General features: G+C 45.4%; 1 protein-coding gene across 1 annotated transcript; it reads right to left on the bottom strand.

Annotated features, from left to right (window-relative positions):
* Nucleotides 1-18,707: 18,707 nt before the first annotated feature.
* On the bottom strand, nt 18,708-62,269 carry LOC123727899 (pleckstrin homology domain-containing family O member 1). Its single transcript, XM_045698193.2, has 6 exons — nt 61,968-62,269; nt 61,130-61,276; nt 27,526-27,666; nt 26,034-26,138; nt 20,021-20,122; nt 18,708-19,757 (listed from the first exon to the last, which is right to left on the bottom strand). Exons 1-6 carry the CDS (start codon nt 61,992-61,994, stop codon nt 18,969-18,971), a joined length of 1,311 nt encoding a protein of 436 aa, XP_045554149.2. The 5' UTR covers nt 61,995-62,269; the 3' UTR covers nt 18,708-18,968.
* Nucleotides 62,270-67,500: the final 5,231 nt, after the last annotated feature.

The raw sequence follows: 67,500 nt of genomic DNA, 5'->3' as shown, positions 1-67,500 counted from the left end.
GAGATGTTTCCCCACTCTTCCACCAAGGCACCTGCAAGATCCCAGACATTTCTGGGGGGAAATGGCCCTAGCCCTCACTCTCCGATCCAACAGGTCCCAGACGTGCTCAATGGGATTGAGATCCGGACTCTTCGCTGGCCATGGCAGAACACTGACATTCCTGTCTTGCAGGAAATCACACACAGAACAAGCAGTATGGCTGGTGGCATTGTCATGCTGGAGGGTCATGTCAGGATGAGCCTGCAGGAAGGGTACCACATGAGGGAGGAGGATGTCTTCCCTGTAACGCACAGCATTGCGATTGCCTGCAATGACAACAAGCTCAGTCCGATGATATTGTGACACACCGCCCCAGACCGTGACAGATCCTCCACCTCCAAATCGATCCCGCTCCAGAGTACAGGCCTCGGTGTAACGCTCATTCCTTCGACGATAAAACCAGAATCCGACCATCGCCCCTGGTGAGACAAAACCGCGACTCGTCAGTGAAGAGCACTTTTTGCCAGTCCTGTCTGGTCCAATGACTGTGGGTTTGTGCCCATAGGAGACGTTGTTGCCGGTGATGTCTGGTGAGGACCTGCCTTACAACAGGCCTACAAGCTCTCAGTCCAGCCTCTCCCAACCTATTGAAGACAGTCTGAGCACTGATGGAGGGATTGTGCGATTCTGGTGTAACTCGGGCAGTTCTTGTTGCCATCCTTGTTGGCATCTTTCTTTTGATGTTTTTCAGAGTCAGTAGAAAGGCCTCTTTAGTGTCCTAAGTTTTCATAACTGTGACCTTAATTGCCTACCGTCTCTAAGCTGTTAGTGTCTTAACGACCGTTCCACAGGTGCATGTTCATTAATTGTTTATGATTCATTGAACAAGCATGGGAAACAGTGTTTAAACCCTTTACAATGAAGATCTGTGAAGTTATTTGGATTTATTTGGAAAACAAGGTCCTGAAAAGGTATGTTTATTTTTTTGCTGGGGTTACAAATACAATCAGTGGGAACATGGGCAAGGTGTGCGCAATGAAAGTTCCCGAGGGATCCGTGACATGTAGGCTCTCCCATGAAGCATCTCTTCACTCATAAGGCAGAACACCTTGTTGTGGTCCTTCCAATTCTGGAAGGCAAATATATGCAAATCAAAGGCAGACCCAGAGAGCAGCAGCTTTGCATGGTTTCCACAACATGTGCTCTGTACCCAGAATGCCTGTTGGCAGGACATCTGTCTCACTCCCATCATGCAGTGTGGTAAAATGAAACAGCTTGAGTTGGACTGGAACACCAATGTGGAAACAGCATTAGAGTAGAATTTAAAAGGAGAAATGTGCAACATATGCTGCAGTATTCTTTGAGGTGGTTTAAGTCAATATGGCTACATGGCAAGGAGAGGTCTCTCTGGCAGAACATAGATGGAGTCGTATATTGGGTTTAGACACATGATGTTAGCACCAGATAAAGATTTGTTGCTAAGTATTACTTTATTACATTATATAGCATGGATTGCTTAAATGTTTTGACAATTCTGACTATTCATGTTTGAGAAAAGACATGAAAGACAGAGTTCTTGGAACATCAGTCACAAGGAGATCACAGGCCAGTTGGATAAACCTCCAAGTTTTTCAGATTTTTTTTCACCCCAAGAAAATGTAATGTTTGAGTGGAAATGATGGAACTGAGCCAAGAACGCTCAATTTAAGTACTTAGGCTGCTCTGAACAGAGCCATGACACCGTCTGAGACAGACAGACCAGACCGTGTGTGTGTTGCTGAGAGGAGCGTGATCGGCTCTGCCTGTTATTTCTAGACACAGTCCGTGACTAACCGCACACAGCCGAGTGGAATCAGGAAGAGGCACTTGTGTTGTAGACATTCTTCATCTTCCTTTTTCTTGCTCATAGTTTATATTCACTGAACCCTAATGTTATTTAGGGGTAACACCAGCCTGGTCTCATAGACTAGACGTAAAATAGTAAATTTAAATTTTGCTTACTTAAATTAGTATGATGTATTATGTTTGGTATCGTAACATAAGACAGAAGGTTACTTAAAACCCGTTGGGGCTAGGGGGCAGTATTTGCACGGCCGGAAAAAAAACGTACCCGATTTAAACTGGTTACTACTCTTGCCCAGAAACGAGAATATGCATATTATTAGTAGATTTGGATAGAAAACACTCTAAAGTTTCTAAAACTGTTTGAATGATGTCTGTGAGTATAACAGAACTCATATGGCAGGTCAAAACCTGAGAAGATTCCATACAGGAAGTGCCCTGTCTGACAATTTGTTGTCCTTCTGTTGCATCTCTATCGAAAATACAGCATCTCTGCTGTAACGTGACATTTTCTAAGGCTTCCATTGGCTCTCAGAAGGCGCCAGAAAGTGGAATGGGGTGTCTGCTGTCTCTGGGCGAAGAACAGCAGGAAAATTTGTGAGTGGTCAGCCTGGGGACAGTGAGCCTGAGAGGCGCGGTCACGAGAATTCTAAAATCTTTTCTTTCAGCCTTTGAATGAATACAACGTCACCCGGTTGGAATATTATCGCTATATTACGAGAAAAATAGCATAAAAATTGATTTTAAAAAGCGTTTGACATGCTTCGAAGTACAGTAATGGAATATTTTGAAATATTTTGTCATTCTGATGAAGAACAGCAAAGGTAATCCAATTTTTCTAATAGTAATTCTGAGTTTGGTGAGCCCCGAACTTGGTGGGTGTCAAAATAGCTAGCCATGATGGCCGGGCTATGTACTCAGAATATTGCAAAATGTGCTTTCGCCGAAAGCTATTTTAAAATCTGACACCGCGATTGCATAAAAGAGTTCTGTATCTATAATTCTTAAAATAATTGTTATGTATTTTGTGAACGTTTATCATGAGTAATTTAGTAAATTCACCGGTGGGTATGCTAGTTCTGAACATCACATGCTAATGTAAAAAGCTGTTTTTTGATATAAATATGAACTTGATTGAACAAAACATGCATGTATTGTATAACATAATGTCCTAGGAGTGTCATCTGATGAAGATCATCAAAGGTTAGTGCTGCATTTAGCTGTGGTTTTGGTTTTTGTGACATATATGCTTGCTTTGAAAATGGCTATGTGATTATTTTTGGCAGGGTACTCTCCTGACATAATCTAATGTTTTGCTTTCGCTGTAAAGCCTTTTTGAAATCGGACAATGTGGTTAGATTAACAAGAGTCTTGTCTTTAAAATGGTGTATAATAGTCATATGTTTGAGAAATTGAAGTTCTAGCATTTATGAGGTATTTGTATTTCGCGCCACGCGATTCCACTGGCTGTTGACTAGGTGGGACGCTTGGCCCAGACAGGTTAAGGCAAAAACAAAAGTAGATTGGTTGGTCATGGTTGGGCATATAACGCGAATATCTAGCAACCCAAAGGTTACATATTCAAATCTCATCACAGACAACTTTAGCTAGTTAACAACTTTGCAACTACTTACAAATTTTTAGCTACTTTGCAACTACTTAGCTAACCCTTCCCCTAATGATAACCTTAACCCTTTAACGTAACTCCTACCCTAATCTTAATTCTAACCTTAAAGGGTAGTATGAATGACATCAATGTAACAACACAGTGTGGTCAAAGACTTAGTAACTTAGTTGTAGCCATGATCTGGTTACCTATACAAACATAGTTATGTTTTTGGGTTATTACATATTTATGAACTTGTTTCTGGATATCTTCTTAACTACCCACAATGAACTATTTCTCAAAGTCATATGGAGGATCTATTCAGTGCTACCGAGTTTGTATGCTAGCGCGGTAGCTAGCTCAAGCTCGCTAATGTTACCCACATCTCATGCTGTTCACAGACTTTGTGGCTGTTTTATCTAGTGGGAACCCGTTAGCACGGCAGGCTCTGGTGTCATCTTGCCGTGGGCTCAAAACGAAAGAGAAAATCATACATGCTGGCTCTAATTGTGTAGTACCTTGTCTGTTCTCCTTTTTGTTTTGTCAACTTTTCGGCATGTTCTCTGCGAAGTAGGCTACGGGAGTTTTGTAACTTTTTCCACCTTAGCCAAATCTATTTGCTTCTGGTTTTTCTCTCTATATAGCTATTGGATGTCCCTGACTCTCCCTCGGCCTGGTGAAGCGCCAACCTCCCCCTCGCTTTGGTAGCTAACTCAGCCTGCACTCTTTTAAAAGTTTTACCATCGAATGGGCCCGAGCCATCAATCTGTAAATCTCTGCTCTCTCTTCGCTTTTAATCTGCGATTATGTTTTAGTTGTGTTGTGTTAGTTGTGTTCAAGCTGGTCTACTGTCGTTGGGCTCTAGCATGGTGGTTGGCTAGGCTGGCTAGGCTAATAGCAAATTGGCTAAAAAGCTAACATTAGCTGACTGGCTAGCTTTCTGGCTAAGATAACTGCATGTAGCTAATATTCTTTGATAACTGGTTAGTATTCTTTGATAACTGGTTAGATAACTGATAACTGGTTAGTATCAGCTATCAAGGTAAGACCCAAGTGCAGACTTTGTGAAGTAACAATGTTTATTGTAACCACAGGGGCAGGCAAACGACAGGTCAAGGCAGGCAGGAGTCGATTATCCAGAGTAGAGGCCAAGGTACAGGACGGCAGGCAGGCTCAGGTTCAGGTCAGGCAGAGGTCGATAATCCAGAGTAGAGGCCAAGGTACAGGACGGCAGGCAGGCTCAGGGTCAGGTCAGGCAGAGGTCGGTAATCCAGAGTAGAGGCCAAGGTACAGGACGGCAGGCAGGCTCAGGGTCAGGTCAGGCAGAGGTCTGTAATCCAGAGTAGAGGCCAAGGTACAGGACGGCAGGCAGGCTCAGGGGCAGGTCAGGCAGCGGTCGGTAATCCAGAGGTGGAGCAAAGATACAGGATGGCAGGTAGGCTCAGGGTCAGAGATAGGCAGAGTGATCAGGCGGGCGGGTACAGGGTCAGGACAGACAATGGGGAAAAATCATTAGGATGAGAAAAAGAGAGACTGGGAAAAACAGGAGTTGACAGGAAAAACGCTGATAAGCTTGACAAACAAGATGAACTGGCAACAAATAGACAGAGAACACAGGTATAAATACACAGGGGATAATTGGGAAGATGGACGACACGTGGAGGGGGGTGGAGACAAGCACAAGGACAGGTGAAACAGATCAGGGCATGACAGTTAGATGGCATTATATATTTCCAAAACGTTGGTTTACTTTAATGTAGCTGCAAGCTAGGTGTTGAAAGCAACTGGGTGACTCATTCAGTGCTAATGTAACATTTGCAGGCTGGTAGGGCTAATGTTAGCAGGCTAGTAGGGCTAACGTTAGTAGGCTAGATGGCTCGTAACCTTGCAAGTTGATTTGTCAAAATAAATTAATAAACTATTTGCTTGTAAATTGGCTGAAGATTTTATTGACACCAGTAGTCATGAGTGCAAACTATTTGGTTTAATTTGAAGTTATATATGTGAAGTTATTTCTGTTTACATTATAGGGAATAGGCCTGCTTGCCAGATCCTCCATATTACATCACACCCCAGAAAAACATTTTCCGACATGACTACGGCATTTTTCGGAATTCTGATCGGTTTTATTTAATAACTTTTTTTTTTTTTTTTTACAGTGAGGCGTAACTTGGCATTGGAACTTTTGATGTGTATACTAATGCAAATCCACATGTTACATGTGGTTATGTTTATGCTACCTACCCTTTAAAACCTCTTGCATCTAGACGTTCCACTAGCGGAACGCCTCACCAAATATCCCAATGGAAGAACGTGGCGCGAAATACAAAAACCTCAAAAATGCAATAATTTCAATTTTTCAAACATACGACTATTTTACACCATTTTAAAGACAAGACTCTCGTTAATCTAACCACATTGTCCGATTTCAAAAAGGCTTTACAGCGAAAGCAAAACATTAGATTATGTTAGGAGAGTACACAGCCAAAAATAATCACAGCCATTTTCAAAGCAAGCATATATGTCACATAAACCCAAAACACAGCTAAATGAAGTGTCACGATTTCTCTTAGGAGCAGGAAAGGAGTAGAATCAAAATGCAGGAGACTGAGGTCCGGTAGGTCAAAAGTTTATTTCCACCGTAGACAATAAGGCGTCCGAAAAAAGGCACAGGGTGCGCATAACACCCAAAACAGGAGAATCGTTCGGAAACGTTTAACGCACGGGGCGCATCCCGGCAAACACAGTACAGAACAGTAACACGCTTAATATAAAGACAGCGCTAACTAACACCTGTCCTCTAGCGACAGATAAACAATCCCGCACAAGAATCCCAACTGAAAATACACACTAAATAACCCCCCACTAATTACAGACACAAAACATGTGCGGGATAGACAGACAAAACCAAAAGACACAGAAACAACGACCGGTGGCAGCTAATAGGCCGGCGACGACGACCGCCGGGCGCCGCCCGACCGAGGAGGGGCGCCACCTTCGTTAGATACTGTGACAGTACCCCTCCCCTGACGGGGATGGCCCGGAGGGCGAGGCGGCGGTGGAATTCTTATAGCATTGGTGGGACCCAGCACCCCCGGACCATACCCCTCCCAGTCCACGAGGTACTGCAGGCCCCCTACCCGACGTCGGGAGTCCAGGATGGCTCGGACTGTGTACGCCGGGCCCCCCCCGATGTCCAGGGGGGGCGGGGGGACCTCCAGCACCTCATTGTCCTGCAGCGGACCAGCTACCACCGGCCTGAGGAGAGACACATGAAACGAGGGGTTAATGCGGTAATATGAAGGGAGTTGTAACCTGTAACACCACCTCGTTTATCCTCCTCAGGACTTTGAACGGCCCCACAAACCGCGGACCCAGCTTCCGGCAGGGCAGGCGGAGAGGCAAGTTCCGGGTCGAGAGCCAGACTCTGTCCCCCGGGTTAAACACGGGGGCGTCACTGCGGTGGCGGTCAGCGCTCTCCTTGTGTCGTTCACCAGCCCTCCTTAGGCACTCCTGGACACCATTCCAGGTCTCCTGAGAGCGCTTCACCCATGCCTCCACCGCAGGAGCCTCCGTCTGGCTCTGTTGCCATGGCACCAGGACCGGCTGATACCCCAATACCACCTGGAAGGGTGACAGATTGGTAGAGGAGTGGCGCTGAGAGTTCTGGGCCATCTCGGCCCATGGCACGAACTGCGCCCACTCCCCTGGCCGGTCCCGGCAATACGACCGCAGGAACCTGCCCACATCCTGGTTAATGCGCTCTACCTGCCCATTACTCTCGGGGTGGAACCCCGAGGTCAAGCTGACCGAGACCACCAGCTTCTCAATAAACAATCTCCACACCCTGGACGTGAACTGGGGACCCCGATCAGATACGATGTCCTCGGGCACCCCATAGTACCGGAAGACATGGGTGAACAGGGCCTCCGCGGTCTGCAGGGCCGTAGGAAGACCGGGCAAAGGGAGCAGACGGCAGGACTTAGAGAACCTGTCCACAACGACCAGGATCGCCGTATTCCCCTGGGACGGCGGGAGATCCGTGAGGAAATCCACCGAGAGGTGAGACCAAGGCCGCTGTGGAACGGGGAGGGGCTGTAATTTCCCTCGAGGCAGGTGCCTAGGAGCCTTGCACTGAGCGCATACCGAACAGGAAGAGACATAACGCCGAACATCCTCAGCCAAGGTGGGCCACCAGTACCTTCCCTTCAGGCCCCGCACTGTCCGTTCCACCCCAGGATGACCCGAGGAGGGTAGAGTATGGGACCATCGAATCAGGCGATCGCGAACACCAAGCGGACACTGCGGGACACTGCGGTGGAGGCCCACGGGACACTGCGGTGGAGTGGATGGTCTGACCGACCCGCCCGCTCGATGTCCGCATCCACCTCCTATACCACCGGTGCCACCAGACAGGAGGCGGGAAGTATGGGAGTAGGATCGATGGTCCACTCCTCGGTGTCGTAGAGACGCGACAGTGTGTCAGGCTTCCGGTTCCGGGAACCTGGAATGTACGAGAGGGTAAAGTGAAACCTCGTAAAAAACATGGCCCACCTTGCCTGACGGGTATTAAGCCTCCTCGCTGCCCGAATATATTCCAGGTTACGGTGGTCGGTCCAGATGAGAAAAGGGTGACATGCCCCCTCAAGCCAATGTCTCCACACCGTCAAAGCCCTGACCACGGCTAACAGCTCCCGGTCCCCCACATCATAGTTGCGCTCCGCCGGGCTCAGCGTCTTAGAAAAGAATGCACATGGGCGGAGCTTCAGAAGAACGCCCGAGCGCTGCGATAGCTCAGCTCCTACCCCAGCCTCGGACGCGTCCACCTCCACTATGAATGGCAAAGAGGGGTCTGGATGCGCCGCCAGGACAGGTGCGTTGGTGAACAGAACCTTCAGACGATGGAAGGCTCTGTTCGCCTCTGCTGACCATCGTAGCCGCACCGGCCCCCCCTTCATCAGTGAGGTAATTGGAGCCGCCACCTGGCCAAAACCCCGGATAAACCTCCGATAATAATTAGCAAACCCCAAGAACCGCTGCACCTCCTTCACAGTGGTTGGGGTTGGCCAATTACGCACAGCCGTCACGCGGTCACACTCCACCTCCACCCCCGAGGTGGAAATGCGATATCCTACAAATGAGATGGCTTGTTTTGGAGAACTCACATTTCTCAGCCTTGACGTATAGGTTATGCTCCAGCAGCCGCCCAAGCACTCTACGCACCAGGGACACATGCTCGGCGCGTGTGGCGGAGCAGATAAGGATGTCATCGATGTACACCACCACACCCTGCCCGAGCATGTCCCAAAGGACCTCATCCACAAAGGATTGGAAGACAGCGGGAGCATTCTTTAACCCATACGGCATGACGAGGTGACTCATAATGGCCCGATGTGGTACTAAATGCGGTTTTCCACTCATCTCCATCTCGAATACGCACCAGGTTATACGCGCTCCTGAGATCTAATTTCGTGAAGAAGCGCGCCCAGTGAAATGACTCCACTGCCGTAGCAATGAGAGGTAGCGGGTAACTGAAACCCACTGTGATAGCATTTAGACCTCTATAGTCAATGCACGGGCGCAGACCTCCCTCCTCCTTCTTCACGAAAAAAATGCTCGAGGAGACGGGGGACTTAGATGGCCGAATGTATCCCTGTCTCAAGGATTCAGTGACGTATGTATCCATAGCCACTGTCTCCTCCTGAGACAGAGGATAGACGTGACTCCTAGGAAGAACCTCGTCGGCCTGGAGGTTTATCGCACAATCCCCTCGTCGATGGGGGGGTATTAGAGTCGCCTTCGTCTTACTGAAGGCGATAGCCAAATCGGCATACTCTGAGGGAATGTGCACGGTGGAGACTTGGTCTGGACTCTCCACCGTAGTCGCCGCACCGATGGAAACTCCTATGCACCTACCTGAGCACTCCCTCGACCACCCCGTAAGAGCCCTCTGCCTCCACGAAATCTGAGGGTTGTGCGTGGCTAGCCAGGGGATTCCCACTACCACCGGAAACGCTGGGGAGTCAATGAGAAACAGGTTGATACGCTCCTCATGACCCCCCCACGTCTGCATAACCAGTGGCACTGTGACCTCCCCTACTTGGCCTGACCCTAGCGGTCGACTATCTAGGGCGTGCACGGGGAAGGGGTGGTCCAGCTGAACCAGGGGAATCCCTAACCTCTTCGCTAACCCACGATCCATAAAACTCCCAGCTGCACCTGAATCGACTAGTGCCTTATACTGGAAGTGAGGGGAAAAATCAGGAAAACAAACGGAGGTGTACATGTGGTCGACAGGGGGCTCTGGGTGTGGCTGGTGCGGACTCACCTGGGTTGGTCGAAGTAGTGCTCTGCCTGCCCTCCGAACTCCCAGGGGGACCTCTCCAGCACCAGTCCACAGTGGTGTGTCCTCTGCGCCCACAGCAGGTGCAGGAGAGACCCCCCCCTCCGGTCCTCCTCGACGCAGCCCCCCCTATCTCCATGGGCTGTGGAGCGGGAGGACTGGGAGGCGGAACGAACAGGCCCCGACTGGAACGTCCCCGGGCAGCCAGCAGGTTGTCCAGTCTAATGGACAAATCCACCAGTTGGTCTAGGGTGGAGGCGTTGTCCCTACAAGCCAGCTCCCGGCGGACGTCCTCGCGAAGGCTACACCTATAGTGGTCTATCAGGGCCCGCTCGTTCCACCCCGATCCAGCGGCGAGAGTCCGGAATTCCAAGGCGAAATCCTGAGCGCTCCTCGTCTCCTGTCTCAAATGGAATAGACGCTCATCCGCCACCCTGCCCTCCGGGGGATGATGGAAAACCGCCCGGAAGCGGCGGGTGAACTCAGGGTAGTCGCCCCGAGCCGAGTCTGGGCCATCCTAGACCGCATTGGCCCATTCCAGGGCTCGACCCGTGAGACAGGAGACGAGGACGACGCTCACCCTCTATTCGTCGGGGGGGGGGGGGGGCGGACGGTCGTCAGGTATAGTTCCAATTGGAGCAAGAACCCCTTACACCCAGCGGCCGTCCCATCGAACTCCCGGGGAGGAGTAATCCGGATACCGCCGGCGCCCGTTTCAGTGGGTGTGGGTAGGGGCGCAGCGTGAGGGACCGGAGCTGGCCCAGCTGGGGAAGCACCTCTCTCCCAGTTCTCCAACCGGGCCAACACCTGGTCCATGGCCGAGCCTAGGCGGTGGAGGAGGCTGGCGTGGTGAGAGACCTGCTCAACCATGGTCGGCGCTTCTGCTCCTGCTGACTCCATAGTGGTGCGGGATTCTGTCACGATTTCTCTTAGGAGCAGGAAAGGAGTAGAGTCAAAATGCAGGAGACTGAGGTCCGGTAGGTCAAAAGTTTATTTCCACCGTAGACAATAAGGCGTCCGGAAAAAGGCACAGGGTGCGCATAACACCCAAAACAGGAGAATCGTTCGGAAACGTTTAACGCACGGGGCGCAGCCCGGCAAACACAGTACAGAACAGTAACACGCTTAATATAAAGACAGCGCTAACTAACACCTGTCCTCTAGCGACAGATAAACAATGCCGCACAAGAATCCCAACTGAAAATACACACTAAATAACCCCCCACTAATTACAGACACAAAACAGGTGCGGGATAGACAGACAAAACCAAAAGACACAGAAACAATGATCGGTGGCAGCTAATAGGCCGGCGACATGACCGCCGGGCGCCGCCCGACCGAGGAGGGGCGCCACCTTCGTTAGATACTGTGACATGAAGCACTAACCTTTGATGATCTTCATCAGATGACACTCCTAGGACATTATGTTATACAATACATGCATGTTTTGTTCAATCAAGTTCATATTTATATCCAAAAACAGCTTTTTACATTAGCATGTGATGTTCAGAACATTCATTCCCACCCAAAACATCCGGTGCAATCGCTATGTCAGATTTTAAAATAGCTTTTCGGTGAAAGCACATTTTGCAATATTCTGAGTACGTAGCTCAGCCATCACGGCTAGCTATTTTGACACCCGCCAAGTTCGGGGCTCACTAAACTCAGAATTACTATTAGAAAAATGGTATTAGCTTTGCTGATCTTCGTCAGAATGCACTCCCAGGACTGCTACTTCCACAACAAATGTTGTTTTTGTTCCAAATAATCCATAGTTATGTCCAAATACCTCCGTTTTGTTCGTGCGTTCAGGTCACTATCCAAAGGGTAACGCGCGAGCGCATTTCGAGAAAAAAGAATTCAAAATGTTCCTTTACTGTACATAGAAGCATGTCAAACGCTGTTTAAAATCAATTTTTATGGTATTTTTCTCGTAAAATAGTGTATTCATTCAAAAAGGAAAAGAAAAAACAGCATGGTCGCGGGACTGCGCATCTCCAATCTCTTTGTCACCAGGCAGACCACTGACACTGCCCAGAGACAGGAGACGCCTCAATCCGCTTTCTGAAGGCTTTAGAGAGCCATTGGAAGCCTTAGAAAGTGCTTCGTAACAGCTCAGATACTGTAGTTTTGATAGAGAACCAAAAGAAGAACTACAATTTCACAGACAGGCCACTTCCTGCTTGGAATCTTCTCAGGTTTTTGCCAGCCATATGAGTTCTGTTATACTCACAGACACCATTCAAACAGTTTTAGAAACTTCAGAGTGTTTTCTATCCAAATCTACTAATAATATGCATATTCTCGTTTCTGGGCAAAACCAGTTTAAATCGGGTACGTTTTATTCATCTGGCCGTGAAAATACTGTCCCCTATCCCAAACAGGTTAACCGTAACCGCAGGACTAGCTAACATCAGCCACCTAGGTTAGCCACAATACATTTGAATTTGTAACATATTGATTATTGACATCCACAAATGAATACATACCATACGAAATGTAACATATCATACTTAATGGAGGGAGACAGATTTACCTTTACTATGGTACTTTACAGGACCCTGTCTTTCAAAGATAATTCATAAAAATCCAAATAACTTCACTGATCTTCATTGTAAAGGGTTTAAACCCTGTTTCCCATGCTTGTTCAATGAACCTGGGGTGGCAGGATAGCCTAGTGGTCAGAGCTTTTGACTATTAACCGAAAGGTTGCAAGTTCAAATCCCTGAGCTGACAAGGTACACATCTGTCGTTCTGCTCCTGAACAGGCAGTTAACCCACTGTTCCTAGGCCGTCATTGAAAATAAGAATTTGTTCTTAACTAACTTGCCTAGTTAAATAAAGGTAAAAAAAACTATTAATGAACATGCATCTGTGGAATGGTTGTTAAGACACTAACAGCTTAGAGATTGTAGGCAATTAAGGTCACAGTTATGAAAACGTAGGACACCAAAGAGGCCTTTCTACTGACTTTGAAAAACACCAAAAGAAAGATGCCCAGGTCCCTGCTCATCTGCATGAATGTGCTGTAGGCATGCTGCAAGGAGGCATGAGGACTATAAATTGCAATGTCCATACTGTGAGATGCCTAAGACAGGATGGACAGCTGATCATCCTTGCAGTTGCAGACCAGGCATAACAACACCTGCACAGGATTGGTACATCCAAACATCACACCTGCGGGACAGGTACAGGATGGCAACAAGAACTGCCTGAGTTACACCAGGATCGCACAATCCCTCCATCAGTGCTCAGACTGTCTTCAATAGGTTGAGAGAAGCTGAACTGAGGGCTTGTAGACCTGTTGTAAGGCAGGTCCTCACCAGACATCACTGGCAACAACGTCACCTAAGGGCACAAACCCACTGTCGCTGGACCAGACAGGACTGGCAAAAAGTGCTCTTCACTGACGAGTCGTGGTTTTGTCTCACCAGGGGTGATGGTCGGATTCGCGTTTATCATCGAAGGAATGAGCGTTACACTGAGGCCTGTACTCTGGAGCTGGATCGATTTGAAGGTGGAGGGTCCGTTATGGTCTGTGGCGGTGTGTCACAGCATCATCGGACTGAGCTTGTTGTCATTGTAGGCAATCTCAATGCTGTGCGTTACAGGGAAGACATCCTCCTCTCTCATGTGGTACCCTTCCTGCAGGCTCATCCTGACACGACCCTCCAGCATGACAATGCCACCAGCTATGCTGCTCGTTCTGTGCGTGATTTCCTGCAAGACAAGAACGTCAGTGTTCTGCCATGGCCAGCGAAGAGCCCGGATCTCAATCCCATTGAGCACGTCTGGGACCTGTTGGATCGGAGTGTGAGGGATAAGGCCATTCCCCCCAGAAATGTCCGGGAACTTGCTGGTGCCTTGGTGAAAGAGTGTGGAAACATCTCACAGCAAGAACTGGCAAATCTGGTGCAGTCCATGAGGAGGAGATGCACTGCAGTACTTAATGCAGCTGGTGGCCACACCAGATACTGACTGTTACTTTTGATTTTGACCCCCCCTTTGTTCAGGGACACATTATTCAATTTCTGTTAGTCACATGTCTGTGAAACTTGTTCAGTTTATGTCTCAGTTGTTGAATCTTGTTATGTTCATACAAATATTTACACATGTTAAGATTGCTGAAAATTAACACAGTTGACAGTGAGAGGACGTTTCTTTTTTTGCTGAGTTTATATATATTCTTTCAATTGTTTTTTACATTTTTTAACTGAACCTTTATTTAACTAGGCAAGTCAGTTAAGAACAAATTCTTATTTCCAATGACGGCCTACAATGACCCGTAACACGTGTGCTAAACAAATACCTCAAGGATGCTTGAGGTGACCATGAGATGCTGTTCTTCTGTCGCTCATAAAATCATATACACCCATTAGACTCGTGGTGACAGCAAGCTTCTTCCTGTCTGCTGTGCTGTTGGATGAAGTGTTGACATCTGGAGTGTGACTGAAGTTAGTCACCGAGCAGAGCAGCGTCAGTCCTAATTTGAGGAGGCAGAGGGACATCTCTCGTGTTTAATGAGCATGGAGGCCACAGGGGCCTGCTGCCCTCTGGGAAGGGATTCTGCCCTATGGAGTGTCAGGATCTCCACAGGCCGAGAAAGAGACAGAGAGAGAGCGAGAGAATGAGAGACAGAGAGAGAACAAAAGACAGAACGAGAGAGAGACAGAGCAAGAGAAAGACAGGGTAATATGCATGCATATTTAAGTGTGCATTGGGCAGAGGATGTATTGGATGTATTCTATTCACACAGTAGACTTCTCTCAGCTGTGTTTTGGCTTCTTTATTTCTGTGGTGTATTTTTGTGTCTCATTGAAAATCACTGTCAGTATCTGTTCCTCTTCCTGCCTCGATGGGGCTGTGAACATCGGTGCCACATCTCACCCAGTTTTAAGGAGGTTCCACCATCTCTGTACTGTCTTTGGCAGTGACAACACAGGAGGATGATAACACACAGTCCGTCATGCCGTAGGCCCAGCACTCTGTCTGTCTGTGTCGGACTAGCAGGCAGCTCCTGCCACATGGTGTGAGGTGCACACATGCATGGAATCATTCCTGTGTGTGTGTATGTGTGTTTGTCTGTGTGTGTGTGTGTGTGTGTGTGTGTGTGTGTGTGTGTACATACAGTTTCTACAGACTGGCAGAGAGAGTGTGAGTGTAGTTTCAAATGCTCTTGAACAGATTTGGTCAAAAATGAAGAGAAAGTAAATCCTCCATTTCTTTTGTTTAGCACAATTTATTAAAATGGAACCCTGAGGGAGCAGGATTTAAACCTCTGAGTCTGAACAATACCTTCTCCATCCCCATCTAGTAATCCACCTAGCTCGTACTCTGCTATTGTATTCCTATGCTACAATCTTCATCTCACCCATAATGCACAAGAATTAGGATTTTGTAAATAGCTGGGGGACAATCATTGTAGTTGCTGAGTAACTTTCCTATATTCCTCTTGGTATTTAAGGCTGCGGTAGCTACTGTTTTGGTGCCGGACCCACATTTGGTGAACAAAATTGGAAAGGAAACTGAAAATATGACAACATGTCATACATAAAAAGAAGGAAGACATTTCACCTTACAGAAATAAGAAAACAGTCATGATTGAATGTTATGCGTTTGTGTGTGACCATGTGTGGCCAATATTGGCTGGATTTCACAGCTTGTGGCCACAGATCCTGTATCCTGGTCCTGTATGGCTCAGGTGGTAGAGCATGGCGCTTGTACTGCCATACCTGAGGGTTTGATTCCAGGGGCCACTATACCTAAAATGGATGCATGCATGACTGTAAATCGCTTTCGATAAAAGTGTCTGCCAAATGGCATATATTATATTATTATTATATCCCAGAATGCATTGCCAGCTGTAGAAGAGGTTAAGTTGACTTGGTGTTTGATGGATTATTAAGGTTGGAGTTGGTGTGACACAACATGTGGTATGGTTGTCAGAGCAAGTAGGCTGACGTTTACATTGTCAACTAGAAAGTATGAAACATCCTTATTTACATTACCAAAGTATTTCAATGGGAATAGTTTTATTTCCTTGTACAGCCATATTATCTTTGGCATAGCTTGAAGATGGTATTATTGCTGCCATAAAAACAATGTTTGGATCAATCACTTCCTACCTCAGCATTTCCTATGAAAACCAGCCCTGTATTCCAGTAGGGTATTCTTCTGAATGGACATACAAAAATCATTTTATTACAATTCTCGGCTAGGTTTTGACTTAAAAAAGCAAACATTCAATGTAGAACACTGGTTGTCTGAATTAGGCTGATTGTTATAATTGCACAAGTGGTTATGTCTCAAGTACTTTGACGGTCCAGAAGTGAGGAACTTCAGTGCAAAGCAAAGCCACTTCCGTCTCCATCATAACGCAACACAATAAGAAAATACAGCAACATCCTTTGAGATGATTCAAACTGCTCTGAGTATGTACAGTGCATCGGCGGTCATATCAATCTTTTCAGGATTGCACAAACGTTAGGTTTTGTGTTCAGCCTCACACAAGATAGTACTTCCTCCCAGATAAAACTAAATAACAACAACAATAATAGACATACTAGTAAAAATATTGTTTATGGCCTACTCCGTTAAATGTTTCCTGTTGTCGTCTTTCTAACATACCTTTCTCACTTCATCCTCTTTCATGTCCATATCCAACTTCAACGTCAATGATTTCTGACTTCTGTTATTGGGTTGTGGTTGTGGTTGAACAAACAGAGTAACACTACAATATGCTGAGTTTCCAGTTGAGCATTTTAAGAGCGTGAACGTTCTAGAATGCCCCGGCCATTTTCTTCTCTAAAGAGTGCCTTAAATCATCCTACAAAAGCATTTTAAACAAATAAAAAATACAAACAATGATAACAACATAATCATAACACTGTTTTTTTTTTGTCTGTCTGACAGTCCAGAGTGAACCATTTCCACAGCACTGTGCAAACACATAACATACGTAGCTACTGACTATAAAACAAGGCGGGGTGCTCTGGAGAGGCGCACTGGATGTTTTGATCAGGCGACGCAGTCCATTGGCCGCTGCTCGCTCTCTCTCTCTCTCTCTCGTTGTGGTTGTGTGTGTTCGTGCTATGTTGCATAGCTCTCTTCTCTGCCATAAACCCAATAAGACGTTAAGTAGGACAGGGAGGTCAGAGGTCAAGCATTAGCATCACTGTTAGCTAGCCGGAGGGATGCGTTCATCAACAGCATTGTTTACACACATTGTACCTTTGAGAAGCTCAGATTTTCAAACAGTAGCGAGCCGAGCGACTGTCTTAGGTATCAAGGCGTTGGAACTATGCAGCCTGTATGTTTCTAGAAACACTAGATTGTCGTAACAAATATGTAGAACAGAATGAAAAGCCATATTAGACACATCTGTTCTCTCCAGTTTCCAACCACCAGTTTCATCCTCTTGTTTTACAGCCTTCCTTCATAGTGCAATTCTGTTATTATTACTATTTTAGCAAATCACTTACAAGTGGTTCCTCTCCTCAGTACTGCATCTGACCTCTATGTCATGCCTCCCACTCACACCAGACACACACAGACGCCATCCCGGCTCCATGGCTCTACAGTAGCATGATATTCACCACTCACACCAAACACACACAGACGCCATCCCGGCTCCATGGCTCTACAGTAGCATGAGAATCACCACTCACACCAGACACACACAGACGCCATCCCGGCTCCATGGCTCTACAGTAGCATGATATTCACTACTCACACCAGACACACACAGACGCCATCCCGGCTCCATGGCTCTACAGTAGCATGAGAATCACCACTCACACCAGACACACACAGACGCCATCCCGGCTCCATGGCTCTACAGTAGCATGATATTCACTACTCACACCAGACACACACAGACGCCATCCCGGCTCCATGGCTCTACAGTAGCATGAGAATCACCACTCATACTAGACACACAGACGCCATCCCGGCTCCATGGCTCTACAGTAGCATGATATTCACTACTCACACCAGACACACACAGACGCCATCCCGGCTCCATGGCTCTACAGTAGCATGAGAATCACCACTCATACTAGACACACAGACGCCATCCCGGCTCCATGGCTCTACAGTAGCTTGAAAATCACCACTCACACCAGACACACACAGACGCCATCCCGGCTCCATGGCTCTACAGTAGCATGAGAATCACCACTCACACCAGACACACACAGTCGCCATCCCGGCTCCATGGCTCTACAGTAGCATGAGAATCAATGGCTGCAGTGGCAACTGGCTGAAGACAACTGGCTGTAGGCCTACAGGAAAGGAACGCCCTGTCCTAGTATGTACCATCTAGTAACAACACAACCCAGACAGACGTCCTCCATTTTGACTGTATCATATGGCTCATGGAACAGACAGAAACACCCTATGGAACGCCAGTGCGTTCTGACTATGTGAACTGGTTCCCCTTGCCCCTGTGAATCATAATGGACCAGCAGAGATGAGGAGTCCACCGAGCTCCATTCCCAGAGCAGCAGCGGGAGGGAGGGAGGGAGGGAGGGAGGGAGGGAGGGAGGGAGGGAGGGAGGGAGGGAGGGAGGGAGGGAGAATGCTGTACTGTACGGTGTACGGTGGGTGGGCTGCTGTTGCTTTTAGAGTGGTGGTCGTTGGGAATCTGGCTCAGACCAACCTAACAGAAAAAGGAAAACATTCCCATTCCCAACATGCGGGCTGGTCTGGACGCCATGTTTCCCTTCCTGTAATGTGAGTTATCCTCAACCACTGTGTGTCTATCCCTGGAGAGCAGAGCCCTTCTGATTCCCCGCCCAAACCTTGCAACATCCCCTGTTTGACAACCAACGCAGAGGAAAACATTGAGATTGTGAGTAAAACCCGACACTGCAGTATCACAAGGTCTTTCAGCAGCCGGTCAGTACAGAGAGACAGGATCTCTACTGGACTCCCTGGCCAACATGTACCTCAGACCCTAGATTGGCCCCTTCCCTTTGCCCCCCACACCCTTCATCAAGCAGACATGTAAGGGCACAGTGGTCAAGCACAGGGGACGTCGTTGGGCAACTGAATGTCCTCACTTTGTCACAGCATCAATAAAGTGAAAGGACACAGAAGGAGAGAAACAGACATATTTAACAATATTGTGGCTTTGCATGTTGAGATGGTTTTTTGCTTAGGGATTCATAGTCCAGTCTGTGTTGAGTTCTCTGACGGTCACATCATGCTCTTCCTGTAGTCAGTCTGCTTGCCGCTGTTGGAGGGTGTGAGGGGTGAGAGGGAGGCAGGGGTGATGGGCGAGGAGTCCAGATGACGGTAGAGAGCCCTCAGCTCCTTCACCTCCTCTAGAACATCCTTGGCCTGACCCCATGTGGACGCTGCCTCCTTCAGCAGCCTCTCTGCCTCTGCCCGGGCCCCGTCCGAGGAACCCCTGGAGCCCTTGGAACCTGGCGAGTCCTTCCCTTTCCCCTTCCCCCGCTCCACCTCCTCCCCCTTCGTCCCCTGCACCTGCATCAGCAGCTCCTGAGTTCTCTCCAGCTTCTGAGCGATTAGGTCCTGCAGCTGGCTGATGGGCGGCAGGTTGCCCGGGGGGGCGGAGGTGGCAGAGCGGGGGATGGATGTCCTGGGTTTGGTGGCCTGCGTCCCGGAGTGTGAGAGGATCTCGTCCATGGAGGCGCAGCGGCTTTTCTCGGCCGTTGTGAGCCTCTTGCCCGGCTGAGGAGTGCAGGACTTCCCCATCGGGCTCTGAAGTTGCTGTTTGTCGTCCCAGGTGACCCCGGTTTCGCGCGGCAGGCTCTGGGACTTCCCAGTGACCTCTGCGGGAGTCGCTAGACAGATGCTACTGATGGCACCCTCTGTTTTGGACCTGAGGCAGTCGAGCTGAGTGGATTTGTCCAGGTTGGCCCGGAAGCTCTTGTCACAGGTGTCCTGGCCGTCTGTGCTGGGGCTGTCCTCCTCCTGGATCAGGTCAAGGGTCAACATGCCGTCAGAGGTAGAAGTGGAGGCCTGGATACGGAACAAGGAGAAACAGTCTGTTAGTGATATTAGACACAGTGAGAAACACTGAGATCAGGGTAAGGCCCATTGTGACTTAGTTAAGTTAGGAAATGAATTGGATTAAACTAATGAAAAATTCCATTTGAAAGTAGCATGTTCAACTGACTCATTTTATTAAAGCTCAATTGACCGAGTTGGAATTGTCTCCAACCAGCCGTTGTGGTAATAAGGAGGGCTAAGACAAGACAGGCCAGGGGAAGCAGGATACCTACCACAGCCATGATGTGTCCTCGTGTAGGCAGGCGCCGTGTGTGAGGGATCTTAGCCCTGTCCCGTGTCAGATGGGACAGAAGGTTTTCATCCTCAACCATCACCTGAAAGAAAGCAAGAAAAAAAGAAAGATGAAAGAGAGAGAGAGAGAGAGAGAGAGAGAGAGAGAGAGAGAGAGAGAGAGAGAGAGAGAGGAGATAATGGAACAGTCACATGTGGAGTGAGGGGATTGACATGCTTTCACATTAGCCTGAGGGCTGTCTTTGTGTCGGAGTGGGTTGGGTAGTTTATTGATCAGTATTATGGACCTAATCATTGATTGATCATGTACAGGCATGTGATTCACTGTGCCAAATGGGCCACAACAATTTGCATAAGGCCTTGGGAAACAGGCCGCTAACCTATAGCTAACCTATAGCTAACCAATAGCTAACCTATAGCTACACTGATGACCAACACGTCTGCACTGTCATCTAGTGATAACACAGTCTCCACTGATGAAGTGAGTTCAGCCCTATTGCTAACCTATATCTAACCTATAGCTAACCAATAGCTAACCTATAGCTACACTGATGACCAACACGTCTGCACTGTCATCTAGTGATAACACAGTCTCCACTGATGAAGTGAGTTCAGCCCTATAGCTAACCTATATCTAACCTATAGCTAACCAATAGCTAACCTATAGCTACACTGATGACCAACACGTCTGCACTGTCATCTAGTGATAACACAGTCTCCTCTGATGAAGTGAGTTCAGCCCTATAGCTAACCTATAGCTAACCTATAGCTAACCTATATCTAACCTATAGCTAACCTATAGCTACACTGATGACCAACACGTCTGCACTGTCATCTAGTGATAACACAGTCTCCTCTGATGAAGTGAGTTCAGCCCTATTGCTAACCTATAGCTAACCTATATCTAACCTATATCTAACCTATAGCTACACTGATGACCAACACGTCTGCACTGTCATCTAGTGATAACACAGTCTCCACTGATGAAGTGAGTTCAGCCCTATAGCTAACCTATAGCTAACCTATAGCTAACCTATAGCTACACTGATGACCAACACGTCTGCACTGTCATCTAGTGATAACACAGTCTCCACTGATGAAGTGAGTTCAGCCCTATAGCTAACCTATAGCTAACCTATATCTAACCTATATCTAACCTATAGCTACACTGATGACCAACACGTCTGCACTGTCATCTAGTGATAACACAGTCTCCTCTGATGAAGTGAGTTCAGCCCTATAGCTAACCTATATCTAACCTATAGCTAACCAATAGCTAACCTATAGCTACACTGATGACCAACACGTCTGCACTGTCATCTAGTGATAACACAGTCTCCACTGATGAAGTGAGTTCAGCCCTATAGCTAACCTATAGCTAACCTATAGCTAACCTATAGCTACACTGATGACCAACACGTCTGCACTGTCATCTAGTGATAACACAGTCTCCACTGATGAAGTGAGTTCAGCCCTATAGCTAACCTATATCTAACCTATAGCTAACCAATAGCTAACCTATAGCTACACTGATGACCAACACGTCTGCACTGTCATCTAGTGATAACACAGTCTCCACTGATGAAGTGAGTTCAGCTGGAGTGTAGTTTATTCACTGGCTAGTGGGACTAAGCAACATGTCATATTTTATCCGCTGGGATTTTATGTCTAATATCTACGTCATAATTGTCAATTGGATCTGAAAGCTTCTAACCATTACATTATCAGGTGGAATGAGAAAAGATCATCACTAAAGCTGGAGATTCATATCTCGCTCACTAACTTTAAGCATCAGCTGTCAGAGCAGCTCACAGATTATTGCACCTGTACATAGCCCATCTGTAAATAGCCCATCCAACTACCTCATCCCCATATTGTTATTTATTTTTTGCTCCTTTGCACACCACTATCTCTACTTGCGCATTCATCTTCTGCACATCTATCACTCCAGTGTTTAATTGCTAAATTGTAATTACTTCGCCACTACGGCCTATTTATTGCCTTACCTCCTTTAATCTTACCTCATTTGCACACACTGTATATAGATTTTTTCTATTGTGTTATTGACTGTGCGTTTGTTTATTCAATGTGTAACTCTGTGTTGTTGTATGTGTCCCACTGCTATGCTTTATCTTGGCCCCAGGTCGCAGTTGTAAATGAGAACTTGTTCTCAACTAGCCTACCTGGTTAAATAAAGTAGAATTTTTCTTTCTTTTTTAAATAGGAATTTGTTCTTAACTGACTTGCCTAGTTAAATACAGGTGAAATAAATAAAAAATAATTTAATAAGAATTTGTTCTTAACTGACTTGCCTAGTTAAATAAAGGTTAAATAAAAAATAAATAAAAAAAATGTGCCCTGACTTCCTGTGACTACACCCAGAGCCTTGTTTCCTCAATACAGAGTCATGGCGGTGAGTATTGGATTTAGGTCTTTACGTGACCATGTGGCTTATCTGTATTTTAGGAGCTGGAGGTTAGGGGTTTTAGAGGGGAGGTTAGAGGTTTTAGAGGGGAGGTTAGGGGTTTTATAGGGGAGGTTAGGAGTTTTAGAGGGGAGGTTAGGAGTTTTAGAGGGGAGGTTAGGGGTTTTAGAGAGGAGGTTAGGGGTTTTAGAGAGGAGGTTAGGGGTTTTATAGGGGAGGTTAGGAGTTTTAGAGGGGAGGTTAGAGGTTTTAGAGGGGAGGTTAGGGGTTTTATAGGGGAGGTGAGAGGGGAGGTTAGGAGTTTTAGAGGGGAGGTTAGGGGTTTTAGAGAGGAGGTTAGGGGTTTTAGAGAGGAGGTTAGGGGTTTTAGATGAGGAGGTTAGGGGTTTTAGAGGGGAGGTTAGGGGTTTTAGAGGGGAGGTTAGGGGTTTTAGATGGGAGGTTAGGGGTTTTAGAGGGGAGGTTAGGGGTTTTAGATGGGAGGTTAGGGGTTTTAGAGGGGAGGTTAGGGGTTTTAGAGGGGAGGTTAGGGGTTTTAGAGGGGAGGTTAGGGGTTTTAGAGGGGAGGTTAGGGGTTTTAGAGGGGAGGTTAGGGGTTTTAGAGGGGAGGTTAGGGGTTTTAGATGGGAGGTTAGGGGTTTTAGAGGGGAGGTTAGGGGTTTTAGATGGGAGGTTAGGGGTTTTAGAGGGGAGGTTAGGGGTTTTAGATGGGAGGTTAGGGGTTTTAGATGGGAGGTTAGGGGTTTTAGAGAGGAGGTTAGGGGTTTTAGAGGGGAGGTTAGGGGTTTTAGATGGGAGGTTAGGGGTTTTAGAGGGGAGGTTAGGGGTTTTAGATGGGAGGTTAGGGGTTTGGGTTTGGGGTGCAGGCGTGGTGGAGTCATTCCATTACAGCAAAGTGCCACTCATTCCTCAAACTTTAAGGGATTTAATTTGTTTGCCAATATTATCCATTATCCATCTCCGGTGTTTGCCAACATTATCCATCTCCGGTGTTGGACATAACAGAGTGGGTTTAAATGGTGATTATATGATGGGTGCAACTTTTATGTTCTGCTAAACATACTGTTGTGTTATTTTGTACATTTTACATTTTAGTCATTTAGCAGACGCTCTTATCCAGAGCGACTTACAGTAGTGAATGCATACATTATTTTTTTTCTTCTCCGTACTGGTCCCCCGTGAGAATCGAACCCACAACCCTGGTGTTGCAAACACCATGCTCTACCAACTGAGCCACACGGGACCTATGTAAGCTTGTTGTTCCACAATCATGTAATGTATGCAGTTACAGCTATGACCTGTCTTCTTTCTGACATGACAACCAATGACTAAACCCAAACTCAACCAGATGTTTTTATCCATCATCCTTTGACAAAAACCTTGGATCAGCAATTGTCCCACATCCAATTGTCAAGATGTATATCTAGTTCATCTATTATAAGACAATATTCTGAAGTCAATCTAGTATTTCTATGTGATACAGCTGACCAGGAGGAATCCACAGATTGAATAGAACTTTTGAGGATGTTTTAAAACGCCATCCAATCATGTGACTGTCTTGTCAGGGTACTGTGTTCAGTATAAGTACCCCTGAACAAGGCAGTTAACCCACTGTTCCTAGACCGTCATTGTAAATAACAATTTGTTCTTAACTGACTTGCCTAGTTAAATAAAGGTTAAATAAAAATGTAAATAAGGGTGTATTTAAGGGCACTAGGTTCGCTATTATACACATACATTATGTGTATACAACACTTTCAACCAATGTTGCATTGCAATTCAATGCAGGTTTATCAACATAGATCTACAGTATGTGTGTACCATCATGTAGGACTCCACCTGCGATAACCCTACAGTTGAGAGCAATGAAACCCCATCCTGGTGGAAGAGTGAATCCCGTCTCTGATGTCATCAGGCTATTGAGCAGCAGAGACACTGGAGCCCTGGAGGTAATTGATATCTCTCACAGTGCTGGTGCTGTTGTTCCGAGTCCATCCACACGCCTGACCATTTGTCCTCTAAATGTATTTTATTTTATGTGAAAGTAGCTCAATGTTGTATTCGTTCTGTTTCTTTAACAGTGATGTCATGGATTTGGATAGTCATTGTGAGAGTGCTTCTGCTTCTCCCATCTATAGCTGTGTGATAGGGACCTGTACAGTTTGGGCCATCTATAGCTGTGTGATAGTGACCTGTACAGTTTGGGCCATCTATAGCTGTGTGATAGGGACCTGTACAGTTTGGACCATCTATAGCTGTGTGATAGGGACCTGTACAGTTTGGGCCATCTATAGCTGTGTGATAGTGACCTGTACAGTTTGGGCCATCTATAGCTGTGTGATAGTGACCTGTACAGTTTGGGCCATCTATAGCTGTGTGATAGTGACCTGTACAGTTTGGGCCATCTATAGCTGTGTGATAGTGACCTGTACAGTTTGGGCCATCTATAGCTGTGTGATAGTGACCTGTACAGTTTGGGCCATCTATAGCTGTGTGATAGTGACCTGTACAGTTTGGGCCATCTATCGCTGTGTGATAGGGACCTGTACAGTTTGGGCCATCTATAGCTGTGTGATAGTGACCTGTACAGTTTGGGCCATCTATCGCTGTGTGATAGGGACCTGTACAGTTTGGGCCATCTATAGCTGTGTGATAGGGACCTGTACAGTTTGGGCCATCTATAGCTGTGTGATAGTGACCTGTACAGTTTGGACCATCTATAGCTGTGTGATAGGGACCTGTACAGTTTGGGCCATCTATAGCTGTGTGATAGGGACCTGTACAGTTTGGGCCATCTATAGCTGTGTGATAGGGACCTGTCCAGTTTGGGCCATCTATAGCTGTGTGATAGGGTGCGTGTGTGTGTGTGTGTGCATGCATGTGCTTTCGTGCGTCAGTGTGTGTGTGTGCATGTGTCCATCCATCCGTGTGTGTGTGTTGGGGATTATGTCAAATGTGTGTGTTGTGGCCTTATATAAGGGTGGTGTTGACGCGATGCGTTAAGTGCATAAAAGCTCAGAAGTGTGTGTGTATGTATATGTGTGTTTTAGTGTGTGTACATGTTATTTCACATCAAGCTGCTCCCCTACCGTCTGCCTATTGATGTCATCAGGGCGATTGACCTGCAAGTGAGAAGGAGGGATGAAGGATCCATCCCATCATCCCCAAACAGAGAGGGAATCCTTTGATCAGCAGCCTCAGCTAGAAGACTGTCCCATCAGTCACCACCTGTCTCTCTCTTCTTTATAGAGGTCATTACATCTACACTACACTAGACTGAAACCCAGAAAATGCCCTCATCAGGAAACCAGTTTAAGATAGAATGTAAGATACTATAACAGTTCCTTTTATTTCTGAAGCACTTTTTTCCACGTCAACATGCTGTGGAGTTTAGTGTCGGGTCATGAGGGTGTGTGTGAATGAGGGGCAGGTCAATGGATTCCATTCCTCAAAAGTGCATTCAGTAAGATATCCTCTTGCAATTGGCCATGTGCCAGATGAAGTGTTGTTTATAAGAGAGAGAGGAAGAGGAGAAGGAGAGTGGAGGTGCATCGAGGGGTGTGTCTCACCTCATCCAGGATGCTGTTCTTGGATCTGGTGATTGCTCCATTTAAGGCGTTTATCCAGGACTCCTTCTCCTCTGGACTAACAGCCAGGAACACCAGGTTAGGGACCTGACAGACACAAAGGGGAGAGAGACTGGGAATGTAAGAAGCCAGGGCCTTGCACAATATTGTGTTACTGAGCATGAGAGGAGTGATGAAAATCCTAACATGCATAGTACTCAGTCAACCATCTGTAAGGGATACCTTTCATATAGGTACCATTCCAGAAACCCAGATCACTCACGCACACATTCACACACAGATATGACCATATGGTGCTCTTTCTCCCACTGAGGCTACAGGAAACTGCAGCTGTGTGGAGACTCTGAGAATCTCTCTGTCTGTGTCTGTCTGTGTGCTGAAACACAAGCTTCCTGGCCTGACAACCCAACATGATACCCTATCCTTCTGCTGCTCTGGGGGTTCTGGGAGAGCCTGCAGATGGTGTATGTGTGTGTATGTGTGCGTGTGTGTGTGCAGCTTTGTGAGTGCATGTGTGTGTTAGGGATGGGTATGAGTAATGGAGTACTGGAAAGGAAGTCAGCCCTTGACCTTTAACCAGAGATCACATTTGTGTCAATTACTGTAAAACTATTTGGTGGATTGTGCTTTGCGGCTGCCTGAACAGGACTTGGAGACCATGTTAGTGTTCCATTTGTATATGTGCATTTGCAGGGCACAACAGAAAGGAAACCAAGCCAAGGATCATACAGGTTATGTCTATAGATAAATGGACACATCTTTTGTCCCAGCGGGGGCCTTGTGTTCTACATGTTATTAAAAGAAAGGATTTGAGTACTCAAAAAACAAATATGCGAGTACTTGAACATAAAAAAACCCGTCAAATGCCCATCCCTAGTGTGTGTAGGGGTCATGGTGGAATCACTGCCTCACCAGAAGAGCCTTTCCATGTTTCAAAGGTGAACTGGACTGGTAAACTGTCAGATTTCAAATGGTCTACAAGCATTGGGAATTTGACACTTTCACTTTGTTTCTCAAGTTAGTCTGTCCATCAGCGTTGGTGATCATATACTGGGTGTAGGAGTTGGAGGTGTGGAGAGTCTGGAACACAATGTCCCTGTGAAAGGGAGGGAACAGAAGGAGGGAGGGAACAGAGAGAAGGAGGACGGTTTCTCTGGGCAGAGACAGAGGTGGGAGGAGCTAAGTCGAGTCAAATGGGATCATGGCTAATGACTAAGGACAGGGTGTACAGGGTGGTGGCCCGGTCTGGCGGGCGGGGTCAGGTGAGTGTCAATCAGCCTGTCAATCAATCTGGATGCTGTAACTGATCTGACTATGTTAATGTCCGGCTACAGTACCGTGAACTCATCTCAACACTGTGTTTAAGATGTAAGTATTGATTGTGTTGCTATTGTGGTACAGTACTTTGAGGTACAGGTTTGCTCTTTCCAAGGTTCTAGATCTGGGTTCTTGTGGACACTTCCTGTGGACTCACCGTGTTGCCTGGGGTTCTGGAGCGCAGCAGGGTGAACTTGCTGTGGTTCTTCTTGCTGCGGCTCTTGGCCTTGCGGAGCTCCTCAGAACGCTCGTAATCCGTCAGGTCAACCACCTCCTGGATCTTCTTCTCATCCTTCACCTGCAGATAGACACAATGGGCAGATGTGTCAGATGTTTCAGATAGACACAATGAACATATGGCAATGTTTCAGATAGACACAATGGACAGATGTTTTAGAGAGACACAATGGACAGATGTTTCAGATAGACAATAGACAGATGGAGATGTTTCAGATAGACACAATGGACAGATGTTTCAGATAGACAATAGACAGATGGAGATGTTTCAGATAGACACAATGGACAGATGTTTCAGATAGACACAATGGACAGATGGAGATGTTTCAGATAGACACAATAGACAGAAACAGATGTTTCAGATAGACACAATGGACAGATAGCGATGTTTCAGATAGACACAATAGACAGATTTTTCAGATATACACAATAGACAGTAGAGGTCGACCGAATATGATTTTTCAACGCCGATACTGATACCGATTATTGGAGGACCAAGAAAGCTGATACCGATTAATCGTTCGATTTAAAAAAAATGTATTTGTAATAATGACAATTACAACAATACTGAATGAATACTTATTTTAACTTAATTTAATACATCAATAAAATCAATTTAGCCTCAAATAAATAATGAAACATGATCAATTTGGTTTAAATAATGCAAAAACTAAGTGTTGGAGAAGAAAGTAAAAGTGCAATATGTGCCATGTAAAAAAGCTAACGTTTAAGTTCCTTGCTCAGAACATGAGAACATATGAAAGCTGGTGGTTCCTTTTAACATGAGTCTTCAATATTCCCAGGTAAGAAGTTTTAGGTTGTAGTTATTATAGGAATTATAGGACTATTTCTCTCAATACGATTTGTATTTCATATACCTTTGACTATTGGATGTTCTTATAGGCACTTTAGTATTGCCAGTGTAACAGTATAGCTTCCGTCCCTCTCCTCGCCCCTACCTGGGCTCGAACCAGGAACACATCGACAACAGCCAACCTCGAAGCAGCGTTACCCATGCAGAGCAAGGGGAACAACTACTCCAAGTCTCAGAGCGAGTGACGTTTGAAACGCTATTAGCGCGCACCCCGCTAACTAGCTAGCCATTTCACATCGGTTACACCAGACTAATCTTGGGAGTTGATAGGCTTGAAGTCATAAACAGCGCAATGCTTGAAGCATTGCAAAGAGCTGCTGGCAAAACGCACAAAAGTGCTGTTTGAATGAATGCTTACGAGCCTGCTGGTGCCTACCACCGCTCAGTCAGACTGCTCTATCAAATCACAGACTTAATTATAATATAATAAACACACATAAATACGAGCCTTAGGTCATTAATATGGTCGAATCCGGAAACTATCATCTCGAAAACAAAAAGTTTTTTCTTTCAGTGAAATACGGAACCGTTCCGTATTTTATCTAACGGGTGGCATCCCTAAGTCTAAATATTCCTGTTACATTGCACAACCTTCAATGTTATGTCATAATTATGTAAAATTCTGGCAAATTAGTTCGCAACGAGCCAGGTGGCCCAAACTGTTGCATATACCCTGACTCTGCGTGCAATGAACGCAAGAGAAGTGACAATTTCACCTGGTTAATATTGCCTGCTAACCTGGATTTCTTTTAGCTAAATATGCAGGTTTAAAAATATACACTTGTGTATTGATTTTAAGAAAGACATTGATGTTTATGGTTAGGTACACGTTGGAGCAATGACAGTCCTTTTTCGCGAATGCGCACCGCATCGATTATATGCAACGCAGGACAGGCTAGATAAACTAGTAATATCATCAACCATGTGTAGTTAACTAGTGATTATGATTGATTGATTGATTGTTTTTTATAAGATAAGTTTAATGCTAGCTAGCAACTTACCTTGGCTTCTTACTGCATTTGCGTAACAGGCAGGCTCCTCGTGGAGTGCAATGTAAAGCAGGTGGTTAGAGCGTTGGACTAGTTAACCGTAATGTTGCAAGATTGAATCCCCGAGCTGACAAGGTAAAAATCTGTCGTTCTGCACCTGAACAAGGCAGTTAACTCACCGTTCCTAGGCCGTCATTGAAAATAAGAATGTGTTCTTAACTGACTTGCCTAGTTAAATAAAGGTATGGGGTTTTTTTTGTTTTTTTTTACAAATATCAGCAAATCGGTGTCCAAAAATACCGATTACCGATTGTTATGAAAACTTGAAATCGGCCATTCCGATTAATCGGTCGACTTCTAATAGACAGATGTTTCAGATAGACACAATGGACAGATGTTTCAGATAGACACAATAGACAGATTGAGATGTTTTAGATAGACACAATAGACAGATGTGTCAGATAAACACAATAGACAGATGTTTCAGATAGACACAATGGACAGATTGAGATGTTTCAGATAGACGCAATGGACTGATGGAGATGTTTCAGATAGACACAATAGACAAATGGAGATGTTTCAGATAGACACAATAGACAGATGTTTCAGATAGACACAATGGACAGATGTTTCAGATAGACACAACGGACAGATGTTTCAGATAGACACAATAGATAGATGGAGATGTTTCAGATAGACACAGTAGATAGATGGAGATGTTTCAGATAGACACAGGTGACAGATGGAGATGTTGAACAGAAAGCTAAGACTCCAATACAGACGTCAACTTCAACAGAATGAACTGTGTGAACTGTAATAGTGTATTCTGTGTCCCTGAAAACTGTGAGAGATACAAAGGATGTCTCCCATGTGATGTGTGAGGCTGTATGGTGTAAAGGCGGGGCTAGCAGGCACGAAGTCACTAAAATAGAAACAAAGGCAGTCATCCAATAATGCTGCAGGGTGCAGATAGGGCAGGAGGCCATCAATTCTTGAAGGACACAACCGGTCCGGAACATGCTGGACTAATCACAACGTGCACAATAAGCCCCAACCCCCAACCCTTCCTAGACACAAACTCCCTCCTGTTCCGGGTTGTTAATAACTTGTGTTATTAATCTGACGTCCCCCACCACCAAACACATCCCAGGACAAAGGCAATAGACTGAACAGGCAGCACCCAGTGACAACACAACAGCTAATTGGATTAAGGTCAGACACGGCTTTGTGTCTGTCCACAACAATGCTTAAACCACATCAGGTGACCACTTCTGAGGTCTGGGAAAAATTTGAGAAGATTAGATTTTTGGATATAGTTACCCTTTAATTCAAGTGTACACCTAGCATGAGGCTGTTGTTTAGCGTGTTTTTGTAGCACACATATGATGGTAGAGTTTGCTAAACAAATACCCACTGGATTCATGAAAATAATCCTGATATCATTCTGCCAGGTCAGCATAGGCTACTTTGTAGATAACATTTAATTGAGAAGTTTTTAGGGAAAGCCTTTCCATCTACCATAAGACTGTTTTCATTAGCATCATTGCTAACCGCTACACAAAGAGGTAGATGTGCTCACCTCACATACACAGACGGGGAATTCTCGTTGCCTATTCAGGAAGTTACAGGAAAGACGAATCACTGATGCAGTCTGTTCATTTCTTATGATAAACTTGGGCAAATGTAATTGATTTCCTACTAAGTTCAATAAATGTTTGAACATCATTGAATTATGTTTAAATGTCTGGATTCCGTGATTCCGTCCACGTTCTCTGCATCACAGATTTATATGGCCCTAGATTTGGAAGAGGTCACCAGTAAAGTGTCACCATCTTAACCCTCCCCAGGTGGCAGGGTGGCACTGTGAGTTCAGGTCCGGGGCAGCCAGTTGCCACATGGGGCTGTGGGTCTATGACACAACCCCCACGGGACCGTCTATCTTGGGACAGTCTGACGACATGACAGCCATCCACCTCATAAAGTTAAAAGTTTTATTGGGCGTACAAAAGATAAATTAAAATAATGTTAAACTTTTGTACATAAATGTGCCTCAGTGAGTCCACATACCGCTCGCTGCCTCTCGTGATTTTAGTTTTCGGAACCTTGGTGGAGTCATACACACTCCTTAGAACAGGGTTTCCCAAACTCGGTCCTCGGGACCCCAAAGGGGTGCACGTTTTGGTTGTTGCCCGAGCAATACACAGCTGATTCAAATAATCAACTAATCATTAAGCTTTGATCATTTGAATCAGATGTGTAGTGTTAGGGCAAAAACCAAAACGTGCTCCCCTGGGGGTGCCGAGGACCGAGTTTGGGAAACGCTGCAGTAGAACAATCAAAAGGCCTGTTTGCATTGAGACAAGGCAGATATCTGTTAGTTATCTAGCTGGTAAGCTGATGGCCAGACAGCCAGTCAGGAAAAAGATTAATACATGTATTTAGAAAATGGGTTTATAAGAATACTTATTTGTGCTTTCAGACAGGAATAACAATTCAATAACAGAAATGGTCATTGCATAAACATGATCAATTTGGGTGATTTAAAGTGTTTACTGCATTACAAAGGATTAGATTTCAGCTATACGGCACCACTGTTGGGAGATGTGTTGTGGCCCTGGGTGGGTGAGTTGGGCTGTGGGTTTAGGATTGAAAGAGTAGATGGCACTGGACAGAAGGTTTTGGGAGATATCATAACCCACGGCCACCCCCCTCCCTCCCAACACATGTCCCCCTCAGCGCTGACACTCACTTTGGTTTTAATCCCCCCCTCCACACACACTCTGTCACATGATGTTGGAGCTCAGAGCCACAAAGCCAGACTTGAGTCTGTCTTCCTCTTTCTCTGTGACAGTGTCTGGGACTGATAACCCCAGATTGTATGCATGACACTGTCTATCCACCATACTGTCTATCCACCACACTGTCTATCCATCACGCTAACGACCCACCACACTGTCTATCCACCATACTGTCTATCCACCACACTATCTATCCACCACACTGTCTATTCACCACACTGTCTATTCACCACACTGTCTATTCACCACACTGTCTATTCACCACACTATCTATTGACCACACTGTCTATCCACCATAATTTCTATTAGAGGTCGACCGATTAATTAGGGCCGATTTCAAGTTTTCATAACAATCGGTAATCGGTATTTTTGGACACCGATTTGCCGATATCTGTATTTTTTTTAATTAATTTTTTAACCTAACCATAAACATCAATGTCTTTCTTAAAATCAATACACAAGTGTATATTTTTAAACCTGCATATTTAGCTAAAAGAAATCCAGGTTAGCAGGCAATATTAACCAGGTGAAATTGTCACTTCTCTTGCGTTCATTGCACGCAGAGTCAGGGTATATGCAACAGTTTGGGCCGCCTGGCTCGTTGCGAACTAATTTGCCAGAATTTTACGTAATTAAGACATAACATTGAAGGTTGTGCAATGTAACAGGAATATTTAGACTTAGGGATGCCACCCGTTAGATAAAATACGGAACGGTTCCGTATTTCACTGAAAGAAAAAACGTTTTGTTTTCGAGATGATCGTTTCCGGATTAGACCGCCATATTAATGACCTAAGGCTCGTATTTCTGTGTGTTTATTATATTATAATTAAGTCTATGATTTGATAGAGCAGTCTGACTGAGCGGTGGTAGGCACCAGCAGGCTCGTAAGCATTCATTCAAACAACACTTTTGTGCGTTTTGCAGCAGCTCGCATTGCGCTGTTTATGACTTCAAGCCTATCAACTCCCAAGATTAGGCTGGTGTAACCGATGTGAAATGGCTAGCTAGTTAGCGGGGTGCGCGCTAATAGCATTTCAAACCTCACTCGCTCTGAGACTTGGAGTAGTTGTTCCCCTTGCTCTGCATGGGTAACGCTGCTTTGAGGGTGGCTGTTGTCGATGTGTTCCTGGTTCGAGCCCAGGTAGGAGCGAGGAGAGGGACGGAAGCTATACTGTTACACTGGCAATACTAAAGTGCCTATAAGAACATCCAATAGTCAAAGGTATATGAAATACAAATCGTATAGAGAGAAATAGTCCTATAATTCCTATAATAACTACAACCTAAAACTTCTTACCTGGGAATATTGAAGACTCATGTTAAAAGGAACCACCAGCTATGTTCTCATGTTCTGAGCAAGGCACTTAAACGTTAGCTTTCTTACATGGCCGGCACATATTGCACTTTTACTTTCTTCTCCAACACTTTGTTTTTGTATTATTTAAACCAAATTGAACATGTTTCATTATTTATTTGAGGCTAAATTGATTTCATTGATGTATTATATTAAGTTAAAATAAGTGTTCATTCAGTATTGTTGTAATTGTCATTATTACAAAGATTTTTTTAAATTAAAATCGGCCGATTAATCGGTATCGGCCTTTTTGGTCCTACAATAATCAGTATCGGCGTTGAAAAATCATATTCGGTCGACCTCTAATGTCTATCCACCATACTGTCTATCCACCATACTGTCTGTCCACCATATTGTCTATCCACCACACTGTCTATTCACCACACTGTCTATCCACCATAATGTCTATCCACCATAATGTCTATCCACCATAATGTCTATCCACCATAATGTCTATCCACCATACTGTCTGTCCACCATATTGTCGATCCACGACACTGTCTATTCACCACACTGTCTATCCACCACACTGTCTATTCACCAGACTGTCTATCCACCATACTGTCTATCCACCATACTGTCTATCCACCATACTGTCTATCCACCATACTGTCTATTCACCATATTGTCGATCCACGACACTGTCTATTCACCACACTGTCTATCCACCACACTGTCTATTCACCAGACTGTCTATCCACCATACTGTCTATCCACCATACTGTCTATCCACCATACTGTCTATCCACCATACTGTCTATCCACAGACACCAGTTCTTTCCTCTCTCTTCTTCTTCTGATGAAAAGGCAAATCTTGTCACATTCATTCTGACACCTTTAAGTCACAGGACTCTGGGGAAGTCTTACATTAAGCTATGATGATGACCATGCCACCTTGTCGTCTTCTATGACTTCCTGTAGTTGAGTGGAGAGACACCCAGTACTGTCCACTGTATGATTTCAGGAGGGAGAAGACCAGACATGGTGTGACCATGCTATGCCTCAAACATCACCCTGGTTGGTTTACTGTCAGAAAGCCTCTCTCTTAACTGGTTCCCAGCACACAGCAGGACCTGCGCTGACGTCACTTGACCCCTCAGCACAACTAGGCCCTCGCTAAGTGGCAATCAATTTCCATTAGTGGAGCAGGACAGAGACTGATCAAACTGTGCAGAAGCTGTAGGACACACACATGGCTGGACGCATGGCTGGACATGGGAGACAGCAGGACAGGATAGGTAGCAGGGCAATGCCAACGTTAGTCCAGTCAACTTTGACTCTACACTCTTCTTCCCTCTCAGAGGTGCCTCCAGAATGCAGTGGTCAGGCCAACATCATCACTCTTCTTAGAACTCAAAGGCAGCATATTGCAAGTCAGCAATGTCTGAACCTACTGGATAGAATGGGAGAGAGGAGGGAGTGTCACATAATACTGGTTCAGTTAGGTTTAGTGGTCAGGACAGGAGATATATTAATACTGTTTCAGATGGGTTTAGTGGTCAGGACAGGAGATATATTAATACTGTTTCAGATGGGTTTAGGGGTCAGGACAGGAGATATATTAATACTGTTTCAGTAAGGTTTAGTGGTCAGGACAGGAGATATATTAATACTGGTTCAGTTAGGTTTAGGGGTCAGGACAGGAGATATATTAATACTGTTTCAGTAAGGTTTAGTGGTCAGGACAGGAGATATATTAATACTGTTTCAGATGGGTTTAGGGGTCAGGACAGGAGATATATTAATACTGTTTCAGTTGGGTTTAGGGGTCAGGACAGGAGATATATTAATACTGTTTCAGATGGGTTTAGGGGTCAGGACAGGAGATATATTAATACTGTTTCAGATGGGTTTAGGGGTCAGGACAGGAGATATATTAATACTGTTTCAGATGGGTTTAGTGGTCAGGACAGGAGATATATTAATACTGTTTCAGTTGGGTTTAGTGCTCAGGACAGGAGATATATTAATACTGTTTCAGATGGGTTTAGTGGTCAGGACAGGAGATATATTAATACTGATTCAGTAAGGTTTAGGGGTCAGGACAGGAGATATATTAATACTGTTTCAGTTGGGTTTAGTGGTCAGGACAGGAGATATATTAATACTGTTTCAGTAAGGTTTAGTGGTCAGGACAGGAGATATATTAATACTGTTTCAGATTGGTTTAGTGGTCAGGGCAGGAGATATATTAATACTGTTTCAGTTGGGTTTAAGGGTCAGGACAGGAGATATATTAATACTGTTTCAGTTGAGTTTAGGGGTTAGGACAGGAGATATATTAATACTGTTTCAGTTGAGTTTAGTGGTCAGGACAGGAGATATATTAATACTGTTTCAGTTGGGTTTAAGGGTCAGGACAGGAGATATATTAATACTGTTTCAGATGGGCTTAGTGGTCAGGACAGGAGATATATTAATACTGTTTCAGTTGGGTTTAGTGGTCAGGACAGGAGATATATTAATACTGTTTCAGATGGGTTTAGGGGTCAGGACAGGAGATATATTAATACTGTTTCAGATGGGTTTAGGGGTCAGGACAGGAGATATATTAATACTGTTTCAGATGGGTTTAGGGGTCAGGACAGGAGATATATTAATACTGTTTCAGATGGGTTTAGGGGTCAGGGCAGGAGATATATTAATACTGTTTCAGTTGGGTTTAGGGGTCAGGACAGGAGATATATTAATACTGTTTCAGTTGGGTTTAGGGGTCAGGACAGGAGATATATTAATACTGTTTCAGATGGGTTTAGGGGTCAGGACAGGAGATATATTAATACTGTTTCAGATGGGTTTAGTGGTCAGGACAGGAGATATATTAATACTGTTTCAGTTGGGTTTAGTGCTCAGGACAGGAGATATATTAATACTGTTTCAGATGGGTTTAGTGGTCAGGACAGGAGATATATTAATACTGTTTCAGATGGGTTTAGGGGTCAGGACAGGAGATATATTAATACTGTTTCAGTAAGGTTTAGTGGTCAGGACAGGAGATATATTAATACTGTTTCAGTAAGGTTTAGTGGTCAGGACAGGAGATATATTAATACTGTTTCAGTTAGGTTTAGTGGTCAGGACAGGAGATATATTAATACTGTTTCAGATGGGTTTAGGGGTCAGGACAGGAGATATATTAATACTGTTTCAGTTGGGTTTAGGGGTCAGGACAGGAGATATATTAATACTGTTTCAGATGGGTTTAGGGGTCAGGACAGGAGATATATTAATACTGTTTCAGATGGGTTTAGGGGTCAGGACAGGAGATATATTAATACTGTTTCAGATGGGTTTAGTGGTCAGGACAGGAGATATATTAATACTGTTTCAGTTGGGTTTAGTGCTCAGGACAGGAGATATATTAATACTGTTTCAGATGGGTTTAGTGGTCAGGACAGGAGATATATTAATACTGATTCAGTAAGGTTTAGGGGTCAGGACAGGAGATATATTAATACTGTTTCAGTTGGGTTTAGTGGTCAGGACAGGAGATATATTAATACTGTTTCAGTAAGGTTTAGTGGTCAGGACAGGAGATATATTAATACTGTTTCAGATTGGTTTAGTGGTCAGGGCAGGAGATATATTAATACTGTTTCAGTTGGGTTTAAGGGTCAGGACAGGAGATATATTAATACTGTTTCAGTTGAGTTTAGGGGTTAGGACAGGAGATATATTAATACTGTTTCAGTTGAGTTTAGTGGTCAGGACAGGAGATATATTAATACTGTTTCAGTTGGGTTTAAGGGTCAGGACAGGAGATATATTAATACTGTTTCAGATGGGCTTAGTGGTCAGGACAGGAGATATATTAATACTGTTTCAGTTGGGTTTAGTGGTCAGGACAGGAGATATATTAATACTGTTTCAGATGGGTTTAGGGGTCAGGACAGGAGATATATTAATACTGTTTCAGATGGGTTTAGGGGTCAGGACAGGAGATATATTAATACTGTTTCAGATGGGTTTAGGGGTCAGGACAGGAGATATATTAATACTGTTTCAGATGGGTTTAGGGGTCAGGGCAGGAGATATATTAATACTGTTTCAGTTGGGTTTAGGGGTCAGGGCAGGAGGAGATTTGTTGAGGCTAGGTGACCTCTGCTAGCGTCAAGACAGACCAGGGTATCCTCTGAGGAGAAGCCTATCTGATGTAGCCTCAACAGAGCCAGAACCTGAGCCGGACTCTGCTCATGTGACGTGTCAGAAGTAGGCGTTAACCAGACAGTGTGTTTGTTAAGCTTGGAGCCCATATCTCCTTGTCAAGGAACATGAAGAACACATAGTCCCCTCGTCAAGCTTGGTTTGGACTCTTTTGTGAAGGAGGCCCTATTTCAAGACCAGCCATTAAACTCCAGAGGTGGAAAAACAACAAAGCACTGTGTTCGGTGGCCCTGATACCTGCCTAGGAAGAAACGGATCTCAAAACGCCATCTTGTCTGGCTTTGTTGGAGGCTCTTTGTAGCATTCAGCTATTGCAAGGCTTGGCCCTGGCTATACATAGACCCTCAACGAGAAGGAGAAACCCAAGTGCTCGCCACACAAAAGATGCCGGTGCTAATTTTGGCTGAGGACGTGCTGTGCCAACAAAACTACGGGGGACTTTTTCCGTTGCGGATTGGGGGGGGGGGGGGGGGGGGGCGGACATTCCTTTTCAAGGTAACACTTTCCAAAAGGATGAGGCCCCTCCAAAATATCCCCCAATGTTACTGATGAATAAAAACAGCATATTGTGGATCTCTCTCCTACCACTCATGATCATATACGATACATGTTTTACAGTGGTATAAAGTATATCTGTGAGGTCACAAGCAGGCCTGAAACACATCAGATTATGTGTCATGTAACCACTAATCACCATCCCCAGTTTCACCAAAGTGCAGCCAATACCCTATAATCACTCATAGGGTGAGTTCCCTTCAGGTTAAAGGGCCAGTGCTTGGGTTGAAAAAACTGAATTCCCTGCATCTTGACTGTACATGATGGAACCATGCATTTTCCCTCTGTGTATTTACAAGCATTATCCCACATAATATACTGCTCAAAAAAATAAAGGGAACACTTAAACAACACATCCTAGATCTGAATGAAAGAAATAATCTTATTAAATACTTTTTTCTTTACATAGTTGAATGTGCTGACAACAAAATCACGCAAAAATAATCAATGGAAATCCAATTTATCAACCCATGGAGGTCTGGATTTGGAGAAAACCACACTACAGGCTGATCCAACTTTGATGTAATGTCCTTAAAACAAGTCAAAATGAGGCTCAGTAGTGTGTGTGGCCTCCACGTGCCTGTATGACCTCCCTACAACGCCTGGGCATGCTCCTGATGAGGTGGCGGATGGTCTCCTGAGGGATCTCCTCCCAGACCTGGACTAAAGCATCCGCCAACTCCTGGACAGTCTGTGGTGCAACGTGGCATTGATGGATGGAGCGAGACATGATGTCCCAGATGTGCTCAATTGGATTCAGGTCTGGGGAACGGGCGGGCCAGTCCATAGCATCAATGCCTTCCTCTTGCAGGAACTGCTGACACACTCCAGCCACATGAGGTCTAGCATTGTCTTGCATTAGGAGGAACCCAGGGCCAACCGCACCAGCATATGGTCTCACAAGGGGTCTGAGGATCTCATCTCGGTACCTAATGGCAGCCAGGCTACCTCTGGCGAGCACATGGAGGGCTGTGCGGCCCCCCCAAAGAAATGCCACCCCACACCATGACTGACCCACCGCCAAACCGGTCATGCTGGAGGATGTTGCAGGCAGCAGAACGTTCTCCACGGCATCTCCAGACTCTGTCACATCTGTCACTTGTTTAGTGTGAACCTGCTTTCATCTGTGAAGAGCACAGGGCGCCAGTGGCGAATTTGCCAATCTTGGTGTTCTCTGGCAAATGCCTAACGTCCTGCACGGTGTTGGGCTGTAAGCACAACCCCTACCTGTGGACGTTGGGCCCTCATAGCAACCTCATGGAGTCTGTTTCTGACCGTTTGAGCAGACACATGCACATTTGTGGCCTGCTGGAGGTCATTTTGCAGGGCTCTGGCAGTGCTTCTCCTTGCACTAAGGCGGAGGTAGCGGTCCTGCTGCTGGGTTGTTGCCCTCCTACGGCCTCCTCCACGTCTCCTGATGTACTGGCCTGTCTCCTGGTAGCGCCTCCATGCTCTGGACACTACACTGACAGACACAGCAAACCTTCTTGCCACAGCTCGCATTGATGTGCCATCCTGGATGAGCTGCACTACCTGAGCCACTTGTGTGGGTTGTAGACTCCGTCTCATGCTACCGCTAGAGTGAAAGCACCGCCAGCATTCAAAAGTGACCAAAACATCAGCCAGGAAGCATAGGAACTGAGAAGTGGTCTGTGGTCCCCACCTGCAGAACCACTCCTTTATTGGGGGTGTCTTGCTAATTGCCTATAATTTCCACCTGTTGTCTATTCCATTTGCACAACAGCATGTGCAATTTATTGTCAATCAGTGTTGCTTCCTAAGTGGACAGTTTGATTTCACAGAAGTGTGATTGACTTGGAGTTACATTGTGTCGTTTAAGTGTTCCCTTTATTTTTTTGAGCAGTGTATATAACAATATATGCCACTTAGCAGACGCTTTAATCCAGAGTGATTTACAGATGGTCCCAAGAAAGGAACCCAGTCGCCTGGTGTTACAAGCTACTGATAGAGTTACAGAGGATCACCTCATGGTACTGGGTGGAGGTGGAGCCTATGAGGCTAGCCCTGTAATTGGTGCATTCATCTCCCCAGGGGAACATTATAATTCCCTGTATAGGTGTTGTTGTATTTGTTCTATTCTAATCCCAGGAGTATCCTGACTTCAACCAACACCTGATACAAGACTAATCTTGACTGAGAGGGTGATCAATCGAGGATGATGTCAGTGACGATGTACATTCATGGTATAATCGTCTCTAAAAAGTAGGGACCCTTTAAGCTCACTGGCCCCAGTGTCTATGTAAATCATGGTTTATGGGGACACATGCATGGACTCTGTTTCACACCAGCTGCCTCCAGGGGAGATTCTCTAGAACAGGTACTCCCAAACTGGGGTATGCAATGCCGTCGGGGGTACGCCAACTAAAACTGGGATTCACATTTAAAAAAGTATATTTATGTGATTCACATTTTCAAACAGACCATTTATATTTTCCAACGGGGCTATACATTTGGGTGAGGTTTTTGTCTCGCCTGAGTAGCATCGTTTCACTGCCAAAAATAAAATTAAACCATCTAGTATTCAGCGATATAACAACACAATGTCTAATACAGGTAGCCTAGTCAAATAATTAACATCCAATCACATTAGCCGTTACTCATTCGTGGGAATTCCACTAATGGTCCGTATCTAGCCAAATGTAGCTGCTGCTCGTTCCGTTTGCTCTAAAATGTATAAACGGTTAAAAAAAGTAAGGCCCGTGTCCATAGAGACACATACCAGCTCTACTGGTGGTACTGATACTACCAGCAGTACTACACCTGCTACTACCAGCAGTACTACACCTGCACCTGTCGACGACACAAGTTGTTCTCCTTCCACGAGCACATCCAACACTAGCATCAGTAATTCTAGGGACAGGGACGTTGGACCATCGAAGAGGCACAAATATGATGAGAACTACATTGATTTGGGGTTCACTTATATTGGGAGCAGTGCCTTTCCACAGCCACAGTGTGTTATATGTGCAAAAGTACTATCTCACAACTCTATGAAACCTTCACTCTTGCGCAGACATTTAGAAACAAAACATGCCAATTTGAAAAATAAGCCACAGGAGTTTTTGGAGCGAGAATTAAGACGACTTTCGAGTAGTAAGACATGTATAAAAGCAACAGATACCATTAATAAGAAGGGGCTAGAAGAGTCTTATATGGTGAGCTACTGAGTGGCTAGGACAGGCAAGCCCCATACTATTGTGGAGGACTTAATTCTTGCTTCTACCGCGGATATGGCTGGGACAATGCTGTGGGAAAAGGCCAAAAAAACTATACAGACAATGCCTTCATCAAACAACACTGTTTCATGACGCATCAGTGACATTGCAAGAGATGTTTTGAAACAATTACTGCTTCGCATACAAGTCAGCGAATTCTATGCGTGACAGCTGGATGAGTCAACAGACATGGCGGGCCTGGCACAGCTCCTAGTATATGTCCGTTACGTTTATGGGGGTCGAGGAAGACATCCTTTTCTGCAAACCACTGGAAACCAGGACAACATGAGAGGATATTTTTAAAGTACTGGACAGCTTTGTGACATCAAATGGACTTTGGTGGTCAAGATGTGTTGGTATCTGTACTGATGGTGCAAAAGCCATGACAGGGAGACATAGTGGAGTGGTAACGCGCGTGCAAGCAGTTGCTCCGACGCCACTTGGTGTACACTGCAGCATCCACCGAGAGGCTCTTGCTGCCAAGGGAATGCCTGACAGCTTGAAAGATGTTTTGGACACTACAGTGAAAATGGTTAACTTTGTTAAAGCAAGGCCCTTGAACTCTCGTGTATTTTCTGCACTATGCAATGATATGGGCAGCGACCATGTAACGTTTTTACAACATACAGAAGTGCGCTGGTTATCAAGGAGAAAAGTATTGACACGTTTTTTTTTATTGAGAGATGAGCTTAAAGTTTTCTTTACTGACCATAATTTTCACTTGTGTGACCGCTTGCATGATGACGAGTTTCTCACATGAATCTAGGATTACAGGGACTCTCCGCAACTATATTCAATGTGCGGGACAACATTGAGGCTATGATTAAGAAGTTGGTGCTCTTCTGTCTGCATTAACAAGGACAACACACACAGGTCTTTCCATCATTGTATGATGTTTTTTGTGCAAATGAACTCAAGCTTACGGACAATGTGAAATGTGATATAGCGAAGCACCTGAGTGAGCTGGTTGCGCAATTACGCAGGTACTTTCCTAAAACGGATGACACAAACAATTGGCTTCGTTATCCCTTTCATGCCCTGCCTCCAGTCCACTTACCGATATCTGAACAAGAGAGCCTCATCGAAATTACAACAAGCGGTTCTGTGAAAATGTAATTTAATCAGAAGCCACTACCAGATTTCTGGATTGGGCTGCGCTCAGAGTTTCTTGCCTTGGAAAATCATGCTGTTAAGACACTGATGCCCTTTGCAACCACGTACCTATGTGAGAGTGGATTCTCGGCCCTCACTAGCATGAAAACTAAATACAGGCACAGACCTTGTGTGGAAAATGATTTTAGACTGAGACTTTCTCCAATACAACCCAACATTGCAGAGTTATGTGCATCCATTCAAGCACATCCTTCTCATTAACCCATGGTGAGTTATTCACAATTTTCGATGAACAAATAAGGTTTTATATGTAAGATGGTTAAATAAAGAGCAAAATGATTGATGATTATTATATTATTATTTGTGCCATGGTCCTATAAGAGCTCTTTGTCACTTCCCACAAGCCGGGTTGTGACAAAAACTCACACTCATTCTTTGTTTAATAAATGTATTGTATAGTGTGTGTGTGGCAGGGTTACAATGATGGTAAAAAACAACATTTGAGAGTGTGCTGACCCTGGTGCTAGAGGGGGTACGCAGCTGGAGGTTGAATGTTTGAAGGGGTAAGGGACTATAAAAAGTTTGGGAACCACTGCTCTAGGACATCCAAAAAGTTTCAGCCACATCTATACAGATCAAGATGGCCACCAGATTCAGCGAGCATCTCTAACTACTCCATGAATAAATGATGAGACATTCAGGCACTAAAACGTGAATCCACACACTTTCAATCTCCCTTCTCCAGAAAGATCAGATCACCCAGGGAAGGTATACAATATGGGCACATCTCATTAAAGTTGCATGGAGTAGCATTGGGAGGCAATCAGTGAGGTGGGAGGGATGGGAGCATGGCAACATGCTCTGGTGATATCAAAGATACAGAAATAGCCTCAGTAACACCCCCTGTACCCCCTCCCATGCTCCCATAGCCACGACTTGGCAGCGGTCTCTGGCTCTTGTTCGACAGAGGAACAGGTGAGGACAGGGAGGAAGGCAGGGGGCGGGAGAGCCTACCGATAACTGTGCTTTTGAAGAGAAAAACACAGCTGCTCCAGAGAAAAAATCTTATGTTTGGAGAACTCCCTTGATTCAGAGGCAGAATGGAATGAGATGCCACGTGAGCACGGAGAAACGAACAGCATGACAGATTAGTTTCCTCAGTGCTTGAAAAGGAAAAGCAGTATAGAACCCACGAGGCTGACTTCCGTCTCTCTTTATCTCCCTCACTCTCTCTTTCTTTGTCCTTTGTCAGGTTAGGATATTGACCAATGCCCACTCCCAGCTCTCACTGAGTTTAGGACAAACTAAAGGAGTGAAGACAACAAAAAAACGCTTTTAAGCTCTCTGTCCATGTTGTGTTGCGTTCGGTATTCACTGTGTTAGGAACAAACCTAATTCTGCCTTAACAAATGAAGGGAATTTTCAACACACTTGCATAATGTTCAAGTGTTAATAACTCCCAACACCTCCGTTTCTAATATACAGTATGTCTATATAAATGACACTGAGAATTGTGCCAGCACGATCCATTCTGTGTCTACATTATGTGAGAAAACAAATGCCATCCTACATCAGCAGTATGAGTCACCATGTCCATGTGAGTCACAGGCCCTCTCCATCAGTGTGGATCAGCTGAGTGATGGCTTCCCAGGCACGGTGCTCATACCAGGTGAGGTTCCTAAAGCCATGCCGGGACTGAAAACAGCCACTAGCCTCGTCGACCCCATCACATCGACCCCATCACATCAGGGTTTTCAGAGATGAAGGTAATGGGTAAAAGCAATAGAAGGAAAACTCCCCTGAGCCTATTGAGATGCTAGGTGGAACCATCTTTATATAGCTTCACCCATCCAGTCCATTCAGATCTTTAAAACATAATACAAGTAGCTAATTGTCAGTGGCACGCCACAGCCAAGTGACACCAACTTGTAGCAACAGGTAGAAGTAACACATTCACAAAAATAGAGGTAGTGTATTCTCATATGTAGGCAGACATAACAAGCCCATGTCTCTTGTGCTACTTCCTTTAAAAAACAGTGGTTGAGTGCATTCTACTAGGTGGTAGAGAATCTTGGTCTCCCCACATAACATTGTTTTGTCACTTCAGTCGTGTAGGTCTCAGGAGAATTCAGCCAGTTAGTGACAGTTACAGCCACAGACAGGGTGATGAAGGTTCAAATGATTATGGTGTCAAAACCCCAGTATTGAATGAATTGTTTATAATTCATAAATCACCTCAACCTTCATTTCAGTTGGGTGCTACTAACACAGGAGGGGAGTGAGTAGTAGATTAGAACCTGACCCTCTGACTGTAATTATGAGTCTTAATGCAAATAGTGAGGTCAGATTTGGTCCCACAGTCTCACCATGAGGAAGTGGAATGGACACATAGGGTGCCGTTGACGTGGTTCTAGAACTAGACCTAGCACGTTTTTATTTATTTCTTCATTCAAAGTGTGAAGCCTGTCTGAACCAAGCCATGCAAATAACTTGTGTCATATTTAGAGAGCTAATTCAGTGGAACGCACCAGCTCCTTTTTGGCTAAGCTCAGTTGGAGATTACAATAGCAGGTAATGATGGTACTCTCCAAATGCAACCCTTATAACCCACACGGCAACACACTGTTTACTGACCTTTGACACAGGAGCAATGAGGTACCATTGTGATAAATCTGGTCATACACCGACATGCATGAGGAAACAATTGGCTAATGGCAACGCTGGTAAACACTTGGGTTGGTTCCATTGTTTCACTGCTGTATAGTAAAAGGCTTTTCCATAGAGGGAGTATAAGTGGTGCTGTTCAATAGGAGGACCTGCAGGGCTTAACAGGATCCCATTACAGGGATGAGTCAGACGCAGCTGACAGGGAGTCATAGCATACTGGAATTATTTCTACTGTACGTGTGAGATCATTCTGATATCATCTAATGCTGGGCCTCTAATCAGACCTGTTCCAATCGTTTCTTGTAATCATCATCATCCCACACTTCCCATCAATCCGAAATTGAAATTCACTTTACAAGCTTTTTTCTGTTTCCCTCATTACTCTGGCCATGCTTATCCATGACCTACTGCACCAGCCTGTTGTGTTGGAACCAGCGGAGACCCGCCTCAGTAATGGTGTGGGAAACACTGCTCTTACTCTGGCCTACTTTATTCAAGCAGATGGTGGCTCTCATTACCGTTTCTGCAGCAAAACATTCTGAGTGTATCGGTGAGGTGTGTCACATCTAGGCAGGAGCCTTCAAACTCTTCTCCATATTCCAACCCCCCAAAACCCCTTTTTCATTTAAAGATCATTTTGTCTTGTTACATTGCTCTTACCACAACTCCCCCAGTCAGAGTTAACATATCATCATATTTGAGTTAACATATAATTTCTGGCAAGGCTGGAGAGTGACCTAAATACATTCAAATGAGAAAAAGAGTACCGAGCGTTTACAGCCTTTTGACTCCATCATCATCCTGGGGTGGCAGGTAGCCTAGTGGTTAGAGTGTTGGACTAGTCACCAGCAGGTAGCCTAGTGGTTAGAGTGTTGGACTAGTCACCAGCAGGTAGCCTAGTGGTTAGAGTGTTGGACTAGTAACCAGCAGGTAGCCTAGTGGTTAGAGTGTTGGACTAGTAACCAGCAGGTAGCCTAGTGGTTAGAGTGTTGGACTAGTAACCAGCAGGTAGCCTAGTGGTTAGAGTGTTGGACTAGTAACCAGCAGGTAGCCTAGTGGTTAGAGTGTTGGACTAGTAACCGAAAGGTTGCAAGATCAGATCCCTGAGCTGACAAGGTAAAAATCTGTCATTCTGCCCCTGAACAAGGCAGTTAACCCACTGTTCCTAGGCCATCATTGAAAATAAGAATTTGCCAGAGTTAAATGGTCCAGATCCAAATGTTAAAAGTACAGCAGCACTGGAATCAGGCAGTTTGGACCACTGCATTAATGAGTCATTCCAACCTGTCTTCTAGAACATGCAGAACACCTAGCCATTGAGGTGTATACATTTTTCAAATGGAAGGCTCCTCATTTGTCTTCATCCTTGACTCAATACCAGTCCCCTAAACAGTCTGCTGGATTCAACAACCCTGCATCTTTGCAACAAGGGGTGAGTCCACAATGCACAAGCAGCACAACCATAACATATGCATCTGGGTGGCAGGCAGCCTAGCGATTAGAGCGTTTGGGCAGTAAGAAAAGTCCTGGGTTTGAATCCCTGAGCCGACGAGGTGAAACATCTGTTGATGTTCCCTTAAGCAAGGCACTTAACCCTAATTGCTCCAAAGGTCACCGTTGATAATGGCTGACCCTGGCCGTGACCCCACTCTCCGAGGGTGTCTCAGGGGAGGTGGGATATGCAAAGAATACACTTCCAATTCCCACAGGTATATAATACCCACTTGTACATGTGTGAAATAGGACACATACAAGCACCCACCAAACTATTATTATTACCAGACAGAGTGGATTCTGTTCATCTCATTCACACCTTGAGTCCAGCCCTGATTACATTCAGCATGGCATCTTTCCGGAGGGAGCATGTGGACTTATGGTCTGCCCCGTGCCAGGCTTTGGAGACTTTCTATAGGTTGGCATGGAAACTAGCAGCCCATCCTCATCTAACCCACTACTCCCCTCACCCTCCTGATGGGCAGCTGGAGGCTCACTAGCACAGACCCACCACTCCCATTCAGAACACAGAGGGAGAGAGACGGGAGGTAGAGGTAGACAGAGAAGGAAGGGAGGTAGAGATAGAGGTAGCGAGAGTGCAGAGAGAGCAGAGATAGAGAGCAGAGAGAGAGCAGAGATAGAGAGAGCAGAGATAGAGAGAGAGCAGAGAGAGAGACAGCAGAGATAGAGAGAGCAGACATAGGGAGAGCAGAGAGAGAGGGAGCAGAGAGAGAGGGAGCAGAGAGAGAGCAGAGATAGAGAGAGCAGAGATAGAGAGAGCAAAGATAGAGAGAGCAGAGACAGAGCCGAGATAGAGAGAGCAAAGATAGAGAGAGCAGAGAGAGAGCCGAGATAGAGAGAGCAAAGAGAGAGAGCAGCGATAGAGAGAGCAGAGAGCAGAGAGAGAGAGAAAGCAGAGAGAGAGAAAGAGATTTTGTCCAATCAATGAAAGAGAGAGAAAAAACAAAGACAAACAGACAATAGACAGTGTTGGCTTTACACCCTAACATAACAAAGACACTTGCATGGTTTTACTCCCTAACATAAGAAAGACACTTGCATGGTTTTACACCCTAACATAACAAAGACACTTGCATGGTTTTACACCCTAACATAACAAAGACACTTGCATGGTTTTACTCCCTAACATAACAAAGACACTTGCGTGGTTTTACTCCCTAACATGACAAAGACACTTGCATGGTTTTACTCCCTAACATGACAAAGACACTTGCATGGTTTTACACCCTAACATAACAAAGACACTTGCATGGTTTTACTCCCTAACATGACAAAGACTCTTGCATGGTTTTACTCCCTAACATGACAAAGACACTTGCATGGTTTTACTCCCTAACATAACAAAGACACTTGCATGGTTTTACTCCCTAACATAACAAAGACACTTGCATGGTTTTACTCCCTAACATGACAAAGACACTTGCATGGTTTTACTCCCTAACATAACAAAGACACTTGCATGGTTTTACACCCTAACATGACAAAGACACTTGCATGGTTTTACTCCCTAACATGACAAAGACACTTGCATGGTTTTACTCCCTAACATAACAAAGACACTTGCATGGTTTTACTCCCTAACATAACAAAGACACTTGCATGGTTTTACTCCCTAACATGACAAAGACACTTGCATGGTTTTACTCCCTAACATAACAAAGACACTTGCATGGTTTTACTCCCTAACATGACAAAGACACTTGCATGGTTTTACTCCCAAACATGACAAAGACACTTGCATGGTTTTACTCCCTAACATAACAAAGACACTTGCATGGTTTTACTCCCTAACATAACAAAGACACTTGCATGGTTTTACTCCCTAACATAACAAAGACACTTGTATGGTTTTACTCCCTAACATGACAAAGACACTTGCATGGTTTTACTCCCTAACATGAGAAAGACACTTGCATGGTTTTACTCCCTAACATAACAAAGACACTTGCATGGTTTTACTCCCTAACATGACAAAGACACTTGCATGGTTTTACACCCTAACATGAGAAAGACACTTGCATGGTTTTACTCCCTAACATAACAAAGACACTTGCATGGTTTTACTCCCTAACATGACAAAGACACTTGCATGGTTTTACACCCTAACATGACAAAGACACTTGCATGGTTTTACTCCCTAACATGACAAAGACACTTGCATGGTTTTACTCCCTAACATGACAAAGACACTTGCATGGTTTTACACCCTAACATGACAAAGACACTTGCATGGTTTTACTCCCTAACATGACAAAGACACTTGCATGGTTTTACTCCCTAACATGACAAAGACACTTGCATGGTTTTACACCCTAACATAACAAAGACACTTGCATGGTTTTACTCCCTAACATAACAAAGACACTTGCATGGTTTTACTCCCTAACATAACAAAGACACTTGCATGGTTTTACTCCCTAACATGACAAAGACACTTGCATGGTTTTACTCCCTAACATAACAAAGACACTTGCATGGTTTTACTCCCTAACATGACAACGACACTTGCATGGTTTTACTCCCTAACATGAGAAAGACACTTGCATGGTTTTACTCCCTAACATGACAAAGACACTTGCATGGTTTTACTCCCTAACATGACAAAGACACTTGCATGGTTTTACTCCCTAACATGACAAAGACACTTGCATGGTTTTACTCCCTAACATGAGAAAGACAATTGCATGGTTTTACTCCCTAACATAACAAAGACACTTGCATGGTTTTACTCCCTAACATGTCAAAGACACTTGCATGGTTTTACTCCCTAACATGACAAAGACAGTTGCATGGTTTTACTCACTAACATGACAAAGACACTTGCATGGTTTTACTCCCTAACATAACAAAGACACTTGCATGGTTTTACTCCCTAACATGACAAAGACACTTGCATGGTTTTACACCCTAACATAACAAAGACACTTGCATGGTTTTACTCCCTAAAATGACAAAGACACTTGCATGGTTTTACTCCCTAACATGACAAAGACACTTGCATGGTTTTACTCCCTAACATAACAAAGACACTTGCATGGTTTTACTCCCTAACATAACAAAGACACTTGCATGGTTTTACTCCCTAACATAACAAAGACACTTGCATGGTTTTACTCCCTAACATAACAAAGACACTTGCATGGTTTTACTCCCTAACATGACAAAGACACTTGCATGGTTTTACTCCCTAACATGACAAAGACACTTGCATGGTTTTACTCCCTAACATGACAAAGACACTTGCATGGTTTTACACCCTAACATAACAAAGACACTTGCATGGTTTTACTCCCTAACATGACAAAGACACTTGCATGGTTTTACTCCCTAACATGACAAAGACACTTGCATGGTTTTACTCCCTAACATGAGAAAGACAATTGCATGGTTTTACTCCCTAACATAACAAAGACACTTGCATGGTTTTACTCCCTAACATGACAAAGACACTTGCATGGTTTTACTCCCTAACATGACAAAGACACTTGCATGGTTTTACTCCCTAACATAACAAAGACACTTGCATGGTTTTACTCCCTAACATAACAAAGACACTTGCATGGTTTTACTCCCTAACATAACAAAGACACTTGCATGGTTTTACTCCCTAACATGACAAAGACACTTGCATGGTTTTACTCCCTAACATGACAAAGACACTTGCATGGTTTTACACCCTAACATAACAAAGACACTTGCATGGTTTTACTCCCTAACATGACAAAGACACTTGCATGGTTTTACTCCCTAACATGACAAAGACACTTGCATGGTTTTACTCCCTAACATGAGAAAGACAATTGCATGGTTTTACTCCCTAACATAACAAAGACACTTGCATGGTTTTACTCCCTAACATAACAAAGACACTTGCATGGTTTTACTCCCTAACATGACAAAGACACTTGCATGGTTTTACTCCCTAACATGACAAAGACACTTGCATGGTTTTACTCCCTAACATGACAAAGACACTTGCATGGTTTTACTGAGAAGCCAGTTGGCAAACACTAGCGAGCATTACACAAAGAAGTGTGCTTTGTTCTGTCTCTGTTCTTTTTTCTATCCTGTCTCCCTTTCTTCCCCGCTTTCTCTCTCTTCCAACTCTCCCTCCCCTTTCATTTCTCCCTCCCTTCCTCCATTGCATCATTTACTTTAGACAAACAGAAAACATCTCTTCCCCTTCAGGACAAAGCCAAGGCTAACGAACTGCTTGGGGTAAGCCTATGTCTTAATTCAAATGTAAGGAGCTAAATCTTTATGTGCCTCAACACTGAATGAATCCCTGAGCAGGTTGCTAGAATGGTTTCATTGAAGAAAAGCTGTGGTTGTGAAGTGAAATCCACCCGCTCTGGGACTGATCAGGCTCATCTAAAATTCAAACAGATGATCTTTCTCACACTACTTTCCCTCATACATCCCCTTGACTGACTCCATAAGAACAGGTCCAGGAAGAGAAACTAGTGCAAATAAACACTGCAGCCTTTAGTTAGGAAGTATGATGATACCAATGAGGAAACAGAAAGTATAGTGTGGGGCTGTGGGCTGAAAACGTTCTCAAAATGGATCTAGTGCTTAGCAGTGTTGAGGAGACAAACTGGATCGGAGCCTGTAGCACATGCTCCGCTTCAAGATAGCAAATCATGTGCAGAGCGTTTCAGAAACCCACTGGGCAATGAGGTTATCGGCTTAAGTGAAAGCACGCTGCCAGACATGACTTGATAACTCACAAATCAAACAAAAGAGGTTTGTGTGCAACCCAATGGTCTAAGACCTCATCAACCCAATGGACTAAGACCTCATCAAGCCAATAGAATAAGACCTCATCAACCCAATGGTCTAAGACCTCATCAACCCAATGGACTAAGACCTCATCAAGCCAATAGAATAAGACCTCATCAACCCAATGGACAAAGACCTCATCAACCCAATGGACAAAGACCTCATTAACCCAATGGACACAGACCTCATCAACCCAATGGACACAGACCTCATCAACCCAATGGACACAGACCTCATCAACCCAATGGACAAAGACCTCATCAACCCAATGGACTAAGACCTCATCAACCCAATGGACTAAGACCTCATGAACCCAATGGACTAAGACCTCATCAAGCCAATAGAATAAGACCTCATCAACCCAATGGACTAAGACCTCATCAAGCCAATGGACTAAGACCTCATCAACCCAATAGAATAAGACCTCATCAACCCAATGGACAAAGACCTCATCAACCCAATGGACTAAGACCTCATCAAGCCAATGGACTAAGACCTCATCAAGCCAATGGACTAAGACCTCATCAACCCAATGGACTAAGACCTAGTGATGGGTAAAATCAATTGAAGGAAAACTCCCCTGAGCCTATTGAGATGCTAGGTGGAACCATCTTTATATAGCTTCACCCATCCAGTTCATTCAGATCTTTAAAACATAATACAAGTAGCTAATTGTCAGTGGCACGCCACAGCCAAGTGACACCAACTTGTAGCAACAGGTAGAAGTAACACATTCACAAAAATAGAGGTAGTGTATTCTCATATGTAGGCAGACATAACAAGCCCATGTCTCTACGGTTGACTCTTGTACTACTTCCTTTAAAAAACAGTGGTTGAGTGCATTCTACTAGGTGGTAGAGAATCTTGGAACTAAGACCTAGTGAATTCATGTCTACAGGGTATTCCAGTATTGAGATAATAGAGGAATGATAATGACAGAACACCTCCCTCTGCAACTGGATCCTGGACTTCCTGATGGGACGCCCCCAGGTGGTGAGAGAAGGCAACACCACATCCGCCACGCTGACCCACAACACCATCTGACACGCTGACCCTCCCAAGACTGTGGCCACGCACGACTCCAACACCATCATTAAGTTTGCCGTTGACACAACGGTGGTAGGCCTGATCACCGACGACAATGAAACAGCCTATAGGGAGATCAGAGACCTGACAGTGTGGTGCCAGGACAAAAACTTCTCCCTCAACGGGAGCAAGACAAAGAGGAAAACGAGGGCCGAGCATACCCCCATTCACATTGACAGGGCACTAGTGGAGCCGGTCGAGAGCTTCTTGGTGTCCACATCACTAAGGACCAATGTTCCAATGTTACTTCCGGTGCACGTTTACTGTAAACACTGAGGCTGTACCCGCTTTAAAATAGTTTTAACAGTGGCCAAGTAGTCTACTGTGGCTATTTGATCATAATGTAGGCCTACCAGACTGGCCTACCATCAGAAACAAGGGAAAAAATGCATCCCATTACATTTGAACATGGAAATAGCTGTTCTATCGTTCAGCCAATGTGTGGTGTTCAACATAGGCCTACATTCCATGACTTTTGACTTTTGAAAAAAACATGCAGCGCTTGACTGTCACGATCGTCATAATGATTGGACCAAGGCGCAGCATGAGTAGCGTTCCACATCTTTATTATAATGTGAAACTTTAGCGAAATACAAAAAAAAATATAAATGAATCAAACGAAACGTGAAACTACTGCAGTGCTCAAGGCACTTACACATAAACAAGATCCCACAAACACAGGTGGGAAAAATAACTACTTAAATATGATCCCCAATTAGAGACAATGATTACCAGCTGCCTCTAATTGGGAATCATACAAAACACCACCATAGGAAAAGAAACTAGAACACAACATAGAAATAAACAACATAAAACACCCCCAGTCACGCCCAGACCTACTATACCATAGAGAACCAAGGGCTCTCTATGGTCAGGGCGTGACAGTACCCCCTCCCAAAGGTGCGGACTCCGGCCGCAAAACCTGAAACCAAATAGGGAGGTTGGGGGGGTGATCAGTGTCGGTGGCGGCTCTGGTGCGGGACGAAGTACCCACTCATCCCGCAGATCCGCCAGCATCGGGGGCGGCTCTGGTGCGGAGCGAAGAACCCGCTCAGCTCGCAGATCCACCATCTTTGGTGGTGGCTCTGGTGCGGGCCGAAGAACCCGCTCAGCTCGCGGATCCACCAGCTTTGGTGGCGGCTCTGGTGCGGGCCGCAGAACCCGCTCATCCCGCGGATCCAGCCATGGACCCGGGTTGAACACTGTGCCTGGACTGGACCTCAGTGGCAAGGAAGGCTCCTGCTATGGAGCGGAACTGGACACCAGCCCTGGCCTGGACATCAGTGCCGATGAAGGCTCCTGCCATGGAGCAGGACTGGACGCCGTATCTGAACTGAGCACTGGCGCAGAAGAAGACTCCAGCCATGGAGCAGGACTGGACGCCGTGCTTGGAATGGGCAGCTGCGCAGGGGAAGGCTCCGGCCTTAGAGCTGGACTGGACACTGTGTCTGGACTGGGCACCAGCGCAGAGGGAGGCTCCTGCCCTGGAGCAGGACTAGACGCCTTGCCTGGAAGCTCCGGACCGTTGAACCCCGCTGGAGGCTTCGGAACGTTGACCGTCACAGGAGGTTCCGGACTGTGGACCGTCGCAGGAGGTTCTGGACTGTGGACCGTCGCAGGAGGTTCCGGACTGTGGACCGTCTCAGGAGGTTCCGGACTGTGGACCGTCTCAGGAGGTTCCGGACTCTGGACCGTCTCAGGAGGTTCTGGACTGTGGACCGTCTCAGGAGGTTCTGGACTGTGGACCGTCTCAGGAGGTTCCGGACTGTGGACCGCTGTTGGAGGTCCCGGACTGTGGACCGTCGTTGGAGGTTCCGGACTGTGGACCGTCGTTGGAGGTTCCGGACTGTGAAACGTCGCCGGAAGCTCCGGACTGGAAACTGTCACCGGAAGCTCTGGACTGGGAACTGTCGCCGGAAGCTCTGGACTTGGAACTGTCACCGGAAGCTCTGGACTGGGGACCGTTTCCGGAAGCTCTGGACTGGGAACTGTCGCCGGAAGCTCTGGACTGTGAAAGCGCACTGGAGGCCTGGTGCGTGGAGCTGGCCCAGGACGCACTGGGCTGTGGAGGCGCACTGGAGACCTGGTACGTAGAACCGAAATCAATGGTATCGGTTCGATGACACACTTCGCACGGTGAGTGCGAGGAGCTGGCACAAGACGTACTGGGCTGTGGAGGCGCACTGGAAACCTGGTGCATAGAACCGGCATCAATGGTACCGGTTCGATGACCCACCTCGCACGGCAAGCTGGCACAGGACGCACCGGACTGGGGACACGCATTTCAGGGCGAGTGCAAGGAGGGGACACAGGACGTACCGGACTGGAAAGGCGCACTGGAGGCCAGATGCGTGAAACCAGTGCAGATGACACCGGACTGGTGTCACGCTCCTCAGCATGCCCACTCTGCAGCCCTCTCATCGCCACCACCTCTCTCCGGAATCTTTCATCGAGTTCCTCCTTCGACTCCCTGACGGTCTCTGGCTCATTCCTCGGCTCTGCCGACCACCCCGTGTGCCCCCCCCAAAAAACAATTTGGGCTGTCTTTTGGGCTGTCTTTGTGGCCGCGAACCGTCGTCTCTGTCCTCCCTTCTCTCCCTGCGTCTGCCGCCAAGGAAGGCGATCCTGTCCTGCCAGGATTTCCTCTCAAGTCCAGGATCCCTTCCCATCCAAGATCTCCTCCCAAGTCCAGGATACCTTCTCCTCCTGGACACGCTGCTTGGTCCTGTTGTGATGTGGGATCTTCTGTTACGATTGTCGTAATAATTGGACTAAGGTGCAGCGTGAGTAGCGTTCTACATCTTTATTATAATGTGAAACTTAACAAAATACAAAAACAATAAATGAACAAACGAACCGTGAAGACAGTGAAGTGCAAATAGGCACCTACACAAAAACAAGATCCCACAAACACAGGTGTGTGTTAGTCCAAGGGATCTCTATGGTCAGGGCGTGACATTGACATTAACCTGTTTATCCACTTGTCCTTCAGACAAAGGAGGTGACTGGAAATGTTGTGTTGTTTGATGCAAGAAACCACTTTACAAAATAAAATGCATCATTATTCACATACTATTATTACGGAGAATCAGACAAATTATGCTACCATCTGCCTAATGGCTACAACACTGCCCCTTTAAGACAAAAAAGCTCCTTACCTGACTCACTTTTCAAAATGCAAACATTTTGTGCTTTTGTAGGAAGCAATCAGTCCCCCATCGATGACTACAAATTATCTAAAACTGGACTAATAACTCACTAACTAGCAAAGAATATGAACAAATGTCCAAATGTGCACACGTCGGTAGATGTAGATCTCGCTTTGATCTCAAAACAAGCATATCTACTGATGACCGCTCATGCTGTAAAAACAGTCCAGTTCAATGTGAATGGCACAGATCCTTATTTGGCAGCAATCTATTTGCATATAGGCCTACTGCAGCTCTGATTGGTTTAGGGGCACCAGTGTGTGTAAAGTATGTGCCTGAGTCGTGCTTGTCAATGCAATAGAATCTTACTCTGATGTGTTCTGCCTACAACAAAGTCTCTTGTATAGTTAGTTTTGCATACTAAGTCTTGCATTGTTAATTTTGTTTCGGTATGTTGCATTGAAAGTGCCTAATATTGCGTTGATTTGATCACAATTCCCACAGTAAAGGGAAACGTTGATAGTGTTATCTCTAGAAAGTTGAGTGAAGTTAAATTTTATGCTTCTCTGCACAGGCTGATATTCTTCTACGCAGCAGTCCCAGGGGATCTGCCTGCCCGCGCGCAGTTTAGAGGGAACATTGCTAAGGACCTATCATGGTCCAAACACACCAACACTGTCGTGAAGAGGGCACGACAACACCTATTCCACCTAAGAAGGCTGAAAAGATTTGGCATGGGACCTCAGATCCTCAAAAAGTTTTACAGCTGCACCATCAAGAGCATCCATCGCCACCTGGTATGGCAACTGCTCTGCATCTGACCGCAAGGCACTAAAGAGGGTAGTGCGTATGCCCAGTACATCACTGGAGCCGAGCACCCTGCCATCCAGGACCTCTATACTAGGTCCTGGACAGAGGAAGGTCCTAAAAATGGTCAAAGACTCCTGCCACCCAAGTCATAGACTGTTCTCTCCGCTACTGCACGGCAAGCGGTACCGGAGCTTCAAGCCTGGGACCAAAAGGCTCCTTAACAGGTTCTACCTCCAAGCCATAAGACTGCTGAACAGTTAATCAAATAGCTACCCGGACTATTTGCATTGACCGGCTTATTTTATTATTGTTTATTCACGTTTTGCACTGACTCTTTTGCACAGGCTCCATGTACACTCACTGGACTCTAACCACACACTCACACATACTACACTGACACTCCAACACACACACACACACACACACAAAAAACACACACACACACACACACACATGCATATTGACGCCACACACATACACATACATTCACATTCCTTCACACTCTTCACATACACTGCTGTTACTCTCTGTTTATTACCTATGCATAGTCACTTTACTCCTACCTACATGAACATATTACCTCAATTACCTTGACTAACCCGTACCGCTGCACATTGAATCGGTACCGGTACCCCTTGTATATAGCCACGTTATTGTTATTTTATTGTGTTACTCTTTTTCATTTAGTTTATTTAGCACATTTTTCTTACTTACTTTTTGAAAACTTTGAATTGTTGGTTAAGGGCTCGTAAGTAAGCATTTCACGGTTGTATTCGACGCATGTGACAAATAACATTTGATTTGATTTGATAAACTTCATGGACTAAAGTTTCTGGTTGTGTGCTGGTGTTACCTAGGGTACTGTCTTTTGCACAAGTGCTCTTAAAATCCCTCCAAGTCTTGACGAGTCATTTGAAGAAGTTTATGCGGACAGTTTCTGAGAGGAAGTACTGTTTGGTGCTCTGACCAATAACCCTCTAACACACAAAGCAGAACAGAGACAAAGACTGTTTCAAAATACCCACAGGGAAAAAAACATCTTCCTTATTTGGACAAAGAACAACACTCTGAAGAAGGAACTAATTCAGTCAATATGTCCATGGCTCATATCTGCCAGTCTAACTAAGTTGTCTCTTTGGTTGAGGACAGTATAAGCATCATAGTGAACTGGGAAACGTGAATGTGATTAGGTATGTAAAAAGTGGAGTGAAACACACCAGACATCATAGTGAACTGGGAAACGGGAATGTGGTTAGGTATGTAAAAAGTGGAGTGAAACACACCAGACATCATAGTGAACTGGGAAACGTGAATGTGATTAGGTATGTAAAAAGTGGAGTGAAACACACCAGACATCATAGTGAACTGGGAAACGGGAATGTGATTAGGTATGTAAAAAGTGGAGTGAAACGCACCAGACATCATAGTGAACTGGGAAACGGGAATGTGATTAGGTATGTAAAAAGTGGAGTGAAACACACCAGACATCATAGTGAACTGGGAAACGGGAATGTGGTTAGGTATGTAAAAAGTGGAGTGAAACGCACCAGACATCATAGTGAACTGGGAAACGGGAATGTGGTTAGGTATGTAAAAAGTGGAGTGAAACACACCAGACATCATAGTGAACTGGGAAACGGGAATGTGGTTAGGTATGTAAAAAGTGGAGTGAAACACACCAGACATCATAGTGAAAGTAGACAGAGACTGAATCAGAACATGACAGACGTCAGGCTGGAACAGGTTGGTCAGCGAGGTGAAATCGGAGCTCTCCCACTTGCCAGAGCTCGCTCCTCACAGCTGTCCCAACTACGGGGAGGCCTTTCCTCTCAGATCTCCATGAAACCTGACCTCATGCACGCACTGTCTTGAAAAATAATGCTGGGTTGACATTTGGCCCTAAAAGCCACTTGAGGAAAGTCGAGGAAGGCACTTCCTTTGTTGACCATAGATTTTAGACCTACCTGCTAGCCACTTGATATGGACCCAAGCTACTTGTTACGCAGGGTCATCAGTTACAGATCTGAAAGAATAGGATTTGGCCAACCCGTTGGCTGCATAGAGTTCCAGCCATATTGTTTACAGCCATCAGATTCTCACAGGTCTATAACGACCCTTGGAAAGGTGTAGGGAAAGGGGGCTAGCAGGTTGATTACAGACTGGACCTGTGACTCATGCTCCCTCCATTGTAAAAATCTCTCTCAGGACTGCTGACACTAAGTCATGACAGTCAACTCAAGTGAAGGCTTGGTGGGTGAATATATGAGCTGCACTGACGTCACCCACCTTAACATGCCCCATGACAGAATGTCAATGGGAAATGATCATGAATTCACCATTTTATCTGACAATGATAAAAGCTAATGTTCTATCTGGCGGGGTTTCCATCGTCTCCTAAGGTTAGTTATTTTGGGGTCCTTAGCTCTGGGTGCTTTTGTTTATCATTCTGTGACAAATGACTGAAAAGGGCACTACATTGATACGCTTGGTGACCTCTTCAAGTGACCAAAACCCTGGAAGGCATTTCTTTGCCACATATGCCATGATATTCAACTCTCAAAGGCTACTTTCCCTCAAAGCTGTGAATATGTTAGGATTGATTAGATCACAGTTTGGAATCTTCAGTGTCTGTCAGATTCCGCTGTGATCCCTGGAGTTATGTTTACAATTGGAGTAAGGTGTTAAAGTGGTCCCTTAGAAGCTGCCAACACATCCTCCTGTAAGCTTCAGCTGAGCTTGGCAGAATACTAATACCCTGCAACTCTAAAGCAAGCCCAACAAGAGAACTGTCAGTGCCCGATCGCAGTCAGTGTGTGTGTGTGTTTGCGCGTGCGTACATGTGCGTTTGTAGCAAATTCCCTGTAACTCTCAGCTAAGCGGTTTAAAACTGCCTCTGCCTTGTATCAAGCATCACATTGACTGATTATGTGGCTCATTATTGCCTCTGTTTAATATCTGGAGCAATCACCCTGACACATCACAGGCTGGCTCTGTCACTATGGTTACCACAACGTTAAGGCCTTAATATTGCAACACCACAACCATGCGGGTGCTGTTGTGCTGTCTCATAGCTATGCCTGGAGCACGCTCTCTGTTCTCAGTGAGCCTGACCACGGCAGTTACTGCGTGCCTTATTACCATCTAGGGTTATCTCTCCGACAACTCCTTCTGTCATAAGGTTAGACTGATGTACTAGAGGTCTCTGGAGACTTCCTAGCTCTATTAATAAACACTTTCTAATCTTCTGTCAAGCTGTTTTGCTGTGGACAACTAACAGGAGTAATGAATCAGACTTCAGCCATTCAAAGCACTCTGACGTCTGACTGCAATGATAACAGACACTGTAGGTCAAAGGACTGAAGTATAGTGTAGAGCAGACATACAGTGGAGTTTTTCATCTATAATGTTGGATATCCAGTGAGGTGGAAGGTGTGCTGCAGCTCAGGTTTGTTGCTGACAGGGAGAGAGAGAGAGACTCATAGAGAGACAGAGAAGGAGAGAGACAGAGACGGAGAGAGAGAAGGAGAGGGACAGACAGACAGACAGACAGACAGACAGACAGACAGACAGACAGACAGACAGACAGACAGACAGACAGACAGACAGACAGACAGACAGACAGACAGAGACAGACAGAGACAGACAGAGACAGACAGAGAGAAGGAGAGGGACAGACAGACAGACAGACAGACAGACAGACAGACAGACAGACAGACAGACAGACAGACAGACAGACAGACAGACAGACAGACAGACAGAGACAGACAGAGACAGACAGACAGAGACAGACAGAGACGGAGAGAGAGAAGGAGAGGGACAGACAGACAGACAGACAGACAGCGACAGACAGACAGACAGACAGACAGACAGACAGACAGACAGACAGACAGACAGACAGACAGACAGACAGACAGACAGACAGGGACAGACAGAGACGGAGAGAGAGAAAAAGACAGAACTCGTTGGCAGACCAGCCCCAGAGGGATGATAGATGAGGCTTGGCGGGAGGATACAGAGATTTATGTGAAGCCTTAAGTGAACCTGAACACACACACACACAAACACACACACACACACAGCTTTTGGAGCTGCTGATTTGGTCCATCAGTCTGAGTGGATCCAGAACAGAGGAGAGCATGTCTAGAGTCTCTCTTGAGACTGCTACATGACCACATGGTTAAACACTCCATATACTGTATGTTGTCACTGGAAATACTGTCATTTATAACCCACGGTATGATGTCATAAAGTAGCCTATATTTCACTGTGTTGATGCTCAACAAGGACTATTACAATGTACCCCAAAATTAGTGTAAAAGATGTGCTGGTTCTGTTTGCATTTGAAAAGTAAAAAAAAATATGTGTTCAATGCTCTAAAAAATGTCAAGGTGTGTAAATATCAGCTGTTCAATGAAGAGGCGTCACTTACCTCTTTCTCTGAGATGTAAAGTTGGTCCCCTTTGAGTATTACAAAACGATTTTTCCAGATCTCCCTAAATATCCCTTTGCCACAGAACTTGCGAATCCAACCGATTTTGTCTGGCTGCGTGTTGTGCTGGTTTGTGTCCTGCGGGCCCTGCATATTCAACGAAAGCAACAAAGTAGAGGTTAAGACATGAAATTGCCAGAGCACCTCGTTTAGATTCGAAAGTGGGACTGAACAGACAAGAAAAAGAGGAGAGTCTTTTTGTGAGGACTCAGCCCCCTGTCATTTCCTTTGTCATGTAGATGCTGTCACATTCCTTGCGCGCACCGTTTTTCTTGGGCAAGTGTTTTTGTCACCATCTTATGATCTTAGTTAGGCTACACCGACCACGTTAGATAATTGCATTCCAAGAATAAAGCTCGTTTTAAAATCCTCTGATTCCGTTATACACAAAAAGAGCAGTCCCTAAAAACGTTTGTCTTTCACAGCATCCACTACAAGCATTTCATCAGAACACTTTTAAACTCTACACTGCTAGATCTCTTGTCAAATATAATTTTGTTAATCAAGTTAAGATAGTGGGGGACATTCTCCAGTTAGACAATGAATAAATAAAGCAAAGCAGCATGTCTAACAAATGCATCACTTTGGAGTTTGGACTGAGACTTGGCTACAAAGTAACCGAGTCAGTAACGTATCAAGTAGCATTGACCTGTTTATTAAATACAACACTCGTTACATTGTAGCTTTTTGTTACATTCTTTGGAGTAGCAGCTAACCAGAAACCCGTTATTACGTTGAAGCTGAAGTGATCATCACTTGCATCGTTTCAGAACCTTACCCGTTTAGCTGAATTGTTTTTCTTCATTGTGAAGGATAAGACTGTCGATGACTATCCCCGACTTCACTCAGTTATAAATCCGCAATTTTGTACAATAGGCTGATGCCAAGAATCGCCGTAAATTGTGGACACGGGGTGTATATGCCCGTGAAGCTCGAAAGCCGCCAGTAGCCTATGTCTTGCTCCTTTCCTCGCCGCCTCCCTAGGCTGGAACACTTCAATTTTCTCCCTCTCTATTCCTTTGTAGTTATAACTGAATGCGGTTGGTCTAGCTACGCTCTCGCATGCTCTGAACACTGAACTGAACTGGTAATGTCTAGTTACGCGGATGAGTCCGTTTCATTGCCTCCCTATTGAGTCCCCCTCCCTCTCCCTCTCCTCTCTTCTCCGAGGCTTTGGTTATTAGAGAGCATGCAGCTGGGAGACTGGATAGCCTTCTCCCCCGCTCTGTAACTCGACGGCTCCATCTCTCTAAAACCAAAGCTGTAGGGCTACCGAGTCATGATATCATCACGGAAAATAAGGAATGAAGGCACGAGGTTCGTGTGAAAGACGCAAACATGAAAATTATTTTCTGTAGAAAATGGGGGTGTGTGGGAGGGGGTGTTAGGCTACAAGTACTGTGATGTCTAGAAAATGTTAAATTGCACTCTCTAATTTTTGTATAATTTCAGCCGGAAGTGATGCTCAAGAGCCAATTGTGGTCCCCGTTTTTTTTGTGTACAATGTCATCAAATTGTGTACTAAGTCATCCATTTCATATATGTTACATCCTGTTCAATTGGTATATGTTACAAATCCAATTCGTAATATACTATATCTTACAAAGTTGATGTGTTTAAGATCCTGGAGTGCATCTTTAATTATGTTGTGATGTTCAAATGACCCTCAAGATCTCACAAAAAAATATCAATAAGACTAGAATATTATAGGATGATAGAATATAGGTCTGGGCTATGGGGTGTAAAATGTTATACCTGTGGTGTAATAGTCAGTCTCATTAACAACAAAACGGCCACTTGCTGTTTCCATCCTTTGCTGACCCTCTTAGGTTTCCAAGAATATCCGAGGAAGCTTATCCCTTAAGCCCCCTTTCCACTTTCACACACTCTTGATGTTGTAAAACAGAAAGGATAGGACTACACCAATATGAATAAACAAGATTGCTGTGCCTGAAATATGTTTTTCTCCAGTGTCTTCTCAACACCATTATTTTAATTTCCCCCTAAAACAAATATTTTAATAAAACTGAGTCACTACTGAATTGACACCAAACCAGGTAAAGCACATCTCCAAAGATTTGTCATCATGTTGTCAGCATGTTACAAGCTAAAATTAAAGTAGGAAGCACCAGTGACTAGATCAATAAAAAAGTGGTCAGATGAAGCAGATGCTAAACTACTGAACTGTTTTGGTAGCACAGACTGGAATATGTTCCTGGATTCCTCAGATGGCATTGAGGAGTACACCACATCAGTCATTGGCTTCATCAATATGATATGACGATGATGTTGTCCCCACAGTGACTGTACATACATACCCCAACCAGAAGCCATGGATTACAGGCAACATCCGCACTGAGCTAAAGGCTAGAGCTGCCACTTTCAAGGAGCAGCACTCTAACCCGGAAGCTTATAAGAAATTCCTTTATGCCCTCCGATGAACCATCAAACTATAAGGGCACAAGGCTAGACCCAAATGCAGACACAGGAGGCAGCTGGTTGAGCTCCGATATTTATTACAACAAAAGGGAGTAGGCAAAAGGCAGGTCGGGGACATGCGAGAGTTCAGAAACCAGGTCAGAGTCCAAACAGTACCAGGCGATAGGCAGGCTCGAGGTCAGGACAGGCAGGGGTTCAGTGATTAGGTTCGAGTCCAAACAGTACAAGGGGATAGGAAGGCTCAAGGTCAGAACAGACAGAGTGGTCAGGTAGATGGATATGGCGTCAGAACAGGTAAGAGTCAAAACCAGGAGGGCTAGGAAAAAACTGAGACTGGGAAAATTAGGAGCTAGGAAAAACTGGTTGACTTGGCAAAACAAGACGAACTGGCACAGAGAGACAGGAAAGACAGGGATAAATACACCGGGGACTAATGGGGAAAACAGGTGACACCTGGAGGTGGGTGGAGACAATCACAAAGACAGGTGAAACAGATCAGGGCGTGACAGAACCAGGCAAATCATCAATACAGGACTAAGATCGAATCGTACTACACCGGCTTTGACACTCGTCGGATGTGGCATGGCTTGCAAACCATTACAGAGTACAAAGGGAAGCACAGCCGAGAGCTGCCCAGTGACACGAGCCTACCAGACAAGCTAAATTACTTCTAGGCTCGCTTCGAGGCAAGAGCACCAGCTGTTCCGGGAAGACTGTGTGATCATGCTCTCCGCAGAAGATGTGAGTAAGACCTTTAAACAGGTCAACATTCACAAGGCCGCAGGGCCAGATGGACTACCAGGACGTGTACTGCGAGCATGCCCTGACCAACTGGTAAGTGTCTTCACTGACATTTTCAACCTCTCCCTGTCCTATTCTGTAATACCAACATGTTTTAAGCAGACCACCATAGTGCCTGTGACCAAGAACACTAAGGTAACCTGCCTAAATGACTACCGACCCGTAGCACTCCCGTCTGTAACCATGAAGTGCTTTGAAAGGCTGGTCATGGCTCACATCAACACCATTATCCCAGAAACCCTAGACCCACTCTGATTTGCATACCGGCCCAACAGATCCACAGATCAAATCTCTATTGCACTCCACACTGCCCTTTCCCACCTGGACAAGAGAAACACCTATGTGAGAATGCTATTCATTGACTACAGCTCAGCGTTCAACACCATAGTGCCATCAATGCTCATCAATAAGCTAAGGACCCTGGGACTAAACACCTCCCTCTGCTACTGGATCCTGGACTTCCTGACAGGCTGCCCCCAGGTGGTAAGGGTAGGTAACATATCTGCCACACTGATCCTCAACACAGGGGCCCCTCAGGGGTGCGTGCTCAGTCCCCTCCTGTACTCCCTGTTCACTCATGACTGCATGGCCAGGCACGACTCCAACACCATCATTAAGTTTGCCGATGACACAACAGTAGTAGGCCTGATCAGGAACAATGATGAGAAAGCCTATAGGGAGGAGGTCAGAGGCCTGGCTATGTGGTGCCAGGACAACAACCTCTCCCTCAGCGTGATCAAGACAAAGGAGATGATTGTGGATTACAGGAAAAAGAGGACCGAGCACGCCCCCATTCTCATCGACGGGGCTGCAGTGGAGCAGGTCGAGAGCTTCAAGTTCCTTGGTGTCCACATCACCAACAAACTAACATGATCCAAGCACACCAAGACAGTCGTGAAGCAGGCACGACAAAACCTATTCCCCCTCAGGAGACTGAAAAGATTTGGCATGGGTCCTCAGATCATCAAAAGGTTCTACAGCTGCACCATCGAGAGCATCCTGACTGGTTGCATCACTGCCTGGTATGGCAAGTGCTTGGCCTCCGATCACAAGACACAACATAGGGTAGTGCGATTGGCCCAGTACATCACTGGGGCCAAGCTTCCTGCCATCCAGGACCTCTATGCTAGGTGGTGTCAGAGGAAGGCCCTAAAAATTGTCTGACTCCAGCCACCTTAGTCATAGGCTCTTCTCTCTGCTACCGCACGGCAAGCAGTACCAGAGCGCCAAGTCTAGGTCCAAGAGGCTTCTAAACAGGTTCTATCCCCAAGCCATAAGACTCCTAAGCATCTAATCAAATGGCTATCCAGACTACCTCTGTACTAACCAGTGCCCCCGCACATTGACTCTGTACTGGCAACCCCCTGTAGATATTATTTTTTACTGCTGCTCTTTAATTACTTGTTACTTTTATCTCTTAATCTTATCCGTATTTTTGGAGACTGCACTGTTGGTTAGGGGCTCATAAGTATCCATTTCACTGTAAGGTGTTGTTGTATTCGCCTCATGTGACTAATACAATTTTATTTGATTTGATTTTAACAAATTCATTGTGCAATAATCTATGGATTTCATATGACTGGGAATACAGATATGCATCTGTTGGTCACAGATACAGTACCTTAAAAAAAGGTAGGGGCATGGATAAGAAAACCAGTCAGTATCTGATGTGACCGTCATTTACCTCATGCAGCGCAACACATCTCCTTCGCATAGAGTTGATCAGGCTGTTGATTGTGGCCTGTGGAATGTTGTCCCACTCCTCTTCAATGGCTCTGCGAAATTGCTGGATATTGGCGGAAGCTGGAACACGCTGTCGTACACGTCAATCCAGAGCATTCCAAACATGCTCAATGGGTGACATGTCTGGTGAGAATGCAGGTCATGGAAGGACTGGGACATTTTCAGCTTCCAGGAATTGTGTACAGATCCTTGCGACATGGGGCCGTGCATTATCATGCTGAAACATGAGGTGATGGCGGTGGATGAATGGCACGACAGTATCTCTGTCCATTCAAATTACCATTGATAAAATGCAATTGTGTTCATTGTCCGTAATTTATGCCTGCCCATACCATAACCCCACCGCCACCATGGGGCACTCTGTTCACAACGTTGATATCAGCAAACCGCTCGCCCACATGACGCCATACACACCGTCTGCCATGTGCCCAGTACAGTTGAAACCGGCATTCATCTGTGAAGAGCACACTTCTCCAGTGTGCCAGTGGCTATCAAAGGTGAGCATTTTCCCACAGAAGTCAGTTATGATGCCGAACTGCGGTCAGGTCAAGACCCTCGTGAGGACGACGAGCACGCAGATGAGCTTTCCTGAGGCAGTTTCTGACAGTTTGTGCAGAAATTCTTTGGTTGTGCAAACCTACAGTTTCATCAGCTGTCCGGGAGGCTGGTCTCAGACAATCCAGCAGGGGAAGAAGCCGGATGTGGAGGTCCTGGGCTGGTGTGCTCGCCTCCCTACCTCTGCGGAAGCACAGTTCCCGCTCAGCCCAGTCAAAACTGTTCGCTGCTCTGGCACCCCAATGGTGGAACAAGCTCCCTCACAACGCCAGGACAGCGGAGTCAATCACCACCTTCCGGAGACACCTGAAACCCCACCTCTTTAAGGAATACCTGTGATAGGATTAAGTAATCCTTCTAACCCCCCCCCCCCCCCTACCCTCCCCCCCCAAAAATATATAGATGTACTATTGTAAAGTGGTTGTTCCACTGGATATCATAAGGTGAATGCACCAATTTGTAAGTCGCTCTGGATAAGAGCGTCTGCTAAATGACGTAAATGTAAATGTGTGGTTACACATGGTCTGCGGTTGTGAGGCCGGTTGGAAGTATTGTCAATTTCTCTAAAACAATGTTGGAGATTGCTTATAGAAGATAAATGAACATAAAATTATTTGGCAACAGCTCTGGTGGACATTCCTGCAGTCAGCATGCCAATTGCATGCTCCCTCAAAACCTGAGACATCTGTGGCATTGTGTTGTGTGACAAAACTGCACATTTTAGACTGGCTTTTTATTATCCCCTTCACAAGGTGCACCTGTGTAATGATCAT

This window comes from Salmo salar, chromosome 05, assembly GCF_965601325.2.
Source record: "Salmo salar chromosome 05, fSalSal1, whole genome shotgun sequence".
Classification (NCBI taxonomy): Eukaryota; Metazoa; Chordata; class Actinopteri; order Salmoniformes; family Salmonidae; genus Salmo; species Salmo salar.
This window is presented reverse-complemented; position numbering and strand designations above follow the sequence as displayed.

What these genes read in the sequence shown, in the direction of transcription:
- LOC123727899 (XM_045698193.2), bottom strand. Translation starts at nt 61,994, where the DNA reads ATGAAGAAAAACAATTCAGCTAAACGG. An exon ending in AAAACAATTCAGCTAAACGG is followed by an intron (nt 61,277 to 61,967) that starts GTAAGGTTCTGA and finishes TTGAATATGCAG; the next exon opens with GGCCCGCAGGACACAAACCA. An exon ending in GAGGACACATCATGGCTGTG is followed by an intron (nt 19,758 to 20,020) that starts GTAGGTATCCTG and finishes TTCCGTATCCAG; the next exon opens with GCCTCCACTTCTACCTCTGA.